At 33.5% G+C, this 68459-nt stretch overlaps 10 protein-coding genes and 1 non-coding gene across 12 annotated transcripts in view; 6 read left to right on the top strand and 5 right to left on the bottom strand.

The window, feature by feature from the left end:
- Positions 1-287, top strand: part of LOC124535831 — a 5401-nt gene extending 5114 nt beyond the window's left edge. Inside the window, exon 4 of the mRNA XM_047112208.1 lies at positions 1-287. This exon is cut by the window's left edge and continues 413 nt beyond it. The gene's annotated coding sequence lies outside the window, so the exon portion shown is untranslated.
- Positions 288-3156: 2869 nt separating this feature from the next.
- On the bottom strand, positions 3157-8310 carry LOC124535873. The gene is made up of 4 exons (XM_047112269.1): positions 8028-8310; positions 6746-6916; positions 4918-5098; positions 3157-4293 (listed from the first exon to the last, which is right to left on the bottom strand). The coding sequence occupies exons 1-4, from the start codon at positions 8112-8114 to the stop codon at positions 4160-4162; spliced, it is 573 nt and encodes a 190-aa protein (XP_046968225.1). The 5' UTR covers positions 8115-8310; the 3' UTR covers positions 3157-4159.
- Positions 8311-10140: 1830 nt separating this feature from the next.
- On the bottom strand, positions 10141-13903 carry LOC124535674. The gene is made up of 4 exons (XM_047111975.1): positions 13715-13903; positions 12582-12746; positions 12072-12246; positions 10141-10838 (listed from the first exon to the last, which is right to left on the bottom strand). Exons 1-4 carry the CDS (start codon positions 13790-13792, stop codon positions 10693-10695), a joined length of 564 nt encoding a protein of 187 aa, XP_046967931.1. The 5' UTR covers positions 13793-13903; the 3' UTR covers positions 10141-10692.
- A 4325-nt stretch (positions 13904-18228) lies between these two features.
- LOC124535710 lies at positions 18229-20326 on the top strand. Its single transcript, XM_047112021.1, has one exon. It carries the CDS (start codon positions 18651-18653, stop codon positions 19416-19418), a length of 768 nt encoding a protein of 255 aa, XP_046967977.1. The 5' UTR covers positions 18229-18650; the 3' UTR covers positions 19419-20326.
- Positions 20327-21143: 817 nt separating this feature from the next.
- On the bottom strand, positions 21144-25309 carry LOC124535711. Its single transcript, XM_047112022.1, has 4 exons — positions 25028-25309; positions 23385-23561; positions 21890-22040; positions 21144-21392 (listed from the first exon to the last, which is right to left on the bottom strand). Exons 1-4 carry the CDS (start codon positions 25112-25114, stop codon positions 21256-21258), a joined length of 552 nt encoding a protein of 183 aa, XP_046967978.1. The 5' UTR covers positions 25115-25309; the 3' UTR covers positions 21144-21255.
- Positions 25310-25668: 359 nt separating this feature from the next.
- LOC124535875 lies at positions 25669-30021 on the bottom strand. Its single transcript, XM_047112270.1, has 4 exons — positions 29810-30021; positions 28191-28358; positions 27218-27359; positions 25669-26674 (listed from the first exon to the last, which is right to left on the bottom strand). The coding sequence occupies exons 1-4, from the start codon at positions 29894-29896 to the stop codon at positions 26511-26513; spliced, it is 561 nt and encodes a 186-aa protein (XP_046968226.1). The 5' UTR covers positions 29897-30021; the 3' UTR covers positions 25669-26510.
- A 5600-nt stretch (positions 30022-35621) lies between these two features.
- LOC124535678 lies at positions 35622-42431 on the bottom strand. Of its 2 annotated transcripts, none has more exons than XR_006966827.1 (5): positions 42272-42430; positions 39649-39751; positions 38591-38842; positions 38101-38230; positions 35622-36468 (listed from the first exon to the last, which is right to left on the bottom strand). XR_006966827.1 is itself a non-coding variant. In XM_047111980.1 (5 exons), the coding sequence occupies exons 1-5, from the start codon at positions 42327-42329 to the stop codon at positions 35897-35899; spliced, it is 1119 nt and encodes a 372-aa protein (XP_046967936.1). In that variant the 5' UTR covers positions 42330-42431; the 3' UTR covers positions 35622-35896. The 2 variants fall into 2 exon arrangements, 1 of the variants encoding a protein (XP_046967936.1); XM_047111980.1 differs by having other exon boundaries at positions 42268-42431.
- A 4384-nt stretch (positions 42432-46815) lies between these two features.
- Positions 46816-49452, top strand: LOC124535915. The gene is made up of 3 exons (XM_047112316.1): positions 46816-47025; positions 48080-48286; positions 49279-49452. The coding sequence occupies exons 1-3, from the start codon at positions 46927-46929 to the stop codon at positions 49450-49452; spliced, it is 480 nt and encodes a 159-aa protein (XP_046968272.1). The 5' UTR covers positions 46816-46926.
- A 709-nt stretch (positions 49453-50161) lies between these two features.
- On the top strand, positions 50162-54125 carry LOC124535694. Its single transcript, XM_047112003.1, has 4 exons — positions 50162-50408; positions 52297-52509; positions 52763-52892; positions 53968-54125. Exons 1-4 carry the CDS (start codon positions 50322-50324, stop codon positions 54090-54092), a joined length of 555 nt encoding a protein of 184 aa, XP_046967959.1. The 5' UTR covers positions 50162-50321; the 3' UTR covers positions 54093-54125.
- A 772-nt stretch (positions 54126-54897) lies between these two features.
- LOC124535597 (symplekin) overlaps positions 54898-68459 on the top strand; it is a 16159-nt gene continuing 2597 nt past the window's right edge. The window contains exons 1-11 of the mRNA XM_047111859.1: positions 54898-55146; positions 55248-55441; positions 55966-56161; positions 56789-56973; positions 57369-58915; positions 59271-59510; positions 60409-60609; positions 61961-62067; positions 64156-64261; positions 66859-66977; positions 68005-68148. Of these exons, the coding sequence (XP_046967815.1) occupies positions 55099-55146; positions 55248-55441; positions 55966-56161; positions 56789-56973; positions 57369-58915; positions 59271-59510; positions 60409-60609; positions 61961-62067; positions 64156-64261; positions 66859-66977; positions 68005-68148 (3087 nt within the window). The 5' untranslated portion in view covers positions 54898-55098. The remainder of the gene's footprint in view (positions 55147-55247; positions 55442-55965; positions 56162-56788; positions 56974-57368; positions 58916-59270; positions 59511-60408; positions 60610-61960; positions 62068-64155; positions 64262-66858; positions 66978-68004; positions 68149-68459) is intronic.
- Positions 63031-63223, top strand: LOC124535956. Its single transcript, XR_006966841.1, has one exon. It is a non-coding gene; the product is annotated as a U2 spliceosomal RNA (small nuclear RNA).

The following is a 68459-nucleotide window of genomic DNA, read 5'->3' on the forward strand; positions in this document are numbered from 1 at the left end:
CGAAATCATTTTTCTGAAATAATTGATGTATTTTTTGATGGTCATATTTATAATATAATGTTATATTAGATAATTATAAAATATAATTGTTTTTTCACAAAAAGATTTGTCATTCATTTTATCAAACGTCATACACGTCATTAAAATCTCTTTATACGATGTAAAGATTAAGACTTAACTACCAGACTTACCAAACTAGTCTCGTAAAGTAGTATTTATAATGTTAAGTATAATTAGTAAGTTAGTAATATAAATATATTATATATGGAGACAAATAAAATTATAAACAGTGGTCTAACTGATTAATTTAAGTATATTATTTCATGAATGAATATTTTTTGAAGAATTTGATGTAAAATTAAATTAATATATTTTTTTATCTATGTTCTTTTTATTATAAATTATCCAGCCATTTACAGAGATCCAAATGTACAATAAATACTATAAAAATATCCATATAACCTTTTCCTCAAACCAGTTCATCAATATAACATGACGATAAAAAATGCTTTTATGAGTATACTCGAATAAAGTGTAATATTCATATTTTGATATTGATTTGAGAAACGAAACACATTTATATGTGCTACCGAAAATTCCATCCGAGTATTAAATTTCCTTTGCGATAAGCGCTTTAGCTATACCTATAGATATATAATATACAAGCAGATAAGAAATTTTCTGTATTAGGGTTGAATATAATATGCTATAATGCTTATCATCCTTTGCAAAGAGATCTTATATGATTAAAAGGTGGTATGTATATCTAACGAGATTGTACATTAATATCATACTCAATTTATGAAGAACAGGCATTCTTATGCCTACCTAATAAGACATTAAGCATAAGAATACGTGATTAGCAGATCACTAGTTCCCTAATCAGCCCGAAAACAAGACCGCTAATGAAGCCTTTAAATTTCCCACTGCTGGGCTAAGATCCTCCCGTCCCTTTGAGAATAAAGCTAGGAGAATATTCCACCACATTAATATTTGGCAGAATTACGTTGAAATAAGAAATGAGGTTTCTTTACGGCGTTTTCCTTCACCGCACGAGCTTGAGATGAATTATAAACACAAATTAAGCACTTGAAAATTCAGAGGTGAATTTAAACATTAAATATTGTTTAATCACTATATATAAATAATCAGCTGTCTAACTGTTGGTACTTGTCTATAGTTGGATGAGAAAACGGTAGGAAAAGTCTAACTTTTCGTATAGCTTTTTGCCCTTTTCAATTTTAATTCATTGTGTTTTACACTACAAGTGATGATGCATTATAGGGGGCGAAATGAAGCGATTTAATTATCTTATTGTGCAACATGTCGCATGACCTTGGAAATTATCATTTGCGTATTCCCGCAGCTAAAGGTCAATATCATCATATAGTATGGAAATAGAGATTTCTGTCGATCATTGTGCCTGGGTATTTGAATTTTCCCAATTTTGGAACATAAACATATTTTATCTACTAAAATAAAACATGAATGTGAAACAATGGGAAACGTCCTTACAGATTTATTGATAATTTTAAAGAAAATGTAGTATATTTTGTCTTCGAGAGTCTGAGTGATTGATTATATTTAAAAAAATATAAGAATTTACCAATACTATAATGCTTCATACCTGGAGTTTTTGAGACAAACGGACTGAAACTAGAGGAAGGGACTGGTCCTTAAATCGTGGAACAGTTCTTTTTTCTTTCCAAGAAGCTTAGCTACCCATAGGGCTTGCCGCATAAGGCAATCTAGAGGGTATCCCTAATTTTACCGTTTTTACCGTATGTATTCCAGCATGGAGCGCACTCGGCCTCCTGGGTTGCAATAAGTTTCATATACACCTCGACCCCCTCCCATTTCAGGTAGAGGAAACATGTAATGCAATTTTCAAGCGAGCACGTCGATTCTCGCTCTATACTTTATTAGTAGGCAGAGACAAACATGAAGAAACTTGACTGTACTCGTATATGGGACCCTATGCACGGTTCTGACAACGTTCTACCCTCACGCTTCCTTATCTTTCTCGGCTGAGTTCACAACCAACAAGTGCCGCTGGCTAGACCAATAGGGCCACAGCGTCGTATATAATACGATTTATATATATATATATTTATATAAATATCGGATTGTTTTGATTCAGAACTAAATCCTTTGTCATTTAATATCGCTATCTACTCCGGTCTTTGGATCCGGAATAATAACATGTGTATCACAAAGCGTGGGTTAAGACTTTAAATAGCGTCAGATAACACGTTAATGTACTAAGTTCTAGAAATATTATTAATAATAAATATTGTTAATATATTATCTATAATTCTATACTAATATTAGAAATGATAAAGTAACACTCTCTGTCGCTCTTTGACGACAAAACCCCTGAAACGCGATGGAAGCGTCGAATGATAACTAGTTCTCATATGAATGTATTATTATATTTGTTTTATTCGTTTGCTTATGAATTTTTAAAGTATAAGGACAGTGCAAGATGAGTCTAATGAAATGTTTTCATTTTTATGATTGGAATCCTACCTATGGAACCTATCCTTTTAGTAAAATTTAATTCAGATTTTCCCGATATGATGGCGTGAATAATATTTACATTTTTCCTTTATGTATAGTAGTCCCTTATCAATCCACTTTTACAACCCCTTAAAATAAAGTTTTTTTTATGGTATAGGTTGGTGGACGATCATATGGACCACCTGATGATAAGTGATCACCATCATTCATATACAATGACGCTGTAAGAAATATTAACTATACTTTACATCGTCAATGTGCCACCAACCTTATGAACTAAGATGGTATGTCCCTTGTGCCTGTAGTTACACTGACTCACTCATCCTTCAAACCGGAACACAACAATACTGAATACTATTATTTAGCGGAAGAACAACTGATGAGTGAGTGGTACCTACTCAGACGGGCTAGCACAAAGCCCTACCACTAAGAAAATGTACCAAGCACATGGCATTCAATAGCATAATAATTTCGTCTAAAGAAAGTCTTAATATAAATAATATACTATAATAAGTACTCATTCTAATTAGAGGTTCTTATATAAAAGACATTCAAAGCAATTATTTCAATATTACAAACACCTCAATTTTATTTGGGTTTTCAATAAGAAAGATAGTAAAAAAATAATAATCCATCTTTGTTGTTATTTTTTATTTACTGTCTATAATAACTTTAGATTTTTTCACTTAAGTCTACTGAGTTTCTTTTTTTTATAATACTTATAATAATTATTACATAACAATAAACTTAGGTTAATTTAATTAAAATATAAACGCTAATCTTTTGGTAGATATGTCACCATACTTGTAATGAGTTTGCTGAATGAAAAAGCCACCATGTCATATCGTCAAACATTTGTTTCTGCATTATGCACTTTCAACAGTGTAAAGCATTTATCATATTATTAATATGATGCAAGATATAGGGTTTCCATTCATCATGCCATCAATATAATGCAAGGTTTCCATGTACAACGAGTAAAGTCAGTACAATCACCGTTCTAGTCAAAGCAAATGTATTTCCGATTGTTGTGATTTATTTAAAGGTCTTTAACAGCTTGTTAATCTTCCAATGCTGGATTTTTTATGGTAGAGGTGGCAAATCAGCCTGTTACCCATTAGGCTCATCCGATGAAAAGTGACTACCAACATCCATGGACATCCGCAACGCCTGAGGGAAAGCAGATTCGTTCGTACGTTTTCGAAGGTTCCCAAGTCGTATCGGTTTAGAAAAACGACCGGCGAAAGCTGCTACTGTGTTGTTGTCTTTTTTTTTCTTTTAAAGGTTTCAAGGTTTTTTTATGAAATCCAGAGCTTACCCTCGATGTGTTCCTTCTCTGCCAAGCACGATAGAATTTATAACACAAACTAATTGAATAGAGCTTAATCAGGTTTGAGCCATCATCCTCAGACAAGATCTTGATCTAACCTTAACTCTGGTTAAAGGGAGTGATAGCTATCCATTCTTCTCTAAAACCCCTCTTAATATTAGCTTATGATACTAAAGGTTGCACGCAACTCCATTCACATCAAATTTATTATTCTCCCTATGAATCACATAATTTGAACTTATCTCTGGATACTGTAGATCTTTGCGATCTATGGTTTAGTCGTGATGAGGTAACAAAGAAACAGACAATTCAAGCTACAATATTGTTGTTATAAATTGCTGCTTCCTCAGCGTCAATTGCACGATTCGTAAACTCGAAGTTTGTTCTCCTTTCCAGCTTCAGAGCCTCGCTTCGAACCAGCATTATGAGATACGCCTGGCTAACTGAAATGTATAAATTTAGTTTATTAGACTGAGTATTATATGTCTATATCTCTATAAAGAAAGGCTTTGGCCTATTCCCATTGAAGTAGGTATAAAGATAAATCATAGATTTACTTCTTTCATGATATTTGTTTGAAACTTAACTGTACTGTGCACAACTAAGGGTTAAATCTATATTTTTAATATAACACTTGACTGTACTATATTATAGTTTTTGTCTTTTTAATATTCTTTGTATTCGATTGCATCTAACGATTTATTGAAAAAATATATAGGTATAAATCGGAAAAAAACACATTAACATAATCGATTTACAACCTCTCCAGGTTTTTCGAAATAATTCGAAAACGACTTTCAAAAATACAATCATTTTAATAAAAAATATGTACGATGATATATATGAATAAAAATGAGATGAAACAGAACTTGATAATGTGATCAACCTTTCATCAAATCGTGGTTTATATAAAGTAGTAGAACGAAAAATAACATAATGTTTTCTTAAATTTTCGCGATTATTACACATACAATTATTTTTGGCAATTAATATACGCGATTCAAATCCGTTATAACTAGTTTTATTTCAATGAAAAATAACATGCCAATTAAAGAAGATTTACTCACTTATAATCCAGAAGAATATCGACCAAATGAACATCAAGATATACACGAAGATGCCTATGTACTTAGGGGAAAAATTTAAGTCATATAACACGTAGCCGGTGAAATATAAGAAACCAATTATGTATAAACCCAAACCAACAATGGCTTCTTTATAGAACCACTTCATTTTTCTATATTCTTTCTGTAAACAAACAAAAAAATTGTTTAAACAAGACACAGATACAGATAAAGAACAGCTTATGAGTATCACTGTTCTGTGCAAGTTTACTTTATAACAATAAAGTTAGCAATAATAAAAAATACTACTAGGTAATTGGATCGCAATCATTCGTGAGAATCGCATTCGCATCTTCTTCGTGAGAATAATAGTAAGTATAGAATCCTGCATTATTCATTGTAGAACATGCTGTGTGTGCTGTGCTCTGTTATAGAGAGTTTCTCGGATTCGCTTATTAATGCTTTATTTAGGCTACACTACAACAACAACAACAACAACAACAGCAGCCTGCAAATTCCCACTGCTGGACTAAAGGCCTCCTCTCCCTTTTGAGGAAAAGGTTTTGGAACATATTCCACCACGCGGTTCCAATGCGGGTTGGTGGAATACACATGTGGCAGAATTTCTATGAAATTAGTCACATGCAGGTTTTCTCACGATGTTTTCCTTCGCCGCTGAGCACGAGATGAATTATAAAGACAAATTAAGCAATGAATCAGCGGTGCTTGCCTGGGTTTGAAGCCGCAATCATCGGTTAAGATGCGCGCGTTCTAACCACTGGGCCATCTCGACTACAAAATATCTTTTTTATAACTTAGCTATTGACCTGTTTCTGTTCCAAATTTTGTTTTAAATTTGTATTAAGTATGTCAGTTTAGTAAGTAAGTAAGTTTTTTTCATTGGTTTTTATTTTTAGTTATTTTTGTGAGAATTTTAAAGAGCGACCTTTAGTACGAATTCGTTCATATTCGAATACGAATGTCCACCAGCGTCCTTTCTGGTGATTTTATTTCGATTGATTTGAAATAATTTCCTTCTTTTTATACATTTTTGGAAAGATAAGAAAACGGTTATGTTTTTAAAATAATCTGCAGGCCAAGTTTCATAATGATTTTTTTTTAGTTTTTAACGCATTTTTGAGGAAAAAAAATTGAAATAAATTCGTTTTCCGTCTTGCATTTTTAAATTTAGACCGATAATTATTGTTTGAATATTGACAAATATCCAGTGTTTAATCGTTTTTATAAAACAAAAGAAAAAAATAGATATTATTTGATACTTTTTTAAAAAAAAAATTTTGAATGTGTTGCATTTTTGACAAATTTTGAAAAAATCTAAAAAACGTGGTAACTCAAAAATGGTTTACTTTTGCACTATACATATGGGGTTTAAAATTATTGCAAATAGTCACCCCTATCACCTCCGAACGGATATACGGCGAGTTACCAGTAACCCTGTATAATAAGAATATTTGTAAGCTCTTTATTAATATGGAGCACTGCTACCAACTATTCATTACTAATTGTCGCCGGCGGCTTCGCTTTTTTAGGGTGTTGGTTGTCTGTGTCAGGGAAAAAAGTAGCATTTGTCTTTTCTTGAAGTTAAAGTTTGCTTCATACCAAATTTCATCAAACTTGGTTCAGAGGTTTGGTCGTAAAAGGGCGACAGACAGACAGAGCTACTTTCAAATTTATAATATTAATATAGATTTATTCTACATTTATAGTTCATGCCGTTAATATTTTAAATGAAATAGGTTAATGTTAATTGGTAGCCACTGAAATAATTTTACACTATGGTGCCAGAATATATTATGAATGCACAACTTACCGTATGAGCACTGACGATAAATATTACGTGAAAAACAATATCTACAGATAAAAAAATTGCAAATATAATTGTGCTTATGATCATATAATTGTACCTAGCGTGGTAATAATAATGCATGAATTGTGATACTAAAAGTCCTATGAAGTGGACCAACAGTAGTAAGCTGAATACCTGTAACAATAAAAAATATATCATTAGTCTTACTGTGTGTGTCTTTTTATCAAGTTAAAAAAATATATTAAGGATCGCTTGTGTGCTAAAGGTTATTATACAATTAATGAGTTTACGATCGATAGCACACTTTGGGAATGAAATGATTGCTCCTAGCTGTTTCATTTCATATTAAATTGTTTATATAATATATGAGACAAAAAAACCCACTGAGTTTCTTTCGCCTGTTCTACTAAGGTCAGGGTATTTTCTTTTCCGAACCGGTGGTAGTGTTTCAATTGACCATCAATAAGAAAATGTAATACTTTTATATTGAATAAAGTAATTTCAGTTAGAGTTTTTTATGTATATGTAATACTGCCAAATTTGTCATCTGATAGTAATTGTTAAAACCACATACATATATACTGTACTGTACTGCATGTATATATTGATACTGTAATAGATATATAACCAGCCCTCGCATCGCCAATCCATGCCGCCCTTGAGAAAATAGATGCCTAGTTCTAGTTACTGACCCGCTCTTTAAACCGGAACAACAATACCTAGTATTTATGTGACGCGGTAGAATATATAAACAATTAGTTACCTAAATGAGCTTTCATAAAACCCTACCATGAAGAATGCTTAGAATCATCTTAGATACGTTTTCAACCGACTTCAAAAAGGAGCAGGTTATCAATTCTACGCATTATAATTTAAAAGTTCTAACAAACATTAATTATAAATTATAAAAATTTGAATCACCGGAAGACAATGATTAACTTCTAGATTGTATATTCTCGTATCTAATCCTAAATTGGAAATATGTAATCGACAAAAATCTTAATAAATTTATCATAGGATTTTTTTTTTTTTTTTTTTTCGATTCATCCGTTATAAATAGTTTTATTTAAATGTGTAATCATCGCGAAAATTTAAGACAACTTTATCATAGGAGTTATTCAAAAGTATGAATTAGTGTTTAGTGTTTCACACAATGTTCTGTAATTTCCCGATAAGATATATACGTTATTTAGTATTCGTATTGTTCATAACCCTTTTATAATGCTTTCAATCATTAGTTTAACAGTTTCATAGATATTAAAAATGAACAAGGAAAAACACTTACTAATTTCACATAAGCCCACACAAGCAATCCCAGTCGGAGAGGAAAACAAAAACAACATCTTGCAAACTCTGGAATTTCACACTTCATTCTTATATATTTAGAATTTAGAAAATATTTAAATATCGAACATCAATTGTTTTTTTTTGGAACGAATTCTTCCTGTAACGTTTTATTGTTAACAGTTGTACTCTGTGATCGCGTTATTTCTGACCCAAAGCTGACATTAGCATCGTATATAAAGATAAATTTATCAGTATATTATTATTTTATTTATGTGTATGTCGCTTTGTAAAAATATGTAATAGTCTGTGGAAACAATAACAATAACAGGACTATATTACATTCTAAGTTATAATTAGGCATCGTTCTGTTTGTTTGGGTTTTTTCTACAACTCATATCTGCCAGCCGTATTGCGCGGTGTTGCCTGTGTTAAATTTTATTGCACATGAAATAGCCTACCGATATTAAGTTAAACAAAACATCTCTTGCACCATAACATAAAAAAAAATCTCTCGTAAATCGTTTCCTAGGAAAATTTCTAGTAAAAATTTTTTAACAAAGGCAGGTTTTGGTGATTTAAAAACAAAATATGCTTTTGTCAAGTTAGCTTTTACAAGAACATTTAAATAGTCATTTTATAAACTATATTAAGTGAAGGTACCACCATTTCGGAATGCAGATTCCACCGAAACGAACCGCCAATAAATTCAGTACTTACTCGTTTTTAACATACAAAATGCAAAGTAAAGTTATTATGTGTGGCATGGCATATAATATTATATACATATGTTTAACTTTACTTTGTATCATGCTGTCTGGAAGTCAACAAATATTAACTCTACGCTTTTATATCGATTAATTATTTGTGAACTTTATTTTCTTTTAAATAAATAGGTACTATTTTTTTAATTTAAAGTCGTTATGAAATATTCATAATATTTTAGTAGTTTTTATTTTATAGGACCTATAGTATTTATTACAAAATAAAAAGTAGTCAGAGCATATGGGCCAGAAATTGATTTAACTTATTTTAAAAAGAAAACTTAACATTGTCTCGTTTCTGAAAAGAAGGAAAAATTATTTATAATCTGTTGTAATTTCCCTTCAAACGCAAACATGAATAGACCTGAAAGTGCGGAGTTTTATGCTCATTTGTTGACAAACACGACGACATTACTGACCGGATGCTTGCAGCTGTACAACACGATAGTGAATTATTATTATTTAACTTTAGAATAAACTAACTATTTATGTTTAATTTATTTTTTTATGGAATATGTTGGCGGACGAGCATATGGGCCACCTGATGGTAAGTGGTCACCATCATCCATAGACAATGACGCTGCAAGAAATATTAACTATTCCTTACATCGTCAATGCGCCACTAACCTTGGGAACTAAGATGCTGTGTCTCTTGTGCCTGTAGTTACACTGGCTTACTCATCCTTCAAACCGGAACACAACAATACTGCTGTTTAGCGGTAGAATATCTGATGAGTGGGTGGTACCTACCAAGGCGGGCTTGCACAAAGCCCTACCACCAAGTATATATTTGCAAAGGTGAAATAAAAAAACGACAAATTTTTGATCATTGATAAGTGTTTTATTTTTTTTAAATATCTGTATTTTTGAAAAACAAATATGTTGATTTCAATAAATAATGTTAAGTTAAATAAATAAATCTCGTTTAAGACATTTGCACTTTCAAGACCGATTTAAAAAAAATCCGCTTTGGAAATGTCGTACTTTACAATAGTTTAACATTTTAATTACATTACAATTATTATTACTAACAATTTATTTTAACATTATTTAATTTTTTTTTTTTTTAGTTTATTTATTTACTAAGAAAAAAAATAACAAATATTTCATATAATCAGTGCAGCATAAACCACAGTCGGTTTTACTGTGCTCTGACGATTCTTAAACAGTAGTTAGTAATAATAATAATAAAAGTTTACAAAAGACAAAACACACACAATACAGCTGTTATAATTTTTTGCACAAAGAAGATTTGTACTACGAATAATAAAATATAATTATTATAAATATGTGGGTAAATTGATTTTATTTTTATACAGGTTGATCTATAAAGTATTTTTTAATTTTAATTATACAGCTGTATGGTTATTCTATAAATTATTGCTGAGAACAACCATGAAATATCAAAAACTGAAATTAAACATTAGCTATAATAATTACAACATTTTCAGAACACACGTGTAAATAGCGTTACGTCATAAGTTATTTTTCAAAATTTCACGACTAAGACGAATTGAATTCATTAGGAATAGCCCTTTTGGGATCCACTACTACACACATCTACTAAGAAATTATCACTCTATGAAAAAGTAAACGTTACCGTTCAGCTGGTTTTCCATAACACGACCATCCATTTGCGTTTCGGTTGAAGCTGTATCGGAACGAAATTGGAATCGCATTATACCCGATAAATTAGAAGTATAGTCGAAGTTCAGTATCGTCGCCGAATGGTCGTTGTAGTCGAATTAGATTGGATACAATTCCAACTAAAACATGTCATAACTGTTATGTGTTAATAGAATTATCTTGGAGGTTGACACGGGATCGGAATCAATAGCTTTGACAATAGAAATAATAGTCTTCCCGTACGTACGTATACGTTTAACTTATAGCTAATTTAAGCTAACATTCACAGTTATTTCGTTCTTTGTATCCGTGTACAATGCATCCAGGATCCTCTGTGATATAAGCCGATGATGTACAATCTCTTTCGTCTTCTAGTTTCGAAATGAGACTCCGCACAGCTATCGTGATATAGAGTTGAAGAACTGAAATCAAACACAAATAGATTAGTAAGTTTGGGAAAACCGTTTTGCTTTAAAAAAGTCATTGTACAAATACCTAGTCATTGTTGACAACAACAATCCTGGACAGAAACACATGGTGTGTTTCTGTACACGGTGGTACATTTTTTTCACGTATTTTTTTAGTATTTACTTAGTTATAATTATGTATATATATAATGCTACAGTACATTAATTTATCTACCGTTCAATAGATTGCTAGAGTATATACATATATTCTTACAGCCTTATGTATATGCCAATACCTTGCACCGTAACACGTTTAAAAAAAAGAAGCGTACAAACGCCTGTCAAAGATATCACCTGTCACTAGGTTTTAAATTTTGGCGCGAAGCTTAAGCGCTTTAGACACACAAGTTCTGAATCATAAATTATTCAGTTGGTACCTATATGCTATTATTTATTATACAGTTCATCTCATCAAGTAATTATAATTTGTTTTCGGTAGGGATATATAACACATCTGCCGGGTTTTACAAGTGTATCTATACTTTATAAATTTTATAAATATAAATTTTCATTTAATAAATGTCATAATTCTGAGGTTGAAGGTTAAAATCAAAATTGACTGTTATTGAATTGAATTTTATTTCCAATATGACGCGAGAAAACTCTTTAATTTTTTATTTTATGAAATACTCCATCTTATAAAACACAATAACATATAATATTAATATAATTATAACTGTATAAATAGTTATTTCTAAAACTATTAAATTAGCGAATATTATTAAACAAATTTGCATAAATCTTATACATAAGATGCAACACGTTTCGAAAAAGGTTTTAGTATATGTTATATTTGAGCCGAGATGGCCCAGTGGTTAGAACGCCTGCATCTTAACCGATGATTTCGGGTTCAAACCCAGGCTAGCACCACTATATATATGTGCTTAATCTGTGTTTCATCTCGTGAAGGAAAACATCGTGAGGAAACCTGCATATGTCTAATTTCATCGAAATTCTGCCATATGTGAATTCCACCAACCCGCATTGGAACAGCTTGGTGGAATATGTTCCAAGTCCTCTCCTTAATCGGAGAGGAGGCCATTAGCCCAGTAGCGGGAAATTTACAGGCTGTTACTTTACTTTACTTTACTTTACTATATGTTATTAAATACGCTAATAGCTACTATTCCCAGCTACATCCTTATAGATTATGGAAGTGACAAACAAGCATTTATTTAATTTACTTACGTAAAGTAATACCCGTTGAGAATACACCGACCACGACGAAGATCCAGACATTACTCGAGTACAAACGGTGTATTCTATACGCCTGTACCGGCAAGTACAGAGAAATTATGATAATTAATCCTATTATTGTAATAACGTTGTACCCGTAGAATATCTCTAAGCAGCCTCGACTTTTCTGAAAGAAATAAATATATGTATTTTAAAATAATTGACAAGGAAATAATTTTCGTTTTATTAATTTATTTATTTGAACATGTATCAAGGATTTTTATAGTATATTGGTAAAGGCCTAACTACAGGCTATTTGTTTTACTTTTAAATTAAGGGTAGGAAGGGTTACTAACAAATTATTGTATTATTCCTTTCTAGTTTGGCCCCAGGTGGGGATTTTCCTCATGTAGGAACCGCTTATACTTAGGTTGGTATCGTTTATTAAAGAAATATATAAAATAAAAATATATTCAAAATATTACAACTTATAACTATAAACTATATATTCTATGAACTTACTTTATGTAGACCCGTTACGAATACGATGTAAAATATAAAATGTATAATAGATACTCCCAGTGATATAGAGAGTTCTATAAACGACAGCGGGTCGAAATGGTTATATTCTTCCAGAATATCCTGAATCCTGAAGAGCATACGGAGGATCGTGATGTAACTTAAAATCTGAAAATATTAAATATTACTTCGCATAGAACCATCAACATAATAGATTTCAATATATTTTTTATACCAAGAATTTTTTTTTATACCATACCATGTTGAAACAAGAGGATGAAGGAATGCGTAGAAAAGACCCAAAATCATATATATATTATTATATAAAAAAATACTGGAAATAAATATCCATTGTAATGTTTAAGAAAAAATAAAAGAATCATATTTTATCTACAGGGTAATTATATCAATTTTTGGAAAATAAATATCTTCAAACCAACATTTGACAATTTCAAAAGTTTGGGAGTTATATTGTTAAAAACCTTAAATTTATTAAGGTAAGGTAAGGTATGTAAAACCTCATCTCACTGACTCAACTGTTGACTCTCAACTGTTGACCTCGCGTCAACTGGCTGGTTCATTCTAACATTAGTATTTAGTACTACCAAATCTCAGGTTGGCAATGCACTTATCAGAAATGTTTTATACTGCTGGTCAATCATTTGTAAATCATTTGTAGTAATCCTTTTGTTTTCAGTACTTTCGTTGAATACTGATATTTTATAAACAAATATATGAATATACTATTAATTCTTTGCCTATTATATAGTAAAGTAAAGTACTTCCCACTGCTGGGCTAAGGCCTCCTCTCCCATTAAGGAGAGGGTTTGGAACATATTCCACCACGCTGATCCAATGCGGGTGGATGGAATGCACATGTGGCAGAATTTCGGTGACACATGCAGGTTTCCTTCTTCCCTTTCCTTCAATCTTATACATCCAACAACTGATATTCTTGACCATCAATGGGAAACTTACAGATTACTTTATAATATATCATCACTACATAGTATAAAACATAGTCGCTTTCTCTGCCCCTATATCCCTATGTATGATTAGATCTTTAAAATTACACGTGCGAAGCCGGGTCGGGTCGCTAATATAAGAAATGAATAGTATTTTTGTAATATACTTACGATAGCAAAATATCCCCAAACGAATAAGCCTGGTCGCAGAGGAAAACAAACACAGCACGAATTAATTTTCCAACTCATTCTAAAATACACTATTCAGATATATCACAAAAACTACATACGGTATAATAAATTTTCTTAAATTAATTATTCAATACATCTAACATAATCAAGAATACGTTGATAACTGAAGTTTATTCAATATAAATATTTGAAATAAATCGCTTGTTACAAAAATCAGACTCTCGTAGCCATTTTAATAATTATATAATTTTTTTTTTTAAATAATAAAATTGGTTATTACAATTATAACATAAAATAAATAATCTGTTGAACGATAGTGTCATTTTTTCTATACTTCATAATAAATTAAAAAACGAAGGCTTCCAATAAACAGAATAGAAGAGAAATCTTATTGCATATTAAACAATTCATTATTAAACCTTAAAATAATTACACGGCGAAAAAATCCTCTGAAAACCATAATACTGTGAAATATATCGTATCACTTTTTATCGTGATTATAAGAGGTTTGTTTATTTAGAAATTAAAACAGACAAACAGTCTCACAGTTAAAATCAATTGCTGTAAATCTTGTTATTATCGAACCGTGACCCCGGGGTTTCCAAACGCGTCACCATTCATACAGATATATTACTGGCTGTGTGATAAAAGTACATTTCAGCATTATTCATTTTTCCGCCACTTTGATTAATATTGTTTGAAAGTTATAAATAGTGTGTGTTTTTTAAATAGGTTTTAAAGTAAATTGGCCTCTTTTTTAGTAAATTCAAATCGTTTGTAAAAAATACATTGGCAGAAAATACATATTATTCAATACAAGATTATATAGATGATAAAAAAGTGTGGAGCTAATATCTGTTGACTTCCACGCAGGATATATTAATTTAAATAATTGTATTTAACTAACATGACTTTGTATTTTTAAATATTAAAAAAGAGTAACTACTGAGTTTCTTGCCGGTTCTTCTCGGTAGAATCTACTTTCCGAAACGGTGGTAGCTTCACTTGGCTGTAAAATGACGATTCAAAAGTACTTGTAAAACCTACTTGAATAAAGTTTATTTCGATTTCATTTGATTTGATTATAAGTATTCCTTATAACGCCAATGTTGAAACAACCTTTGCGAACTGTTACGTTTTATTCCTTTTGATTGTTACACTGGCTCACCCATCCTTCAAGCCTGAACACAACATTACTGATTATTGTAGAATATATCTTGAGTGGATGGTACAAACCCAGTTGGTATAGTTTTTCCGACACCTTCAAAAATCATCGTCATAATTTTTAAGCTAATTACTATTAATAATTTTAAATTTACACGTATAGCGAATATCATCAAACACCTTTTGATCTCATAATCATAGTTGCTATTTTTAACTTTTATTATTGTAAGACATTTCCAATATTAGTGTCATGAATTTTCAAATATACTTATATAAATTTAATTGAAATAATAATATTTAGTACGGTTTTCATTTTTAAATACGTTTTTTTTAAATTGAAATATCATTTATTACTTAGTAGTATGATTATTGATTCGGTTATCGATACCGTATAGTGGAACTCCCGTCACTTCCTTTCTTGGGGTGGTGCGACGAGTTGGTACTGGCTTTTCCTGGCACGAGAAAAACAAAAGGCGGTTGATTTTGAACGTAGAGAGGGGAAGAAAACTAGATTGGAGGTTGGGCGTTTCATTACAGGGTTATTTTAAAAATTAAGGGTGATTGATTGTACTTGGAATAATGCCGATTGAAGCTATTATGTTAAATAAATGTATTTATATCTAATCGAGCTGAGTTTGAATTTATAAAATTAAATTATATTAATCAAAAGTCATGCTTATTAATCCGACATTTTATAACTAAGACAAAAAAATACTAAGATAATCAAAATACCTGTATAATTATATTTATTAATTTGGGTGTACATTATATCTTAATATATAAAAATCCAGTGTCACAATGTATGTTCCCAGTGAACTCTTCACCAACTCAACCGATATTGATGAAATTTGGCATTTATGTGTAATTTGGTCCAACTTAAGAGATAGGATAGTTTCGATTAATGGCCTCAATGATTTATAAATTACAATAAACTGATTATCAAAGTTGATTGTTGTTATTAATTGTAAGTTACGAAAATTTTTAATTTGTGTTAAATTTTGTCTTTTAAATCCTTCCTTAATCACTCAGCCACAGCAACGCGTGGCCGGGTCTGCTAGTATTATTATAATTGTAAGGTTAAAGTACGACACAAAGAATTAATAAAATTGAGTATCAAAAACTAAATCTCCATTAAACTATCAAAACAATTTTAATAATTGTATTAACTAACATGACTGTATTTTTTTTAAATGTTGAAAAAGAGTAACTACTGAGTTTCTTGCCGGTTCTTCTCGGTAGAATCTACTTTCCGAACCGGTGGTAGCTTCACTTGATTGTTAAATGACGATTCAAAAGTGCTTGTAAAAGTCCACTTGAATAAAGTATATTATGTGTTCCGTTTGACGTCCGAAGTCCATTATGAGAGAGTACATCGTCTGATTTCCGCTGCAGGTCGCTAAATTTCATGACTTCCGTTCCTACTCACGCCTACGGCGCCCCCTATACCCCTTTCTGGAACTAAACTGACAAGCAAATACACGCCGCCAAATTTGTCATTGTTGCGTCGTTTTTCCAAACGAGCAGTCGTTAAAAGTTAAATAATTATAATCAACTTTCGAGATTTAAAGTAGAAAGTTATTTTAAAACAAGTGTTGTTTGTCTTCCGTTTCTTGAAAAATCAAAATAAAAAGTTAAGTGTAAGTGTAGAGGGTAGTTCGAATTCTTCGGATATTTCATCGGATTCGTCGGAAAATGAATACGACGGACCACCAAGGGAGCGTCACAAGCGTGACTGATCGCGGGATCTGAATTAGAGGTTTGACTTATTGTCACAACAATTGGTGAGTCTTGTAAATAATATTTTAACTTAGAATTATAATAATTGTAAACCGGCGATACCACCCTCATTCTTCTATGCGCCAAATTATAAGACTAACATGTCTAATCTAGCTTCAACTTATATTCAAAGTTCGGCATATACTGACGAAAAATTTTTACGTGCGCCAGAAATAGAGGCGGGTAGTTTTGAATATTTGAGCGTTACTGTAAAAGAATCTTCTGTACCGAAAGCAATTCACTCACATGATGACAAAATTTCCTGTTTTTATTGACTTAAGAGTGAATGAAGAACTTCGACGTCTGGAGGACTACTTTAGTCCATTACGTTGGTTCCAGATGGAACGGAGGTGTTGCTCCGTTAACTAATGCCTTTTTGGCACAAAACGAATACGTTAATACTGCCTTACAAAGCCTCGTTGACTGGTCAAATTCATCGGACGTTCAGCTTTACTCTTCGATTATTATTGAAAAATTGAAACAAACTTTTTAATAATTATTCTGGTTATAAGACAATTTCTCCCTATATTCTTCAATTCATTTGCGGTAAACGTGTCGAGGTTTTTGAATTACTCCGTAGGGACCGCTTAAAGTAATTAAAGGATAAATTTAGAGAAAATACCCCCTTCTTGTGATTATATGTTTAACGCGAGTCTATTAACAGCATTTATACAAAAATATAGGTGATATATATAAACTACAAAATCGGGTACCATCTGCTACTCGCACACGGACCATAACCTGAACCCTCGCCTTCTACTACCAAAATACAAAGCCATTTCGAGCTAGGGCAAATTCCAATAAAATTAAGCAAACCGAAAACAGAGATTCTGAGCAATTCCATCCAAATAACTCCTCAGCATATTTGTTGAGGGGGAGGGGATATAAAAATGCACCTAACGTAATATTAAAATCAATAAGAGGTGGTAAAATTAATAACAGGAATCACATTCAACTAAACATCTCCATTGGTTCTTCCGACATTGGATGTATAAAAATTCGAAGTTTAACATCACATTTAACGTGAATCGAAATGCAGAATTTAATTCAATTAAGTTTAGAACCCGCTCCCCTGACGCAGTCTTTCATATCTCCATTTTCTATAATTCCCAAGACCAATCAAGGCTGTTGAATCACTACATGAAACCGAGACATTTTCATCTTTTCCACCATTAACAAGTCCCCGATTGCTTACAACATGGGGATTGGATGGTCAAACTGGATTTAAGCCAGGCTTATTCATCTTCCGATAAAAGAACAGCACAGGAGGTTTCTCCGGATCAGTTCTCAGGGTCGTCTCCTTAGATGATTTGTCTGTCATTCGGATTAGCTGCACCGCGTATCGCGGATTTTTTCTTCAGTAACACACTGGACGCCCGAAATACTTCGCAGGAACGGCCTTCGACTAATGGTCTATTCAGATGATTATGTACTTGTACACCAGGACCTCTGTCCTGGTGTACTGGTGAACTCTCAAAACATAGAGATGTTTTGAGAGTTCAAGTAAAGATGGCCATACGTTTTTGAGCAGCCTAGATTGGTGGATCAATTGAAAATTCAATTATGACACCAGCGAGATTAATAAACTTTCTAGGAATTGTATGGGATACAAAATCCAACACCAAGTCCCTGCCCTTAGAAAAATACAGAAAATTCGTCAGAATTTGCGCGTGCAGCTTGCGACCGGCAGTTGGAACCTAATGCAGGCGCAACGCCTCGTAGGATATCTCAACTTTGCAACCTTCATCACCCACCGGGGAAGGTTGCATTGCCGAGTCCTGCAGTACCACACCAACAAGCTATCCTCGGGTATCCTAGCTTATCAAAGCAGTATCCGGACGAGGTACGTACAGAGCTGGACTGGTGGTTAGAGCACATCAGTCAGAGGACACCCATTCATCCTCAGAGAATGGCCACGAACCACGTCATCACTGACGCGTTGGACATTCAATGAGGAGCCCTTATAAGCAACGAAATGATAAAAGGGTCATGGGAACACCACCAGACCGAATGGCACTGCAATTTGAAGGAGATGTACGCAGTTAGAGCAGCCATATCCTCCAGAACAACTTCGCTCCAAGACTCGAGAATAATTCTTCAGTGCGATAACAGAACGGTTGTTTTCTATAAAAAGAACGAGGGAGGAAGCTGGTCACGACAATTGCTAGATCTGACTCAAAATCGGCTGGCTCTAGTGGACCACTTCAATGTTGTACTTCTCCCTCACCACCTACCGGTACTGTACAACACTGAAGCCGACCACCTCAATGTTGTACTTCTCCCTCACCACCTACCGGGACTGTACAACACCGAAGCTGACCACCTCTCGCGAAATCACGCCGGCTCCGAGTGGCATCTCACAGAAGAAGCAACCACGAGGCTGTTCAATCTGTGGGAAACACCAGACAGTTATATTCGCGTTACGGACAGCACACGTAGTAACAAACTATGTTACTCTAGACTTGCTAGGCGCAAACGCCTGTTTTTAAGACGTCTTCAGCAGATCCTGGCACGATCGACTGGCATGGTTGCTTCCACCGTCCAATCTGATACCCAGGGTGCTAGGCCACCTCAACTCAGCATCAGGTCAGTACAAAATAGTGGCACCCAAGTGGAAGAAGCCTTTTTGGCCTCGACCTTTAAAATTCAGAGATCTGAGCAACAGTCTGGCGGACACGTTGACAATGATACTGCCTGCTTAAGTCAGCAGTCTACGCCTGGAAGCTTGTCTTATCTCTGGTGAGACGCGCTGACGGAGACATCGCAGGAGAAAAAGCTTGACGACCTCCGTGGTCGAGTGGTGTGTGCACCGGTTTTCATGGGTGCGCCGCTCCGGGTTCGATTCCCGGTCGAGTCGATGTAGATTACCATTGGTTTTCTGTGTTGTCTTGGGTCTGGGTGTTTGTGGTGCCGTCGTTACTCTTGATTTTCCATAACACAAGTGCTTAGCGGCTTACATTGGGATCAGAGTAATGTATTTGATGTTGTCTCATATTTATTATTTATTAAAATAGAGAGTCTTCGATAAGGACATGCGCCCCTAACTGAAAAAGTAGGTTAGATTTTGTCAGGGAAATAGCATTATCTCTCGTATACATGAACCAGCAAATGGAGCTAGATACTTCGATTACCTGTATTTATCTGTCATCGAACCATTCTAATTTATAAATCAGTTATAGGATCCGTTTGTGAAACTATATCTGATATAAAAATAGTGTCAAGCCCTATAGTGAAATTCAAATCTATTTTCCTGGCAAATACCTTCACCTCCTAAATTACCTATATGGGATGCAAGAATTTTAATTTCGCTATTTAAAGCATTATAATACAGATTGTATAGTGTGTTATATCAAATATCCAGACACATGTCACTATTTTGCTGTTAGCTTCGGGCCGCAGAGTACATGACCTTACTCTTTTACGTGTTGAAAGTGTCCATTATATAGATAATGTACTTTACATTACCTTGCGTCCCATATTTGGATCGAAAACCGATTCATCTTCATATCAACAATTAAGTTGGACTTTCGTGGCTGCTCCTGACCGAAACATCGATGCAGTATACTGGCTATGTTCTCTAGTGCACGTGACACGGCAAATCAGAGGGAATATAAAAAATCTATTTTTAACAACCTGAGGCTTTACTAGACCAGATGATTGTGGTTGGATAAAAGGTCTTTAAGCTGATTCTGGTAACATCAGCTGGAAGTTTTAGAGCAGCAATGTCATCTTTAAATTGGGTAGAAAATTACCACATTAATGACATATTAGGTAAAGGTAACTAACTGGCAACATGAGCTTTCATTTAAGAAGTTCTATCAAAAACATATTATTAATACATCAAATGCAGAGATAACTACTAAAAAATCTCTTGCTCATTTTTTGATTTATGTTTATTTGAATTCATTAGTTAAAGTTATATGATTTTCTTTAATGAATTTAAATTATTTACTTAATGCCATATTTCAATTAAATAATAATTAATCACATTGTTGCGTTTTAAATAATATTTTATTACAAATACAAGCCACCAGGAGATAACAAACAAGTCTCTCATAATGGATTTCGGACGTCAAACGGAACACATAATATAAAAATTTTACCTTCCAATAAAATTTGTATTATGTTTCCTAAGACGTCCGAAGTCCAGGAAAGGTCTTCCTGGGGCTACATCCATCCATTATGAGCCAAACAATGACAAATTTGGCGGCGTGTATTTGCTTGTCAGTTTAGTTCCAGAAAGGGGTATAGGGGGCGCCGTAGGCGTGAGTAGGAAACGGAAGTCATGAAATTTAGCGACCTGCAGCGGAAATCAGACGATGTACTCTCTCATAATGGACTTCGGACGTCTTAGGAAACATAATACAAATTTTATTGGAAGGTAAAATTTTTATATTTTGATTTTGATTTTTTTTTTATCTTGAAACAAATGATATAGGTTTTAAAGTAACTAAATTATGTTAAAACCTTACACTGAATATAAGTATATTAAAACTTAGTTTACATTATAAACAAATTCTGCAATGGACAATGTCAGTATTGGATCAAGTTATTCAGTTTAAGAACAGAAAATGTATGTGTCAGAATGGATTACGTCCAGTTTGTATAGGAGTGTCGATAATTATTTCAGATGCGTGGTTCACATAGCAAAGACGACTGGTCTGGCGTATCTTCAGCAGCTCACTCCGCACCAACAGGAGTAGATAGACTTGTATCCCTGAAAGTGTGCCAAAAATAAGACCAAATAATTATTTTCCATTGCACTTGTTTAAGAATCTATCTTAACATTATCCATTTATCAAAAGATATCCTACTGTATCAAAATTGTAATGTAATTGTCAATGTAAACACGAATACAAAAATACATAGTATATTGATGTTACATATTTTAGAGATATGGTGATGCATAATGACATTGGTAATACTACATAAAGATAAACTTTCTTAGAAAAGCTCGTAAGCCATTCGTCCCACACCTGAACTATTCCGGCCGTCGAGTTTTTGCCGTACCATCGAATTATAAAGATGAGGTACAGTACCCTTGGGTTTGCAAACACTTGTACACTGTATGTCCAACACCACTTGTGTTGGTAGTTTTTTGAAAATGACATCAAATGAAAGAAACACCAAATAACCCTGTAGATTGAAATAGGTATGTACGTAATCATGATAAACCTAGTTTTACATTTCTGTTCACAAAACTCCCCCACTCACCTAAGCTGGTGAGAACGGAACAGGCTTCCAAAATGTAAAAACCGAAGTGACTGTAAAGGTCGCTGTGTCTGATCACAATGAACGTGACGAGGGAAGCCAGTGTCGTTGTGATCCCGTAGTAGTAGTAAGCTCGGAGCAGCTGCGTCTTTTTCTAGAAGGGATACATTTAAACAATGTTTTAGATCAACGGTCGGCAAAACGCGGCCCGCGGGCCGCATGCGGCCCACGAACTCCTTCCTTGCGGCCCGTGAATGTTTTTTTTAAAAAGTTAACAAATATAACAGGTAACATACAAAAAATAACCTCTCAAATGAAACCTCAGACATTACACTAAAATTTGTGTAAAATTAATTTCCTATTTAAGTAGTTTGTAGTTTTCATTTTTTTTTCTCGTATTTTTCTAGCTATAAAGCTCAAACATATAAACATAATGTAATGTGTACGAATTAAATTATGTATCTTTTTACAAATATTAATAGCATATTTTCTTTTTTCTAAGAAATATGACTAATTATAACTAATTATGTATAGGTATATTGAGCTTCAATTGTAATATCATGGCTGCGGCCCGCCAATGGTTTATTTTGCCACCTTGTGGTCCTTGCCTACCAAGAGGTTGCCGACCGCTGTTTTAGACCTTGGGTAATCAACGCTGGTTCAATTGTTATTTACAAATTAATTTAGGTCCAATATTGTTATATATTTTTTTTCTAATTTCTGCCTGTATTCAAGCTAACGGTGGCCACCGTGGCCATAAGATGCCATATCTTCACGCTGGGTGCTTTTGTCATAATATGTACTTTTCTGGTACCCATGATATCACATAATTTTTAACTAATAGTTAAATACATAATAATTAATGTTACATTAATAACGATTACTATCCGTTATTCTAATTATATTTATCCTATTAATAAATCAAATGTAATATTTTCATATGAAACTTTCTCACACATACAAACTTTCTGCCCTGCACTTCTATGATGAGTAGAATACTTTTAGCCTTAAAACTCAGACAGACAGACAGACAAAAATTGTAAAAAATGTTGTTTTGGTATATGTACCGTGTATAAATACATACACATGCATTGAGTAAAAAGGGCTATTTTAGTATTACAAACAGACACTTCAAATTTCTTTTAGAGCTGAGATGTCCCAGTGATTAGAACGCGTGCATCTTAACCGATGATTGCGGGTTCAAAACAAGGCAAGCACCATTAAATATATGTACTTAATTTGTGTTTATAATTCATCTCGTGCTCGGCGGTGAAGGAAAACATCGTGAGGAAACCTGCATGTGTCTAATTTCATCGAAATTCTGCCACACGTGCATTCCACCAACCCGCATTGGAACAGCTTAGTGGAATATGTTCCAAACCCTCTCCTTAATGGAAGAGGAGGCCTTTTCCCAGCAGTGAGAAATTTACAGGCTTGTTACTTTAATTTACTTTACTCCAATTTTATTATATGTATAGATAATACAAATTCCATGTACCGTATGCGCTCCGACAAGTAGCACAATGTTGAAAAGGATTTCAGTTATGAAGAGTATGAACGCAAACCAGACTTGCGAGTAGAAAGCCACTCCCCTGTACAGCGCCATTGTGTGCTCAGAGGAGACGTGGTTTACGGTGACGTAAATCTCCACTGACAGCACGAAGATGGAAAATAACTGTAACAATTGGATAAGTCAAAATTGCTAAATTCGTCATCTATGCTTAAGAATATTTTGTCTGATTGCCTGCCTATAAATCCATAATTTGCGTTCATACATAATATGTAACAATGTAGAATTCCTAGAAAAAAATTAAACAAAAAGAAAAACCGACTTCAAACAAGACACTATTTAAAACAAATAAATATGCACTAAAAAGTAATAAAAATAATTTCGTATTCAACATATTTTTTAGAGTTCTCCTAAGTAAAATGAAATGAAAAATATTAGACTACTTAAAAGTCGATTTGCGATTATATAATGTAGTTATTGTTATATTTGGAGCCAATTTTGATTTAGCACCTATTTATCGCACACATACATAACGCAAATTCATCATCAGAACAGGATAATATTTAAAAAAATATCAAAATCGGTCCACCCAGTGAAAAGTTATGAGGTAACAAACAAAAAAAACGTACAGACGAATTGATAACCTCCTCCTTTTTGAAATCGGTTGAAAACTAAAATTCATTACGTATTTCATGAATCAGCATCGCATTAGCAAACATTTCCTTCTTTCAATTTAAATAAGAACTCGCGTAGCCGTCTTGACGTTACATTACGTTACGTGATAAACGCTTTTATTCGAACTTTAGCCATACGAGATAAAATTTGGTGGCTAATCTTATAACATAAAAGAAAGGGATAGAGAATGTCAGCGGTAGAAATGTCGAGAAGACGTAACACGCTTTTTATGTTTATTACCATTTGTTATACCGGACTTAAAAACTATCAAGTCTATTTATTTTAAGATCTCTCTTTGACAATAATTCTTAAATTAATTGAAATGCTCTCTGAACAGAAAATTAGCATGATTGAGTATACGTAGAAAAGGGATAAAAGATTAAAGTGACAGCTCGTCAATGTCTTATTAGTAATCCAGGCATCCTTAAAGGCTCCATTACAGATTGGTAACGCATGTGTTAAAATTCATACGACACACAAGGGTTTTCTTAGGATATTTCACTTCATCACGAGATGAATTATAAACACAAATTGAGTACATGGAATACAACAAAATAGATTCTATGATTTATGTTCCAGTGATTATTGGATGACGACTGCAAGTCGAAGATCGTATTTGCATTCATACAAAGCATGTTGAATCTAAGTACGTAGACTGTACAGTTTAAAAAAAATTGTTACATTATGTAACGAATGGACGGTTGAATTAACTATTCTGTTCCTTATTTACAATTTCTATTAACAATTTCACATACATTAATTATATTACTTCATTATTAATGTGAAGATGACGAGAATATTGCAACACTTTTATTCTATAAATCAAAAACATATTTTTTAAATCTTAATATTTTTTGTTAGTACAATAAATAAGTAAAGACTCCTTGGCAGTTAAATCAAATCAAAATAAACTTTATTCAAGTGGGCTTTTACAAGCACTTTTAAAAAAGACTTACCAAATGAATATATCCGAAAACGATAATTCCATGTCGTAAAGGAAAGCAGCAACAACACCGCCTACATTCAGGTATTTCTAAACGCATTTTGTACAATTTAAATTAAAAAAATAAACATCATCTCGTTCCCATATCAAATATAAAATTATATTTTGATCTTTTGACGTATTGTTGAGGAGAATACTAAAACGCATTTGTCAGTTGTAAATCCTAAAACTACTTGTGACTTCACAGTTCAGGAGTGCTCGTATGTTCAATGTTGATAGTCCAATTATCTTATTTACCATTTGAGGCGCGGAAGCTGTGCATTGTCCACGCTTTGTGTTGAAACACACACAAACACATCGACGTGTTACCTTAATAGTGATGTGGAGCATAAGGAAGATCTTATCGTTATTAACTCTCCCGATTTCACTTACCTATCTTTGGTTATATCATTGAGGAACTCTTGATATGTAGGAAAATTATGGTTCTTATTATTTTAGAAGGCAATTATTGTTTTTTTTTTAATTCACATTGTACACAAAGAAGAATATGTTAAAAAAAGTTTCTTTTCCATAAATTACAAAGATTCACCCTAAAAAGAAAACGCTCTTTGTTAGGTTATATATAATATGTTAATTATAAATAAAAAGGCGTTCTGTTAATCATTTTTATTTATTTTTTCCATACTTATTATATTATGCTCTTGTAAAATTAGAACATAAATATTTAATAAAAAAAACACAGCCTGCTGCTTATGACTAAATCGTTACACTTGCTTAAAATTATAATTAAATAAGTTAGCTTATATTTATCAAAGTTAATGCATGTATTTGATTGGATATAACATACGACGGCCATATAAGTGCTTACAAAACAAACTAAAGGCTTGTCATTGCTTTCCGAGCATTTAACAATGATTATAAAAATATTTAATTATTTTGGCACAGCTTACAAAAAAAAGTATAGAAATTTTCGAATCTTATTATAAAATCATACTTTTTTTTCTTTAAATCTAACTAATAAATAATGCGTTATCACTAATCTATTAAGTTAAAAAAAGAATTTAAGATTGTTTTCACCAATCTTAACTAATTTAGTTGGTAAATAATTTTAATCCAAACTTATTCACATTCTACTCAATATTGAATTGATTTCATATATATCTATATATAATATTATAAATATGAAATCAACTCTGTCTGCCTGTCACTCTTTCAGGACCAAACCGCTGAAACGAATTTGAAGTCCAAGAAAGTTCATAGCTTACTTATTTGCCCAACACATAACAACAAACACTTTAAAACGCAAGCGAAGCCTCGGGCGAAAACTAATCATTAATAAACACCACAGTTATTAGTGGTTGCATTCATATTTTCTTTTTTAAAGTACTGTTTTGAAAGAAAGTTGAGCTTACAAGAAATTATTGAGATAATCCCACAAATTAATCTATTTAAGGTACGGTTAAACTTAAAGTAAGACCCTAAATACCAAACACATCTTATACACTCTCGATAGGCACAACAGTACTTGGGTATATGCCGTTTACATCGACCTTCAGTTCCCCATTAATGAATTGATGCAGCTGGTTCTCATATGTGTGGCCGGACATATCCATCTTCTTTAGTAAACTTCTCACCAGAAACAGGAGGTAGAGATGTATACCTGCAGAAAACACGAAGAGGTTTATAACAATCATAGCAATTTTTCTAATCTAAATCGGATACTTTGATGTGATTTAATTTACTAGAATTCTAGCAAAAAGTTTTGATCCATTAAAAAATTCCAACGTCAATTTAATACCTTTTATTTTATTTATAAACAAAGTTGCAGACATTGAATAAAACTATTATATATACGTATAACATTCTGAATAGGATTCAGAAGTATTTTTACGTTTCAAAAATGAGTAAATCTGTCGGATACATAGTATATAAATATAATGGCAAATTATTATTGAGCCAAAAAAACGGAGAATTGAACCAATGTTTAAAAATTACCCTAATCAGTTTAGGAATTGCAAATCCTGTTAAGGCACCAATAACTAGAGAAATATTGCAAAATGTTATGACCTTAGTACAATAAAATAAAAAAGCAACACACATTAATGCCAATACAAAAAACCTATTTTTTTTTAATTTTAAGGTCAAATAAAATAGGTGATTTTTCTAAAGTTTCTCCTTACATAAAGCTATTCAGAATACTTACATAAACCAGTGAAAAATAGCGTCATCAGCTCCAAAGCTTCTATACGCCCTGAATCGATTATTGATATGATTTCCAGTAGAACCACCGCTACGACAGTGGCGATTGTGTAGTAGTAGAATATTCTCAAATATGACATTATTTTCTGAAACATTCGATTAAAATAAATATTAGCTTTGTCATAAGAAGAAGTTTGTCGTATGCAAGATGTGGTAATTGAAATTTGAAATGATATATAATTAATTACTAAGCTTTACAACTATTTTCTTTTATAAAATAGGAATAAAAAACGAAAGCTTTTCGATATAAGTATTAGTAATTTAGTATTAGTTAGAAACTATACATGATATATTTCCAGATATCAAGAAAATACCAATTATTTGACATTAGTCTGTTTCGTTGGTTTTTCTCTAACTTATGAGATCCGCAGATCCTGGTTTAAACTAATAAAAATCTTTGTAAGAATTTATAGTTAAATTCCGGAGTCCATTAAAATTATGAGCCTCAGAGAGCATGTAAGGCTATTTGCCTCGTACCTTAACTGGTACTACTCATGATAGCCTTTTTTTTTCCAATTGCTAAATTTGCCGAAATCGGTCAGGAAAACATTATGACTTGTCTACAACAACAACAACAGCCTATAAATTCCCATTGTTGGGCTAAAGCCCTCCTCTCCCTTTGAGGAGAAGGTTTGGAACATATTCCACCACGCTGTTCCAATGCGGGTTGGTGGAATACACATGTGGCACATTTTCTATGAAATTAGTCACATGCAGGTTTCCTCACGATGTTTTCCTTCACATGAATCAGCGGTACTTGAATAGGTTTGAACCCGCAATCATTGGTTAAGATGCACGCGTTCTAGCCACTGGGCCATCTCGACTCATTGACTTGTCTAAATGAAATTAATTATCATCATTAATTGCTTGCTCTCCAATTATTTAAGGTTTGCGTAATACAAAAATATGTCAATTACCTTATGGGCACCATACACCAGCGCGATGTTGAACAAGATATCCACACAGAATATCGCAATGCAAAGTTTATCGTCCATCTCGGCTGGCACGCCGTGGTACACCAGCAAAATACCAGCGTCATTGTGGACTGAATAACTGTATACAGCAACCATAAACGCAGAAAAAAGCTGAAAATATAACATCAAAATTTGTTAGGAATTTAAAATGCTTTTATTTTAGACTAGTGTCTAAAAGAACTTCGAAAAAATGACGGGGAAAGGGTCACCCTGCTTTGACAATGGAAAAACTATATTTTTTCTCAAATACCACTTTATTTCGCGATCACGTTTTGGGAGCAAAGATATTGCTCTTAATAAAGGTGCTACAGAATACAGTCAGACAAAACCATACAGTTAAAAACAATTTGTGCCACAAATTATTATTCACGACTGTTTTAAGTTCAGTTATTCAAAGAATTATTGAACATATTTCATTTTGTTTTGTTACATGATATATTCGAAAATTACAATTTTAGATTTTTGCTTGAAACTTCCGTGTCAATTTTAAATACTGCCTTACATAGAAAGCTGATCACAAGTAACTGTAAAGAAAATGAAATTTAGTCAATAATTTTTTCAATAACAGCGCAGAGTTATTGATACAACAGAAAGCACCTAAGGCTTATCATCTGGTTGCTCTTTCTTAAATGTTTCCTTTTGCAATCAAATAAAATTACAAGAATAAGGGAATGAAGAGTAATTTATTATTATTATATTACACAGATAATCTATAAATCACTTGTTTCTTACTTTGTTCAAGCTTGTCTAAGTAGGTACCAATTAAGTAGTGTATACGTAGCAATACTAGATATATTGTTAAGTTAATTAATATAATTTTGTTACACTCCCGTCCCATTTTTATTTGAACTTTATAAACTAATTATAGAACCAGTTTTAGTTATTATTTAATGTAGGACCAATGTTAGATGCGACCATCAAACGCCTAGTACTGTTTGCCTTACGTTTAGCATTAGCTGACAAATAAATAGTGATTCTAAAAAGGGACTAGATTATTGCACAGGACTTATTATACATATGCATAAGTGAGAGTTAACAGAACTCTATTCTCACACTCTGATAATAATTCAACGGGATGACATTCTGAAACGTCCGGCAAGAGTTCAGCAGTTCATTCAACTAACAATATCAATTGATAATAATAGAAGTAATTAAAGCAATTAAGCAAATAATATTAATTTGGCTTATTATTTTTTCTCTCGATGATATCTTGCGAGGTCATAGTGATATTTCGAAGCATTTACCATAAAGATAATTAAAATAAAAAAAGTAAATTTTCCGTTAATTGGAAATATTTAGAAACATTAACTACTAATGTTTATAAGTTCCGTCAACATTTAACCTCAAAGATTGCAATGTCAGTTAGGTCGTTTAAAAATAAAACTGTTACGACTATTACATAAAAACCTATAAGCTTTACATATTTTTCCTTTAATAAATTTTTTTGACATATGCCAAATTAAAAAAAAAAACAACATTTTTTTTTAAGCACATTTATCAATAATATAAATCATTAACGCTATTCTAAGAACAATCTTAACATTAATACATAATATACTTACAAGATTTAAGTAGCCGAAAACTAATATCCCTTTCCTTAAAGGCATGCAGAAACAGCATCTCCCAAATTCTGGTATTTCGCAGAACATTTTCAAAAACACTATATTCAATCACTGTTAATATATAGAACGCTATACGTGCGTTGGTCCACACTGTGCCGCAATGTAAATGTCACTGCAATTATCTATTATATGTATGGTCAGTTTTATACGAGAATGTAAAGTCACTGCGACCACTGGGAAAAAACTTTTGATTATATATTGTGTTGCTGCTGATATCGAAATGGAAAGTACTAACTAGTTTCCTGTAATCCTTATAAAATTAAGAGATGTATTTTACGATTTTTTAAATTATTTATTATTAATTTCATGTCATAAATAAAAATACATTTTAATTAATTAATTATCTTGCAAATGGGCACCTAAACTACTGTAATGAACATTAATAATTTAAATTAACTAAAACTAAATTGATTATAAGTTATTTTAATATGTCTGTATTTAACGTACGCTTATAAAGGTCTAAATATGGCATATCTAATATTACGATAACCTGTACCATACGTTTGGCATCAATATCTTTTAAAAATCTTTAATTATAGTGGCAAATAAATGACTAGCAATATTTTTTCATTGTCTGGAGCCGAGATGACCCTGTTAGAACACATGTATCTTAACCGATGATTTCGGGTTCAAACCCAGGCAAGTTCCACTATATATATGTGTGTTTAATTTGTGTTTATAATTCATCTCGTGCTCGGCGGTGAAGAAAAAATCATAACAAAACCGGCACGTGTCCAATTTCACTGAAATTCTGCCACATGTGCATTCCACCAATCCGCATTGGAACAGCGTGGTGGAATATGTTCCAAGCTCTCTATCTAATGCGAGAGGAGGTCATTAGCCCAGCCGCGGGAAATTTACAGTCACAATTTACTTTTTTTATGGTCTATGTAGTCGGATGAGCAATGCTACTTGAGTGAATATGCACATATAGTAGGGCGCTGTAAGAAACATTAACTATTCTTTACATCGTCAATGCGCCACCAACCTTGGGAACTAAGATGCTATGTCCCATGTGCCTGTAGTTACACTGCCTCACTGACCCTTCAAACCGGAACACAAAAATACTCCGTATTGTTGTTTAGCGGTGGACTATCTGATGAGTGGGTGGTTACCTACCGAGGCGGGCTTGCACAAAGCCCTACTACCAAGTAAAATTAATCAATGTAAAATAATTTACAGTGATATGCAAAATTGGTACGTGCGTCCTTTAAATATTATGAGTATTAAAGACAATGTCGCATATCAATGTCTGACTTTCCACGATTGTGTTTTGTTGTTGTTGTATTTGTTCTTACAGAATTGATCAACGCGAATCGTTTAAATAAGACGCTGTAAGAAATATTAACGCGGATAGTTAATATTTCTTACAGCGTCATTGCCTATGGGTGATGGTGACCACTTACCCTCATGTGCCCATATGCTCGTCCGCCAACGTAGTCCAAAAAAAAAAACAACATTTCAGTTGTGTTTTCACAGAATAGCAATGCTGGCGGTAAACACGGCTCAAATTGACCTTGTAAATTTACTTTTTTTCCGACAGAGGAAGTAGCTTATTCACTGCATAACTCGAATGATTTTTTAATTCCACGCGTCAATGACCTATTTCTAATAATTAAAAATATAACAAATACTCGTACCCTTTATACCTTACGAAATGAACGATGTTATTTTTATTTTTATATGTTATATGTTAAAAATTAAACATTGACGTTATAAAATATTTGTAAAACTCGGCACACTATCCTGATTTTTTATAAAATTATACCAATTGTCATGGCTTTTGACAGAACGTCCAGGGCAATTTACTGCAACGCCATTTAAGCCCCTTACACAATGAAAAAATAAGGTATTAGAGATAAGGAATAAGGAACAAGGAACAAGGAATCCAGCGATGGTAGCACCTTTATTCAATTCATAATTAAAAAATAAGGAATAACAAATAAGAAATAAGAATAAAATTTGCGTCGCGGTGGGATTTTGTTTCTTATTTCTTATAACCAGCCAATCGCAGGGCATTTTTTCAACGAAGTGTCGTAACAATTAAGTTACGTTTTTGACACTCGTGTAAAAATTCAATCACTGTGATTGGTTGAATATTGTAGCCTATCGCCTATTGTGTTTTGGTTGCTGTACTATTCCTTATTCTTTCATGTAATGGGCTTTAGTGATAGTTATGAAATGAGCTATTTAAACCTATTTAACCTCCTTAGTGCAACAGTCATGGTAATCAGTCATACGGTAGTTGAATTTTCTACAGTAATGTAACACACGAATTCTCATCACTACAGGCAGTGATCAACAGTTATGAGTACAGAGTATATTTTTGGCAAGTCATTTACAAACCGTCTAACCTGACCTCTTAAATGATTGACTGGAATTATTATTATCAATTGTTCATAATACCTTCGACAAAAATGCTAATAATGTTGGTAAGAAATTTACTACGTTTCTATTAAGAAACGTTAATAGGCAAACGCAGCGCATTCCGCCCTCCAGCCAGGTGGAGAGGAAGAAGATGGCAGAACTAAATGCAGACAGCCGAAAATTGGAAACTTTGGCGCGAATCAGGATTAGTAGGATTACGATCGGCGAATGATGAAAACGTAAATAAAAAGTGAGTGCGAGAAGTAATAGAGATTGAACTTTAATAATTGGTTTATCACCACAGATAATAAAATAATCTTCAAAATAAGATTTAAAAATATATACCTAGAATAATTGGTTTGACTATTTTATCATTAATATGATCATAGCTTTTATTTGTTTTTATTAATACGACAATTTTTTCTAATGTAAAAATGAAAATTTATTTCATTACAAAATAGAATGTCTGTCGTCTTTTGCCAACAAACCATATCAATAAAAAAAAAACAAACATACAACAAATAGGTAATTAATATATACAAAGATATACCTGTGAATAAATAAACTCTACAAAACATCAGGAAAACCGTAGCAATTCTTAGGAAGTTAAATAAACAAAGATAAATAATGTTTATTTTATCGTATAGTAAACAATTTCGCAATATCTGTTGAACTCTGGCATTGAATCTTCGTCGTTTACGCTATCTTTTGTTTTCATATACATAATGTATTAGTAGATTAAGCAACTATATAATATTAATATAAGGATTCCTTAACACCCTGCTCGAATTTGAAACTATTCTGTAAGAAACAAATGCCACATCCGACGACCATTGATACGTTGAAAATGTATAAATATTTGATATTTGTAAAATTAAAAAAAGGAAAGATAAGAACACGAATTATTTTTCGCCTGTTCTATTGAGGTCTGGCTTATATTATAGATACAATAACAGTCTACCCGTAAATAAGTGTAATAGTGTATACAATAACAGATTTCTAACAATTACTAAGTGTTGTATACCTGTGTTTTATACCTATTAAATAAAGATTCCAAATTATTAAATTTACACTTGAGATTATTTTAGTTAGTAATTTTCTATTAGCCCCTAAATCATCACTTAGATATTTATTTACATATTGTTCAGTTTTGTGATACCTTTTTGCATGGATGTATGTACTACCTTTTTTACAGTTAAACTGGTGTTTAATGTCTAAGAAAATTGCGACTATATCCACCCAATCTATTCTATATCTATTTGAATTAAAGTAGTTCAAATAGTTTTATATATAGGTATATAGGAAATTTTATGACATTGAAACCTAAGAAAACATTTCAGAACCATTTAAGAGTAATTCACTGAAACATACATTATTTTGCGACCTATTTATTCAACCAAGTATTTTAGAAAACAGTTTGACGTAATAAATTTCTAAGAAAACAAAAATAAAATCTTATAGTATAAGCTCAAATTGAACTATTCCTGAGGTCTCGTATGCGGGTCAGTTGGGCGCGACGCGTTATCAGCAACGGTCATCGCCTTAAGGCTTCTTAAAGTATGCCAAAGACTTTAACAAATGATTGTTAACAAAATAGCCAAATTTTAACCAACAGAAGTTCCTTCTCCAAAAGTATCCAAAGTTATTATGAAATGCATTAGTTTAATAATGAAATTAAAATCGAGCATATAATATCAGGTGACATAATTTGCATATTCTCGTAATCATTTATCTCATTAATATTTTATAGAACCAGTACTGAGTAAAAAATATTTTTAAAATTGCATTTATCATATAGCCAACTATTAACTTAAAAAAATAACACAGTATTATTAATCTGTGCTGTCCCGGCACAAATAAAAGCCAAAATTAAAAAAAGACTAAAAACACAGCATTATAACTTATCAAAGAAAGGCGCTAATTTAAATAAAGAAAGTATTAATAAGTATTTTATTTAATACATTTTAGCATAACAAAACAATCATTATAATTTTCCAGTGTGCCGGCAACAGATTAATTTATCATTTACAGTATTTTAAAGCGTTATATTTAATTTTGCTCGTTTGGTTCCAAAACATACATAAATTAATCTTATCATTGTTTATTTACATTATTATCATATGTTTTTCAGGGAAAAAACGTATAATTCCATGAAAAGTAATAGGTATGTTGTTTGCAGCTAAAGCGGTTTTTCTCCGCCCACAGACAACGATAAGCTAATGAGGAACATCGCCTCTGACTTCCGACGTGACGTAACGCATAATACACACACGCCATACCAATGGATATTAAATTAAAATACATGCACATATTACACAAATATAATTCATACATCAACTGTTTACCTATTATTTTTACAATTAGCTTTTCACAATGTTGACTTATATTTCAATTTCCAAGTGATATTAGAACAATTGTAAAAATGTAGGCAATTACCCAAATATTTATGGTATTGTGTTTATTTTGTAGTACAATATTGTTAGTCTCAAATAAATAAATATAGAAAAAAAAACTAAAGTAATAATAATTTTCTGATTTTTAATAAATATTTAACTAAACCTAAAATGACATTAAAATTTATATGGCCGAGAAAGATCTTCGTTATCTCGTAATATCTCCATAATACTATTTTTATAGAATTCGTTACATTACTACGTCATAAGTTAATTTACTAATAGTAACACCAAAACAAATTAAAAAAAAATAATTATAAACATCTATCTTTGTTTGTTATAGAAAAAAAACTGGATTAACGCAGATATGTCGTTATCACATATGTAGTAGTAGTATATTTCGTGGGAAAAAAAACAACAACAGAAATATAATTGCTCGTTAATAATGTTATTAAGCTGCTCTTATTATATCAAAGATTGTCAGCTAATTAAAAGTCTGCAACTCCCGATGCCTTTGTTCAAATTAATTAGTCAGGCAATATTTCTGTTGATAAGTACTATGTAATGGCCTATTCATAGACCAAAGTTTGGCAGTCGACAATGTTTACTCAAAAACTTTCCAGTCGCCTTGTAACGCCGTCTCTTCAAACTGTGAGAGCTAGGAAATAAACAGTGCACTTATAACACTGCGCCCACACGTGTTCCTAATAACTCCCACTCTACTGCACATAGTGAGTTTCGTAGTATTGGCTATAGTCTGTGAAAAATGCTTCCAAAATCGGGAATCGGTTAGAAATTCTCTGACAAAACGTAAACAAGATAGCTATAAATAATAACGATATATAAATAATAACGAATTATTTATTGCATAATTTTGAGAGTTTCGAAGAAAATAAATTACTTTTAATCTTTTTTACAAGTAAGAGAATATATATAGTATAGTGGCAATGTTAATTTAATTTTAATGAACCAAATAAGCCAAATATTATTAAATAAGCCAATTTAATGATTTTATTTACAAATAAATTAATATAAATTATTGTTACACATATGATTTGCTTCGTTAAGACTGAGTTATTAAATCATTTTCAAGCTTTTTCTCCGAAGACACAGTTTAGATCCAAGACTGAAATTTCAAAATATTCACGAGTTTAACAATCTTCGTAATCGTCTACGATTTGCTTTTATTCGAGTGAGAAACTCAAATATTTCCACAATGTCTTATATTTTTAAAACATAATAATGTCATTTAATGATACATACAAATTCAAACATTTTTATTATTTAATGAGTTTATATTTCTGTCTTCGATTACAGGACTAGACCCAACATTCAACTGTTGCTCATCGTATATAAATGGTATATCTGGTAAATCAACTTTTCCTTTAGCGTTAAATGGTCCTAAAGTATTGGGTCTGCAAACTCGACCGTCTTCAGAAACAATGACAGCCTCATTTCCTTCTTCAGTGATAGCCGTGTTATTTTGATTATTCACAGTTGTTGAACTTGGATGGTTAGTATTTAAACCGTTTGTGCGTGTAGGATTCGCTATGATATTATTTGAATTTTCAACAATAGTCACAGTTGAAGGTATAGTTGCTACTGATCTGATGTCAGTTGTGACGATTCCATTTATATTTTCAAAATAACAGGAACAACTTCTGCAATGACTCTGGTAGTGGTTGTTATAGTATCGTTCTCTCCGTTCAGTAATAAAACTGTTCACGTAAATTTGGTCTGTTCTTGGCGGTGCTTGTATATCTTCCACGGCTAATCTTGATTTACCTCTCATTCTCTTGTATTCACTGTTTATCGCTAATATATTGTAGCCTTCGGATACTGAAATAATATGGTTAGTTTTAAACATTCAAGCTTTGATTATTCATAAAATAAAATGCTAAGAAAAAAATCTACGAACGCCAAAAATTTTAGTTTCAATAAGAAAATTGATAACACTCAACTAGTTTTATAAGGAAATATTAAAAAACAGCGAATACATATTGTAGATGTGGATATTTTTTTAGTAAAGTATCTAAGATTGTTTTTATTTCATTTACTATTTATACTAATATTATTAAGACGAAAATAATTATGTATGTCTGTGTGAACGAGTAACTTTCACGGCCAAGACACAAATCAAATCAAATCAAATCAATTTTGCTTTTTATATCTAATACCGGCTAACAGTAAAACTGACGACGACGAAACGCTAGGTTAATATAAATAATACAGACGTTGCACAAATGTGTTATAGTTAATCACTTATTGAAAAAGTATTTAATTCAAAGTGAGTAATAAAATAAACTACTAATTAATCATTGATAAAATCAGGGGTTTTTTTACAATAACAAAAAGTAGATATTTATATTGGATTTAATTTAGATAAGTGGACAAAGATGCGCTGTATGCTTTATCGTTGCTACAGGCGTTGTAAGTTCATCATTAAACATTAACAAATTAACAGGAGAAATTTCCTTCAAATTTACTGTAACCTGAGTTGTTCAGTATTTTTAAGAATTATTCCTCAATTAACTGTACGTATTAGGAGAACAGATATGAACAGATGATCGATATCACTCAATAAATGTTAAAGGATGAGCATGTATATATCCCACTGCTGGGCTAGGGTTTTGACGAGAAGATTAATCTTTTGGAAGTTATCGATGATCTTATGGTTGCTACTTTAGATATATAGAGATAATTTCTTAAGTTTGAATTTTCAAACTTAAGATTGATTCTTTTTAGATTTTTAACCACAGCGTATTTTCGACTCAAATTAACGGCTGAAACTGATAGTATCCTTAATATTAACTATACTGGTATAACTTTTTGTAAAATAGAACGGGCACCCTTTCCAAAACAACTCACTTCTTCGATAAATAAAAACTTGAAACGTAATATTCAACAATATTAAAAATGATATTCCGATTTTATATCGTTAAAATTCCAAATCTATACCGATATTATAAACGTGAAAGTAAATCTGTCTCTCTGTGTATCGATCTTTCACGACCAAACCAATGAAGGGAATTTGATGAAATTTGCAATGAAGAAAAGTTAAAGTCCAAGGAAGGACGTAGGCTACTTTTTGCCTAACACATGACAACTGACTCTCTAGCAACAACAGACTGTAAATTCCCACTGCTGGGCTAAAGGCCTCCTCTCCCTTTGAGGAGAAGGTTTGGAACATATTCCACCACGCTGTTCCAATGCGGGTTGGTGGAATACATATGTGGCACAATTTATATGAATTTGTCACATACAGGTTTCCTCACGATGTTTTCCTTCACCGCTGAGCACGAGATGAATTATAAAGACAAATTAAGCACATGAATCAGCGGTGCTTGCCTGGGTTTTAACCCGCAATCATCGGTTAAGATGCACGCGTTCTAACCACTGGGCTATCTCGACTCTTGACCCTCTAAAACGCGGGCAAAGCCGCGAATGACAATTAGTTATTTATATACTTACAGTTACAAGCAACCAGTACGAATTTCAAAGCATCGCTGAGTACCACTGTGCCGATGAAGGATATAAAGAAGTCCAGAATCATGTTGGGCACGCTTATATAAAGAAGCACTTTCAACATCCACGTGTTTTTCTGAAACAATTCACACAACACTAAAATATATACAATTTTAGCCAAATATGATGAGTACATGAATTTTATAACAAGTTTAAGAAATTGGCTTTTATAAGCTTCAAGCTGTTTTTCGTAATGGTTGATGGCTATAATTTGACTAGGCAAGTTATAGTGGTATTTTTATATTGTGGCTTTAATTTGTGTCGAGAGATATTGACGAAATAATCTGTGCCTTCTTGGCACAAATAAAAGCCAAAAAACAAGTTACGAGTGTAACACCTGTTCGGTACGTAGATTCTACCTAGAAGACCTGACGACAAATCAATAATACACTAAGGTATATAACTATACATTAACATAAGAATCCTTAATACATACCTTAAATATCGCATATGCGGTAAATAGAACAGTTAGTAGATATATAACCTTAAAACATATCCAGATAATATAATATGCGAGAAGGCATTTGTATATGAATATCAGTGACGCATGATCATTACTGGCACTCTCCCTGTCCGTGGCGACATAGTCAATACTATCCGTCAAATTAGTATTGTATATTACTGGAGCTAGACTGATCAAATAGTTTAATATTGTACCGTTGATAGCTAAGAAAAGTGATGATATAATCTGAAAAATAAAATACGTATCTTTAATATGTTTCATTATTACTACCCACCAAAAACATTAAATGTAAAAAAATGCCAAGTCTCTCGATGCATTATTTGTCTTTCCATCTTAAAAAGTTTTGAGATCTCATAGAAGACAAGTCCTATTTAAATTAATTTGTAGTTATAAGTCAACATTTAGTGATGTATCAATAGTTTTCTTTATATAATTGCGGTGCCCCCAGATTATTACTATTAGTAGATTTTTTTTGAGTCGAGATGGCCCATTGTTTAGAACGCGTGCATCTTAACCGATGATTTCGTGTTCAAACCCAAGCAAGCACCACTATATATATGCGCTTAATTTGGGCTTTTAATTCATGTCGTGCTCGGCGGTGAAGGAAAAATATCGTGAGTAAACCTGCTTCCAATTTCATTGAAATTCTGCCACATGTGAATTTCACCAAACCGCATTCGAATAAAGGGGGGAAAAGAGACCTTAGATTAGACCCAGCAGTGGGAAATTTACGGGCCATTACTATATTTTTTTTACTTTTATTCCGGTTTTATCAAGAATATATTCTGTAGCAGCGTATTATTATATATTCAAATTTATGAGAGAATTAGATGAAAATCTGGAACACATAATCCCCATTGGAGCAGCGTTAAGTAGAGTCAGATTCTCCTCAAAGAGGAAAGGAGTTATGAACCCAGCGTTGAAACATTTACGAGTTGTTACATTAAGTACAGTTATATTTGTGTAATACTGATTCAAACATTGTAATATTCAAGTAATATACTATTAATAAATAATAATATTATATTTACCAGTGTGATGATCGATCTTATGTAGATTCCAGTCGATAGAGTGCAGCATCCGCAGTATGAAATGAATTCGGGCCAGTAGCAATTATTCGACTTCTTATCCGGCCTAGAACATAAAAAAAGTAAAGTAAAGTAACATGTACATTTCCCACTGCTGAGATAAGGCCTCCTCTTCCATTAAGGAGAGGGTTTGGAACATATTCCACCACATAATATAATAAGAAGTAAATAATGAAAAAAGGTATTGAATCTTCGAACTTCAACTGTCTAGCAAGTTTTCACTGACAAATGTTGATGAAACTTAGCTTTACGTAAAATTTAACGTTTAATTTTATCTATACTTCTATACTAATAATCTAAATGTGACAGTAACTATGTCTGCCTGCCTTTCATTGCCAAAACGAATTTGAATAAATTTGGTATACAGCAAACTTGAACTCCATGAAAGGATATAGGTTTCTTTTTTGCCTAACACATGACAATTAACAATTAAAACGCGAGTGACGCCGCAGACAACAACTAGTTTAATATACATTGGTAAAGGTAACCGGCCACCTGAAGGTACTTTTTTTTTATGAGACAACAACACATAGTACATTACTTTGATCCCAATGTACCACAAACACCCAGACCCAAGACAACATAGAAAACTAATGATAATCTACATTTTACTCGGCCGGGAATCGAACCTGAGACCTCGGAGTGGCGTACCCATGAAAACCGGTGTCCACACCACTCGACCACGGAGGTCGTCGTTACCCGCATGATTATTATTTCTCTAAGAAATAGTATCCATTCGCCATTGCACGCTACCTTAGAAAGTAGCTCAATGTTTCAACTTTCCTTCAAAGTATAGCAGAAAATACAAATAAAGTATAATACATATTAATGTTATCTAAATCTTCCAAATATTTTAATGTATTGAAGCTTTAGATTACACTGGTTAAGCCCACATAGTCCAGGAAGATAACTGACGTAGATTTCCCTCGAAATAAACAAACATTTACCGGGAATGCTTAATTGCTATTGCTATTTATAAATATGATTGTTTATTATAAATTTCTCAACATAATTATACTGTATAAGCTTATATGGAGTAGGTTGTACATTAAGTTTCGTTGTTTAATTAATTAAGTTACTTTTTGTTTTTTTTTTTTGAAAGAGCCGAGATGGCCCTATGGTTAGAATGCCCGCATTTATAACCGATGATTGCGAGTTAAAACCCAGGCAAGTACCTCAAAATTATCATGTGCTTTATATGTGTTTACATTCATTTCGTACACGGCGGTGTAGAAAAACAATGTGAGTAAACCTACACGTGTCTTTCAATGAAATTCTGCCACATATGTATTTACCAACACACATTAGAGTGTCGAGGTATAACATGCTCCAATACCTTCTCAAAGGGAGAGGAGGCCATAGCAGAGAAGTGAAAATTTCTTAAGCTGTAAATTTAATGTTGTTTTTCGGCCTTCTGACTGTTGCTAACTTAGTTTAAAAACATTATATTAAAATTGTTCAATAAACCACAAAAACTTTGCCAAATTCTTAATTATTATTATTAATGATGAAAACAAGCCCACAATATATGGCCAAAGTAATTGGCTTCTCTATATCTCATATGTTTTTAATAATCATTCATACTATATATAGTTTGTCATATATATAACCGTATTTTGAGATTATCTTACAGTTTGAATCCTAAAGTATTACCTTACGATTGTACTATATACAGATAAATTTCTTATCGTCTTTATTAATCGATAACAAACGACGTAATTATATTAAGAGCGAATTGGGAATTCATATTTTCAATAATAAAATATAATTTAGAGATTTTAAACGAAATAATTTTCACGTGGATGTGGTTCTGAAAATAGTGGAAATATTAATGAGGTAGCCCAAACAATAATACTTTTGTTGTGTTCCGATCTGAACTCTGAAGGGAGTGACAATGTTACTACAGGCACAAGAGACATAACATCTTAGTTACCAAGTTTGCTAGCCCCTACCTATTAAAAGAAAACAGCAGAAATTTGGGCAAGCACTGTGGATACAATTCTGAAGGGATGACCTCGCATACAGAGCAGCATCTGGTAATAAACTCCAAATCTTCTGTCTCAGAGAGAAACTTCACCCCAAAAATGGGATATCATTATGGACTTGTTTTTATAGTATATGTTCACTGTATTGAAGTTGGCTCAATTATCTTTAAAAACAGTAATCAGAATGTCAATATTAATGAATTTATTCAAGCGTAAAAATTATACGCGTCACATTGATTGAAAAATATCCAATCATAAAATAACAACAGATAATAAATAGAAAGTATAAGTAATATTAATACGATATGATATTAAAATTAGACTACACAATGGGATGGGGTCCTATTAATTGCTCATTAATTTTATTAATGAGTAATAATGAGCCATAATTATAAATTATTACTTTAATTGCAAAAATTCTCATCTTTCACGAACTCTTTGCACTATTTAATTATAAGTAGGTTATTTTCAGGACAGATGTAAATTTTGCGCAATATATAAGCAAGAAAACACTCATTCGTTTGAAGAAAATATTACAAAAGATCTATATTTACGTATTTAATCAAAATTCACTTACCTACCTTTGAAACGATCCTTGATTTTCTGACAAAATTCCTTGATACCCCGTCTAGGATCCATTGTTTATGTAAATGATGTTAAAAAAAAAAACACATACAATTCAATTGTTTTTCGAACGTTGACGATTTTGTCATCATTAAATGTAATGTGTGAAATATTGTCGTGATATTATCACCAGTCGGCAATAATCTTATCGCTAATCATAAATTAATAAATATTTTTAATGTTGTATAATAGATCGCTGGATACATGTTTAATATACTATAATCTTCAACGGACCAAGGTTGGCGGTACATTACTGGTGTTTAAAATAGTTTCTGGCACTTCCTGTGTCAGTATATATTGAAGTAAATGCTTAATAATTACCACAAAACTATATTCTTTTTCAAAACTTTTAATTAACTTGAAATATATTTACGGATCAAATTATGAAAATCAATTTTAAAGCAGATACTTATCTTTATATAAGGGGTGTAAGGGGCTCAACCAACACCTTCTGGGCCTAAGTAAACCTCACCTGGTCTGGTCTGGCGACCCGCCAACACCCATTGGATCAGCGCGGCGGGTGATTTACATAAAAGACCAAGGCCCCAGTTCCCGGCGTATCCAGTTGCAAATCTGGCGTTGCTGACGGGCGCCGGTCGAGCACTGGAGACGGGGGTGCTAAGAATCCGGGAATGCCGGGAGGCGTTCCTCCGTCAGAAAAACCTGGCAAATGCTACCACGGACAACTGACGTAGGCTATCACTGGTGACATACAACGCACGCACACTAAGGACCGAAGTGAAGCTCGCTGAGCTGGAAGAAAAAATGAACAAGTTCCACTGGGACATCATGGGGTTATCTGAGGTTTGAAGAGAGGGGGAGGACACGATAACCCTCAAGTCCGGCAACTTGTTCTACTACCAGAAGGGCTACCAACAGTCCCACGGTGGTGTCGGATTCATCGTCCACAAGTCCCTTACTAACAATATTGTTTCCATCGAGTGTGTCAAACAGGGTTGCGTTCCTGATACTCAAAATATCTAAAAGATATTTGCTGAAGGTCATACAGATATACGCACCGACATCGACACACGCAGATGATGAAGTAGAAGTTATGTCACACAAATCGCACTTCACCATCGTCATGGGGCACTTTAATGCCAAACTAGGCGAGAGAAACGGGAATGAGCTGGGTAGGGCCATTTGGATATGGGGATCGGAACACGAGGGGCCAGAAGCTGGCCGACTTCCTGGAGAAGGAGCAACTCTATATGATGAACTCTTTTTTCCGGAAACCGCCTCATAGGACCTGGATGATAATGATGATGATGATGATGGCCCCGAAATCCGAACCACAAATGAGATAGACTTCATTATGGCCACAAAGACAAATTTTCAATGATGTCTTCGTGAGCCACAGGGTCAAAGCCGAAAGGTCATCGCGTGATCACCGAATGGTTAGAGGCACATTGAACCTAAACATCAAACCTGAAAGGTCTCGCCTAATGAAGTCTACGCTCCGACCAACAGCGGCCCATATCCAAAACCCCGAAAGCTTCCAACTCGAGCTTACAAATCATTTTGCTGGTCTGGAATGCGATACAGTGGACGATATCAAAAACAGGTTGGTGGAAACTGTCCACTCGGTAGAGTCTAAGTTCTTTAGGCCATGCCGTAAAGATAGACCTTAAAAAGTAAGCAATCAAACTCTGAACCTCATGACTGAACAGCGCTTAATGACGCTGCAGTTCTCGGATGACGCGAAGTCATATAGGCAGCTCAATAGACAGATTTGCCAACTCGGCTGGACAGCATTCAGGAAGTTACGCAGCGTCTTCACGTCTAGAATACCTAAGTGTCTTAAGACAAAAGTGTATAAACAGTGTGTGTTGTCGGTGATAACCTTCGGTGCCGAAACCTGGTCTCTGTGGGCCTTTTAAGAAGGCTCAGAGTCACTCAGCGAGCTATGAAGCGGGCTATGCTCGGCGTTTCTCTACGTGATCGAATCAGAAACGAGGAGATCCGTAGACAAACAGAGTTAAATGACGTAGCGAAGCGAGTCAGCGCGCTGAAGTGGCAATGGGCAGGGCACATTGCTCGCAGGACTGATGGCCGATGGGGCAAAAAAGTTCTCGAGTGGAGACCACTTACCGGTAAGCGCAGCGGAGGGAGTTTCCCCGCGAGATCGACCGACGATTTGGTCAAGTCCGCGGGGTATCGATGGATGCAGACCGCTACTCACCGGTCGAGGTGGTAATCATAGGCAGAGGCCTTGTTCAGCAGTGGACGTCTCACGGCTGACCTGATGATGATGACTTATCTTTATTCGATTGAGATGAAATTATGTATACACGTTCAGTTTTGATGTCAAAGTCACATCAAAGTCAAAAACCTTTGTTCAAAATAGAAGTGCTTACATTTTCTTATTGATAGTCAAAAATCTACCACCGGTTCGGAATTTAACACCTCAGATCACAAGAACCGTCGAAAGAAACTCAGCGGGATCTATTTTTTTTTTCAGTATACAAGGACAAACAAATTTTTGTTATTTTAAACAGCCTGGAGGCGATCATCTCATTCCCAAGGTGTGCAGTCAACTAGAAAGTCATTAGTGTTGTAATATCCTTCAGCACACAAAAGCTCTTTAACGATTCTTTTGATTTTTACAATTGAATATTGTTAAACGTTTTCTGGGATCCTATTGTAGAAACGTATACATTGCCCCAAAACTACTACTAGGGTACAAGGTGTAACAAATTTATTCTTGTCCCTAGTATTAATGGATTGTACGTCACAATTTTTGGGAAAATCATTAATTTTTTTTTTCAACGACAAATTGAAAAGCGACAGTCATTATTTTAATTTCTTTTAATTTACATCTTAACGAATCTTTTGGGCCCAGGTTGTAAATTGCTCGAATAGCCCTCTTTTGTAGTACAAAAATGGTATTAATGTCAGCTGCATTACCCCAGAGTAGGATGCCATACAACATAATACTGTGGAAATTACTAAAGCACACAAGGCGAGCCGTATCCACATCAGTCAAAAGTGTAATATTTTATACCGCATAGGCTGCAAAGCTGAGTTTATTTGCCAATTTACTTATATGGGGGCCCTATTGAAGCTTAGAGTCTATGGTTATACCAAGGAACTCAGTTGATTCTAATACATCTAATGCTTCCCTATTTAAAAGTACTTTCGTTTTGACACATCTTACATTGGGTGTAATGAATACATTTTGTTAAATTATTGACACTAAACCAATGTACTATTTTTGAGAGAACATTGTTCACATCGTCAAAAATTAAAAGACGTATTTTTAAAATAAATATTTTAAAAATTAAAGAAGTATCGTCAGCAAACAATACTGTCTCGAGTTTATCACCTAAGAGATGTGGCAGGTCATTTATATAAACAAAAAAGAGAAATGGACCTAGAATTTATCCTTGACGGACCCCTGACAGTAACCTGAGCCCCGGGAGATCTCTTTCTATTTACATCAACCCCTCTGAATCCGATTGAAAGTATTGATTTCATGACAATGTATGGTTAACTGTGTGACGTCATTCTAAATCCAACATGGATTGCAACATCATGCATACACATGATGGCGCACCAATCATTTTTAATACTACTAAAATCATGGTACTGTAAACCAATATGGTGGAGTAAGTTTTTAGTGCCTGGTAATATGACTGCGAGTTTAATTATTAGAAAGTAAAAAATTAATAAAAAGTATTTTTTTATAAATAAACTAGCTTGCTCTAGAAGTAAAAATAATACTAATGCGAATGGAAGAATTTTCTTTTATGAGAAATTTTCAATAGATTAACAAGAAGACGAAAAGATGGAAATCATGTGTTACGTACATATGTATATGTGAATTAAGGAAGTAACTGACGACATGACTAGATAAAAATATGATCAATTAGTGGTAAAAACACAGCAGCTAACCCAATTAAATACGATAACAACGGACCAATTGTTTTGATACATATAATTACACGAGAGATACATTTTAGTTGAAAGATATTTTGATGCGTATAATTATATCCAATAAAGCGCACTGTAGCCGTGTGGTAATTCTGCTCCTTGAAAGGCCTTTGACCAGACAGGACATTCACATGCTTTAAATGTACGCGATGGATAATAAAAAGTGATACCTCTTTGAGATAAAATAAAAAAAAAATTGGAAGTATGTTTTGGTCCTGACCCATAAAATTTAATTAAAAAAAAAGAAAATATTACATATTACAAATAATTTTTATGTAATTTAAACTCAAGAAGTATCAATTCATATATGATTTTAATATTTTAATACACTATGGAATTTGCTTTGTCAAAAGTGACGTAGGTAAATTGCATCACTCATTATAATCTTGTTTACATAATTTTACAACCAATATAAAGACTATAAAGCCACCAATTCTTCTGTTGTGTCTGTCATATATACTTGGCAAATCATTTTATAAAATCACGAAAAATATTAAAACTTAATGGACCTTTTAAATATATAACAGATCAAGAAATGCATAGTTAAATATTAAATTAATCTTTGAAAAACGCGACGGAAATACTTCATATTTGGAAAACTTTTATCTATCATAATTTTTTTATCAATTAAGCCTCGCGTTCAAATATAGGTATATGGTATTGAAATTCTGAATATAAAATGTGTATAAATATCGAAGTGATTCTACCGACTATAGAAAAGTTCTTAATGCTGTATCCTTTGCGATGTGGATGCATATTAATACACTTATGGACCACGGTGAGGCAGCTTTTTTTTATCCTTGTCATAGACATTTTTTTTTATAACTGAAGATTAGATATATACATATATGAATACATTTTAGATATCAGGTACTGTACATTGTTTTATTTTATTTTTTTAAATATATTAATATTACACTGTATTTATTTATTATGCTTATATCTGCTTTGTACACCCCTAACTCGTTCTATATCTGTTTTCCTCTACCTTAAGGTTACCTGGAAGAAATCGCTGTGTTAGCGATAAGGCCGCCTCTTGTACATCTTTCCCAACCGTGTCTATATGTTTTATTTACTGATGTACAATAAAGAGTATTTTGATGTTGATTTGATTTGATTTTTTCATATTGAGGCTAACTTTTTAAAAAGTGTTCTTCACGCTATGACAGTCCCGTGGGTTAGTGACTTGCGGGGCACTAGGTCACCACATCGAGGTGGTGAGGAATGGGCTACCAAGCGACATCGGCCATGGAAGATTATAAAGAATACAAAATTGTTCTAGTTTCAAATAGTCTACCACGGTAGGGCCATAAACTATTGGATTTCTGTCGAGAAATTATCGATAGTAACAGAATTTGATTATATGTGGCATAACTCATATATTTCCTAAGCTTCCTGTATTTGAACTCTTCCGGTCGTGCCAGATTTCCTCTCTCATCGTATTGAGAATACTTTCGACTAAGCTATTAGAGAGTATTCTTAAGTTTGCACAGCCTCGTCACATTTATCCATTACAGTATACCACGTGAGATAAATAAATAAATACTGGACAACTTCACATACATTATTCTCATCCTTGTGTTATGGAAAATCAGAAGTAACGACGGCAACACTAACACCCAGACCCAAGACAACATAGAAAACTAATGAACTTTATGTACATCGACTCAGCCAGGAATCGAAACCGGGATCTCGGAGCGGCGTACCCATGAAAACCGGTGTACACACTACTCGACCACGTAGATCGACGCCTAGATGCCTAATCTCCCTTCATATTTAAACCTACCTATTGGTCAGGACACTAACATCAATATATATTCTCCATGTTACAGTTACGAGCGGGTTTCTGTATGGTATTCTATTCAACGGCAATTTTAGAGGTTTTAATTGGCGCTGAGACTCCGTTCGGCGCATGGCTCGTCACCGAAAAACCCGTCACAGATAAACTATATCTAATTTATTATACGCTTTTAGTGTTGTTGTTAAGTGAGACTGTCTTGCTTATATTTTTGTGGCATTTAGCAATCGGATTACACTGCGTGAGTAAACCCGCTATAAGTATATATTGTGTAGTAGAAAAGAGTAGTATAAGTAGTTAGTAGTAGAGTAGTTGCAATATTTGAACCATATATAAACATAGTTGAAGTCAATAAAGAGCTTTGAAAAATAGTACTAGTATGTGTGTGTGTCCGTAGTGCTCCACTAGTACTCTTTTTTCGACACGTTCTCAGCTGAAGATAACATTGCATTTAGCGGAGATGAGAATGCTGAGAGGAATGTGTGGTGTTACGAGAATAGATACAATAAGGAATGAGTACATAAGAGGAAGTTTGAAAGTGACACCGATAGCCGAGAAGTTATGTGGAAGGCGGCTATCATGGTATGGGCATGTAATGCGGAGGAATGAGGAACATATAGTGAGGAAGGTATATGGCATGGATGTGGATGGATATAGAGGTAGAGGACGACCAAGGAAATGATGGATGGATTGTGTGAAAGACGATATGGTCAGAAATAATGTTACTTGTGAGATGACGTCTGACAGAGAAGTATGAAAGGACATGGATATGCCTCAGGACATGCTGCACCGACCCCAAATAAAATTGGGATAAAGGCAGGAGGATGATGTTCTCAGCTGATGATATGTATATATTTATATAGATGATATCACTAATCATTAGTTTCAATCATTAAAGTAACCTGTAACCTAAATTTAAAATAGTAAATGAAATACACAGTAGCAATCTGTAAATTTTTCACTGTTGGACTAAAGCCCTCTCGCCCTTTGAGGAGATTTGGAGCATTTTCCATCATGCTACTCAAACACGGTGTAGTGGATACATATGTGGCAGAATTTCGTTGAAATTAGACACGTGTAGGTTTTCTCACGATGTTTTCACTCTTTCTCAGCACCGAGCACGAGATTAATTATAACATAAATTAAGCACATGGCTTGAACCCGCAATCATCGGTTAAGATGCACGCGTTCTAACCACTGGGCTATCTCGGCTCTAATCTATAACTTTTTCAGCTCAACTTATACTTGATACAACATTACTTAGTATGTCGTTTCTTGACATGGCTTATTGAAATGGGAGGGCTGTTTATTTTGTGTCTGGCTCATAAACTACTAATAGGATGGTATTTGGGCATTTTGTTCTTTGTTAGTAAGTATTTGGTTTCATTATTTTTAATTACTAAATAAACCAAGACAATGGTAATGTTATTTGAATTACTAAGCGTTTCTTAGTTTGAATGATTCTAGCATTTAGATAATATAAAAAAAACAATGAATATTTAAAAGAAGAAGAAACAAAATTGAAAATTATTGACAACTAGCTTTCGCTCGCGTTTTTGGAGTTTGGTTGTCATGCTCTAGGCAAAATGGCCTATGTCCTTTATTACAGTTCAAATTTGCTTCAATCCAAATTTCATCAAATTCGGTTCAGTCATTTGGTAGTGAAAGAGCGACAGGGTTACTTTCACATGTATAATATTATTATAGAAGTATAGACAATGATATAAATAAATAAATATTCACCGTATAAAAAGTTTTTTACTTAAATTACCTAATTTAAAAAAAGAACCTTCCCAACAATACTCTTATTATGACCTATCAGAGAGAATGACTTGAAATATTTTTCGTTGGATCGAATTATATCTTAATACTATAGATTATCGAATAATTCTTTAGTTCTAGAATTTTATTCTTTCATCGTGGTATACAGTTATTATATCAATCAACTCGAAAATCAATTGGAAGGAACAAAACACATTTGTTAACAATTAATTAACCACATTGTCCTTATGTAAGTACTCAATTGTATATAAATATTCAAGCTAAATAAAACAACAGTAAATATATCAAAAGCGGCGTTGGTCACTCGTTATCTATCCCTTCCTAATCTGATAACAGATAACACTAGAAACCAATGCACGGCTGCATAGCTCATACAAAGTCCTATTTTATTATAACCTTAAAATTAAAAAAAAATACTGTCATTTGTATAGAAAGTAAACAGATTAAAAAAACAGTGTTTTTAGGTTTTTAAAGTGTTGTGATTATTAATAAAGATGGCCTTTGAACTGCCTCGATTGAAGAAATGTTGTTGTTGTTTACCGTTGAGAGTAGGATCACTTGTAATCGGATATCTTTCTACTGTGAGTATTGTTACACTATTGTTTTGTTAAAAAAACTCAATATTGTTATAATAATAGGTGAATCAATTAGGTCATTTTTTATGGGTGTGGTACTATTATGAACCAAAAAAATAGTAATAATGACTACAGGCACAAGGGACATAACATCTCAGTTCCGAAAGTTGATGGCACATTGACGATGTAAGGAATAGTTAATATTTCTTACAGCTTCATTGTCTATGGGTGATTGTGACGACTTACCATCAGGTGGCCCATATGCTCGTCCGCCAACCTATACCATAAAAAAAATGAATCAAGGTAGTAAAACTAGCCTAATGTTAAGATTGTATTCAAATTTAGTAGGAAGTGTATGGAATGTTACAATGCCGTAAAATATAATTAAATATATACATTACAATATACCCAAATATGTTATTAATAAAAAGTAGTTTTCTTCTGTCTTTACATTTATCATGTTTTTGATAAGATAATATATATTTGATAGTACGTCTGAGGTGTTTGTAAGTAGAGTATTGCCCTAACAATAATAAATACCTAATATAATATTAATAAATATACGAGACTAACCAATGATATTCTAATAAACAGATATGTTATATCCATACTAAACAACAGAAAAAAGTGTGCCGCCCCGGGGACCGTTTATTTTAGCTTATTTTTACATTTCGTTAAAAATAAAAAGGATAGCTTGATAAAAACAATAAGTAAAAGGGATAACTAGATGTTTTAATTACGCAAAACGTATTACTACGTAATTATGATGTATTATAACGTATTACTACGTAAGACAACTAAAGGCAAACGTCCCAATTAGGACGTTTTCTAGTCTTCACTTTTTGCGCGTTGATAACATATCTGTTTACTACAACATCATTGCATAAAGTACAATATTATTCGCGGTCTATGTTAAAAAAACTAATTATTATTTTGAACGGACTTGAAACGATAATACCTTATAACACAAAGCTTAATTATGTGTAATAAGAACACGACTTATATCTTAACTCTTGTAAATACGCTAACATTTTCAACAAGCCTGTCCATTTTCTGTTTTATTACTTTAAATGTACGAGTAACATACATACGTTTTATACAAGGCTACAGAAATCCACTGAATTCAGAAAAAAAAATTACATTGAAATTCCTACAGGAACGTACGTTACTAAGAAAGCATTTTTCAAAAATAATCTTATTAAGAGCTGATATTGTTGACGCGTTAAACTACTACAAATACTAAAACGACTACAAGGACTAAAAATCTTTTAAAATGATATTTATATCAAAAAATACTTTAATAAAATCTATAATCCCAATGATATTAAGTAAACGGCTAGTTGAAAATAAGTTAGTACTAGTAACAATATTATAACTTAAGTTCAGAACTATTTCCTCGTACAAAAATAATATGCATAACTCGATTGTTAAATAGGCTATTTGACAATGCGAAAATTAAAGTTAATTATTGTAATCAGTATATATTATGAGTTTAGAAATGGTTATTTACTAAGGAAAGTTGAAAATAATAATTTATTTATTCAAAAATCCATAAATAAAAATTTATTATTTTAAACCTTTGTCTCGTGACACAAAGCGCTCCTGATTGGCCTATTATGAAGTCACTTGACACTTGCTTATTAACTTTACTTGCCTACTATATGTACCACAGATTAAAAAACAGGCAAGTGACGTCCCCATTGCAGCGCCATATTGTCAAAGAACCATTTTCGCGCGCTATTTAAATGTAGAATTTTTAATATTATATTTTTCGGCAAATATGTGTTCCTTAACCTCTACTATGTAATATAAAATAAAATGGATTTTAAAAACCAGTCAAATAGCCGATTACAATGAATACCGTTAATAATTTATGTCTCAATATATATTTCAGGTATTTTCGCTGTTCTCAATAGGTGTTGTGTCCTTTTCACTCTACACGGTAGTAACATTCGTTAAGACACATCAGAACGACCCAGACCCGGAACACACACCTGAAGAATACGAACAAATTTCTAAGAGTCTCTACATAACACATGCGTATATGATAATAGTATATATATACTATTTAATAATAAGCTTGTTTCTTATTACTGGTATTCACATGGTGAGTAAAAATGATAATAAAAATAATTTACAATATTTATAATATAACAACATTGTATGCTAATGTAAAGCTGCATCTAGAGAAAATAAATTAAATACCTTAATAATTTAATACGCATTGGAATCATTACGATGAAACTCAAATAGTTCATTTATATTGTTATTTTTTTGATCGCATTGTATAATTTTGAGATGTTATATTATTTTACATTCACATTTTTTTTTTTATATATATAATCTGTTATTTTTTTCAGAATAAAACGCTCTTTATGAGATATTACTATAATTGCGGTTTGTTCCTGCTAATGCTTGCTCTAGCGAGTGTTGTTGTGTCGACAGTATTTCTACACTTCGTCGCCACTGTATTCCTACTTAAATGGTGTTGTAAGTGTTTTCGTTATCTGTAATCAAAGACAAAGATACTTAGACATAGATAATTTTACTACTTACTAATAATTTGACATATTTCCAACAGTAAGCACGAAAACATTTCATTTTCCCAACTTACAATAATAAATGTTTTTATTATCTGTTAATACTTAATATACTCTGTGTTCAAATTATATGGTTTATAACAAACGGATACTAATTTAAACAATGCCTTAAGCGGTTACGTTTTTCTGATTAAATGAAGACATGGCTTAGTGACAATTGATCGTCGTTCGCAGTTCTCGTTTCACATTGCAAATTTATTGAGACCTTGTATATTATACATATTTTAAACAATATGGCAATCCTACCAGTACTCCGAGTAAAACTTAACAAACTACTCACATAATAAACGTATAAACTGCTCGATAACATTCATAAAGACAAACAATATCTAATAGCCGAAGATCCCGTGATGGTCAACCAATGAAGATTGTAGGAAAGTCAAAACATTGTTACAGATATTTTAATATTGTCATACCTAATTAAAAACTTTCCACTGATACTAGGCACTCTGTATTAAACATTTGTTTTTATTAATTATAATAATATTAATAGGTATACAAAATTATTCTTCTGAAAATGAGATGACATAGAAAGTAGCATCAACAGTATCCACAAAAATCTTCAGGATCTAGTGAATATTTTGGTGCAAATGCAAAATATAATATTATTATGCTGACAAAGTGGTTTACCGTAATTCCATTTTATTGCATTTCATCCGAGCTCTCTCTCTGCGTTTCGAGTGTTAGCACTTTTTCAAATAGACAAAAAAATATGTTTTACGGCATGCTTATAATACTTTCTCACACATTATGACATTTATTTTGAAGACTTCTTGTCCTTTTTTATGTACCGTTTATTCATAAGTTTATATGAGATGATTGTGTGGTGTTGTTCGGTTATCTAAAAAGGAAAAAATATCATTCCGATCGTACGCAATTCTGAAATACACTTACACTACAATTTTGTACCCAAAATTGTAAATGTAAAGTTATACTAGAATCTGACCTACAATATTCTTTTTCAGTGATCATTTTCTACTGTCTTCTAGTGGTACGAAGCACATATTTAGAGATCGAGGAAAAGAATAATCCGAGAAATTTCGAAATGCAGAATCTATACATTCCATACAGAGCCCCGCTTCTATTATAATACTTTTTATACTTTTATTTAATAAAAATCAGTATTTAGTTTGATAATTAGATTATATTTTTACAAAATAATAAAGTTTATGTTTTTTCACGTGTTTTTATAATTTAGTACCCTTGTTTTGCCATAATTTACCTGCCGCAAAGATTTTAATAAAATGTTTAGGTAACACTTCTACAAGGTGGTACATTTTGTAATTTACTTATACTAATTATAAATTATTTTAAAAAATGAGAGAAATTAATATGGGACTTTTCACATGAAAAAATATAACTAAGACTGGTAATGTCACGCTGCATTGAGAAGGACATGGGCTTACATGGTCTTTCCTGTCTTAAAAGTTCCGGAAGGTTCCGGTAAACTTACAGGTTTTATAACAATAATATAAATGAGTTATAAATTTAATATTAAAACTTACCAATGTGATTAACTAATGATTTTAATACAATAGACAGTTATACAAAAATAATTAAAATGATAAATATATAACGCATTCATTTACGATTTTTGTAATGCATGTAACTTAAAGAGCACATAACATAACATTAACATTATGAGAATAAATATAAAAAAGAACACTACAAATTTAAATAAAATGTATTGTTATAATTTAACATATTTTTGAGCAAATATAATTATCAGATAAATATAATGTAATTATAATATTTTTGAGCGTGACTTTGTGTGCAATGGTAACTTTTTACGTTTTCTTTTCTTTATCTGTGTAGATTATAAGCAGGACAATTCTAACACGTACACGAGTGACAAGTGACATATTCGTATAATTCGAATCTCTCTTTCAAACCTATATCAAATTGCGTTACAGGTTTCACCTCTCTCTCTTATACTCGTTTAAGCATAACTCTAATTCGATTTAGTTAGGTTATACTTTGAACTATAACTGTGATGTACGTGCTTACATATTCGCAAATTGTTTTTAGTTAATATTTTAATACGTATTATTATGGTAATTAAATGATATAAACACTATATAAGACAATTCTAAAAAATGTCGAGTAAATATCAACCAGGGTCGAATGTTACTCCCCAATCGCAGGTTTGTTTAACAACACGCCGAACATTGCAATAAGTCCATTATTTAAAGAAATATAGAATTTTACTAAACGTTTGTTGTTTCATTTCCCACTTTTATTTCAGCTGGTACAATGGATAAACGAAGCTGGGATGGCCGAGGGCACAAAAAAAGCCAATCTCTTGAGAAAGATTGTAGAGGTTTTGTTGCACCAAGCTCCCCAAATGGTGCCTATTTATATGGAAAATATTTTAAGCTTAGTTAATGATAAATCAACTGACGTAAAGAGACAGGTTGTTGCTTTTATTGAGGAGTTGAGGTAAGGTTAAGAATAACTTATTGGACAACGAATATTGTAATAATTTATAGGACAAATCTTTTAGATATTAAACCCGTCTGGGTACATACATCTTAATATATACTACCATTAAACAGGAATACTTTGTATTGTTGAGTTCTGGCTTGATTGAAAATGAGCCAGTGTAACTACAGGCACAGCAGACATAATAACTTAGTACCCAAGATCGGTGGAATGTAATGAATGATAAACATTTCATCATTGGTGGACAATGTCTATAGGTGGTTATCACCACTTATGATCAGGTTAACAGATAATTAATAAGAAATATATATTTTTGTGTATATAAACTAAATGGTACCCTCAATATGTACTGGATAATATATATTTATGTATATAATGTATATACACTTGTGGAACCCTTAACAGTTACAAGTTGTCACTTAAATTTATTAAAGGTAATTGTAGATATACTCTTAAAATTACAACCCATTGTAAAAATTAAATTCAATTTATGTATATCTGTTATGCAAATTTATTTCCAGTAATGCATTCCCGCACCTCCTGCCCAAGATAATCAGTCAACTCCAATTACTAGTAATTGACTCTGTGATAGCTGTGCAGAAGAGAGCAATCCAGGCAGCGAGCATTGTATACAGGAATGTTTTATTATGGATTTGCAAAGAAAGCGCAGAGGTTTCGGAAATGCAGTATGTGTGGGAGCATCTCACAGAATTAAAGGTATACTATTGGAAGTTTCATAGCCTATATATAACATTAATTTACAAAAAAACCACCAGGGAACAAATCAAATCAAAATAAACTTTATTCATGTAGGCTTTTGCAAGCACTTTTGAATTGTCATTTTACAATGAAGTGAAGCTACCACTGGTTCGGAAAGTAGATTCTACCGAGAAGAACCGGCAAGAAACTCAATAGTTACTCTTTTTTAACATTTAAAAAATACAAAGTCATGTTAGTCAAATACAATTATTTAAATTAATATATCCTGCTTGGAAGTCAACAGGATTAACCTAGATGAAAGATCGATCAGTGATTCTTTTTTAATTACTTAATATAGATAGACTGGCAAAGGTAATAATCTAATCTGCCTATACATATTGGTGCTATAAAAATATTATTGTCCCTCGTCATAATTAATGCAAATATAAAAATTGGTATGAGTCATACACTATATAGAACAACTTGGATCTTCACTATTCCTGTATTTACTCAGTTTTTAAATACAACACTAGTATTTATTTTTATTTAGTGATTCAATATGAGTTGTGTGAATGGTATGAACAAAACCTACAATCGTTCAAATTATCAGACACTATTATTATTTAATTTCACCTACTTTTTCAGCTCCTTATTCTAAACATGATAGATAGTGATAATGAAGGTATCAGAACTCACTCAATTAAGTTCCTAGAAGAAGTGGTTCTCCTCCAGAGTTCAAATCCAGATGACTCTACTGAAGATTTTAGACTGGAGAATTTACCTACTCACTTGCCGTTCTTGAAAAGGAATGCGATGGAGGAAGAATCAGAGTAAGTAACTTTGTAATTAAAATTAAACATTAACAGCAAAGAATTATTTATTTAATTAAAAAATTTCCTTTGATAATAAATTTTTAATTTACTCAATTATACAATTATATGATATAATATACATAAAAAGAAAATAAATCTGTTTGTCTGTAACTGTTTCACAACCTAATCACAGAACTGAATTTGTTGAATATATTATAACTTTTTTTATACTTAACACTTAATGACTACTCCTCAAACAAGCAAAAGCGAGATCATTATAAAATAATAAATCTATTTCCTTAATGATAATATTTTAATATATTTAAATGTTCAGTGTCATTCGTAAACTAAAGCATAATAATAATTATATTATACCTAAAATATCTCTAATGTAAACTATTCTTCAATTACAGTCATATTTTTCAACTACTCCTCAAGTTTCATAACTCTCAGCACATTTCAAGTGTGAATCTGATGGCTTGTATGACAACGCTATGCTTAGTCGCAAAATTAAGACCTAAATACCTATCAAGTGTAGTCCAAGCTTTAGGCGACCTACACACTACACTACCACCGACGTTGTCACAATCACAAGTCAATTCAGTACGGAAACATTTGAAAATGCAAATATTAGTATTGGTCAAACATCCATCTTCGGTCGAAATGATGCCCCAACTGATGCAGTTGCTGTCAGACATCGGGATGACACCGCAGGAAATAAACAAGGCTGTGCCTAAAGAGAGAAGGAATAAACGATTGGGTGAAATAAAGAATGGTGATACACCAGCCAAGCGGTTCAGAATCGATTCCCCCCAAAGTACTGCTGGTAGTGATAGTAACAGCAACAGTCGGAGCGATTTCAACATCTACGACGAAGATAATACTCAGCCGATTATAACTAAAGCAACAGCAACTGAGGACTCCATATTTGAAGGTCTGAACAACGTAGATAATGTCGTCAATCTCGTTATGTCGACGTTAAGTAACAATTTACCAAGCGAAATGACTAGTCATTTCGCGTCCACGTACAAACCCATCCCAAATTCGGGTACTAAAGTCCAAAAACGCGCATTAGCGAAAATGTTGCTAGCTGTAATAAAGGACGAAGCTCCTGCCCCAGTGATGCCGCCTCTATTGTCAGATTTCGGAACTAAAATTCCACTATTGAGAGAGGACGACGAAAAAATAACTCTTAAGAACGCAGTGGCAAAACTACAGGAATCTACGAAAGATAAACAAATAGAGAACGCTGTTTCGAAATTGATGGAGGAAACGAGACAGGAACATTTGAAAGAAGAGGAGAGAAAAGCTAAGGATAAAGAGAAGTTGGTACCTCCACCGACGCCGACCGTTCCTAAGCTTAAACAAAGAGTGAAATTATTAAAACTGCAAGAAATAACACGACCGATACCTAAGGAAGTCAAAAGTAAATTAATGATACAAGCTGTCGAAAGAATTCTGAGAGCGGAAAAGGAGAGCGCCATTGGTGGTGCTGCTCAGATTCGCGCGAAATTTATAACGATATTCGCATCAAGCTATACATCAGATATCAGGGAATTAGTGCTGAATTATATCCTAGAAGATCCTTTGAACAGAATGGACTTGGCGTTATCGTGGCTATACGAGGAGTATGCGTTCATGCAAGGCTTCAACCGACACCCTGTGACGTTACAGCCTAAAGTTCACGAGAAACATGATGACAATTACAATCAGCTGCTCTGTGCCCTAGTTACTCAGATATCGGAGAGGGGGGATCCGATAATGGAGGCCAGCAAGGATGTCCTCCTACGGAAAGTGTACATGGAAGCTCCGGTGATAACGGACGAAGCTATTGACTATCTAAAACATTTGATCACGGAAAATAAATCGTCGACTTTAGCACTGGAATTGTTGGAAGAATTGTGTATAATGCGGCCTCCGAGGTCCCACAAATACGTCGCGGCTTTGGTAGGCAACGTATGTAAGTATACAGAGAGGCTATCTTCTATCTATATATATACAATAAAATTGGAGTGTCTGTAATATTAAAATAGCCCTTTTTACGCAAGGCATATGTATACACGGTACCCGGTATACCAAACTAACATTTTTTTTACAACTTTTGTCTGTCTGTTTGTTCCGGCTAATCTCAAGAACGGTTGGACCGATTTTGACGGGACTTTAGGAGTAGACTAAGTTGAGTTTTGAGTTACTCCAACTTAGGCTACAGTGTTTTTTTTAAATTCAAATGCATACAAGGTCGCGGGCACAGCTAGAGTAAAAGTATATAATAATATGGTAGTTGTTAAATGTAATTGTTTTTTATAATTTTTCAGTGAGTGAAAACGAAGAAATACGTGACATAACGTTAAAATCGTGTGTGAAAATCTATAAGCAATGCACAGAGTCAGCGAAGAAAGTGATCGAGAAAAATGCCCTTCTGTATCTCGGATTCATATCTCTTTCGACGCCCCCGCAAGAATTGTTCGGGAACAGATACATTAACAGACCCTGGACGGACGATCTGTACAGAATGTGTCTCAATCTTGTAATGGCACTGTTTCCAGAAAAAGAAGGTAATATTGACTTTACTATGGGCCTAACAATACATCTTGTAGATATACAGTACAAAATGTTAAAGAAGTCTTCACACACTGACGACCTTTTGTTTTTGTAAAAAAAATTATTCAAGATGCCATTTCTATTTCGAATATCAAATCAAATCAAAATGAACTTTATTCATCAAATAGCCTTTTACAAACGATTTGAATTTACGAAACGGCAAAGTTAAAAATGTCTGCGGATTTTTATTATTTTTTAATAGACATCTACAAGTTGATTTGTTACTAGTTTATTTCGGTTAGCTCCAGGGCCGTATTTAGGGGAGGGCAACCGGGGCAACTGTTAACAAAAAAAAAGTTAACAAATACCGAGATATAGTCAAATTATAATAATGTTATTATTTAATATTTTAAAAGTTACTGATACAAGTAAATAAATCATAGCTATACTGATTGAAATAAAAAAAGTAATTAATTCATGATAATATAATTATATATTATAATTATGAGCTGAGATGGCCCAGTGGTTAGAACGCGTGCATCTTAACTGATGATTGCGGGTTCAAACCCAGGCAAGCACCACTATATATATGTGCTTAATTGTGTTTATAATTCATCTCGTGCTCGGCGGTGAAGGAAAACATCGTGAGGGAACCTGCATGTGTCTAATTTCATCGAAATTCTGTCACATGTGCATTCCACCAACCCGCACTGGAACAGCGTGGTGGAATATGTTCCAATCACTCTCCTTAATGGAAGAGGAGGCCTTATCTCAGCAGTGGGAAATTTACAGGCTGTTACTTTACTTTTTTTACTTTAATATAATGATTAGGTTGTTCACGCTTCTGTTTGTCTAGGGCCCGGGGGCCTTTAAATCTGGCTCTGGTTAGCTCATTAGCTGGTCTCCTTTCAGAGCTTATAATGGAGATCGCGCGCGTGTACGGGTGCGCGGGGGCGGAGGCCAAGCGCTGCGTGCTGCGCCAGTTGGAGGGCCCGCTGCGCGCCGCGCTGGCGCCCGCCGGGCTTCGCCCCGCCTTCAGCGCGCTGCTGCACGACTGCCCGCGCGGCGCCGAGACGCTGCTGACGCGCCTCGTGCACATCCTCACCGACAAGGGTGCGTCGCGCCTCTGGACCACCTCTCGTCACCACGAAAAGTCCCATACTGCTTCAAAGTCCCATACTGCTTCAAAGTCCCATACTGCTTCAAAGTCCCATACTGCTTCAAAAAGCTCGAACACAGCTTAACGATAAACGAATGATGACAGTATAAACGAATATATCGAACTTTTGGGGTACCCTAAGTATTTGGAGTGGTGGTCTAGGCCCCTGCATATTTTTTTGGAAGAGTTGATTCCCTAATTTTTTTTATTAAAAAAATACAATGTTATGTTATCGTATTGTAAGAGAGACCATCTCCCGGCCCTGTTACGCATCGTAACGTTTTACGGGACATCCCTCCCCTAAATTGCGTTAACGCCGTATAGTACGACACAAATTAGATGTAGCATCGGAAAATGCAACGGAATGAAAATAAAACCAATTTCTGCCGATTTACACAACCAATAGAAATAGCTCCCTATCGCGCCATTCGACGCTATTCGTCGCTATAGATTCACGCGTCAGAGAGAGCAAGTGCATTGTAAATCGATGCGTCAAATTGACGAATATATTAGGTCATATGATATTATAAGTTATTACGTTCGTGCAAAGATCATATTCGCGTGAGAAATAAATATTGATAATTTGGGATAGCGTACTCAATTCGGATGTGATCGGTTTTACGAATTTAGCCGATGCGACATCTAATTTGTGTCGTATAGACCGCGTCGTGTAAAAAGAACGCTGGAAGAAAGCGGAGGGGGTGTGCTTGCGCATGTGTACTATCGAGTAAGAAAGTACTAGGCATATTGTTTATTTTTAAAGTAGCCTCGCTCGCGGGTTTACAAATTAAATTTTGATAGGCACACCATAGGCAGGCTTTGTTCAGTTCTTTTATTTTTGCTGCTAGTTAGAAAGACAGTAAGAAATTCCGAATCTTTTGAACCTTTTAATATTTAGATTCGAACCATTTTGTGCCAATCTATAAAACGGACCACCATTTTGTAGATTGTTATAAATTATTATCAACTGCATTAATATCATCCTCTCTCTTCATAAAACAATTTACGTCATAAATATTATTTCTATCTTTCCTATGTAAAACCATTTCGTAATAAAAACTTTTTTGCGTGATGGTATTTTGTGAACAAACGTAACGTGGACACAGCGTGGATAGCAAAGGGCGACTGACGAGCCAATAGCGCACCGGCAAGCATGCGGCGCTTGACCCGCCGCACCTCATACCACCAAATAGACCGATAAATAGTCTAGTGCGCAGGTTGACTGCTAGCGTTCTTTTTACATGACGCGAGCTATACTATACTTGACCAAAGGCGATACTGACATTCGATTTGTGCGCTCCGCAGCGGCGCCGAGTGCGGAGTTGGTGCGGCGCGTGCGCGAGCTGTACGCCACGCGCGTGTCCGACGTGCGCTTCCTCATACCCGTGCTCAACGGACTCTCCAAGAAGGAGGTGAGTCGACCTCTTTTCGTTGGGATATAATCTTGCTACTTTTTTAACTGCCTCGTCCATCAAGTGTATAACTCAAAGCACAAAGATTCCGGGTTAAGACTAATACAAATTAATAGTAATAGATTTATAAAAGTAACAAGCGTCCCGCCCTGGCTTCGCAGGAGGAAACAATAGCAATACTGATGCTAAATGTACTACAGAATTTGTTTATTTATGACATCACATTAGAAACTTCTAAAATTGCAGATTTTTTCTTATTTCTTCACTGTACTGTCCATGCATTATATACAAACCCTTCCTCTCGATTCACGAAAAAACATATTAATATCCGTTGCGTAGTTTTAAAAATTTAAGACTACATAGGGATGTAGGAACGGAGAAAGCGATTTTCTTTTATTGGTTTAACATCCCAGTGCCACCAGACGTCACGTATTTTCTGATGAATGAAATGTGGACGATTAAGTAGTGTTATTATTTACTAATGACGCATGCTTACCTATGCTAGGTTGCTTAGACGGCCAATTTTCAGGTATCAGGTAATCAAGGTACGTAAAAACATTACTTACCTCACGTAAATTCTCCAAGCTGATTTTTACGTATATTTTAGGCAATATCCTTAAAAATGAGCCGTTTTGCTTTGCAGACGCTTTAAAGCTCCCAAAATAATTACTTAACTTCACGTAAATTCTGATGCTCCATTTTTATATATGTCCGTACCTGCTGGTAAGCATGCGTTGTTAGTAAATACTAAGACTACTTAATCGTCCACATTTCCGTCGTCAGAAATTACGTGACGTCTGGCTGGGATCTTACGCTAAATACTATGTATTAATGACGATATCAATTCGAAATAGTTCTATAGTCATGTCATAGATGGCGCTGTATCATTTCGTCAATATCCTACATCGCGCTGTCTAGATTCTCTCGCGTCGAATGACCTCCCTCAGTTGAGTTGGGTACGGCATCGCTTCTCGGCCTTTTGGCTAAGATCAAAGTGTAGTATCTGTTCTTTTCAGCTTAATATCTGAAAGTTCCCGCACTGCGGGACCAGTATATTAAACTGATTTTTGTAAATCGACGGGATGTTCGGGGCTCGCTCCACTCCCGTCACCGGTCGGCCCGGCATTGCAGTGCCGCCGGGAACGGCCCACATAATAAACCATTATTGTAGATACATTCATTTTTATATTAAAATAATAACTCTCTGAATTAATTCATTGAATAGATGAGAATAATTTACAACAATTTAAATAAAAAGTCATGAACGAAGGTGATATGCAATTATGCACTGATACTTATTTTCTTTACATAAATATTTTATTCATTTTTAATTTATTTTTTAATGATTATACTTGAACCGATGTAAAAGTTTTTGCTTGCTGCTCATTTGTTTAAGGAATGTTCTCACAAAAGCACTTTTAAATACATGCTACAGCGTTGAATTATTTCTAAAGCTACCACGCTTAGCTGCGGAATAAAGTTTCTACCGAGAAGGCACTTACTTAATATTATAATTACAAAATATGTCAATAAAGTACAATTAAACTTATACATATATATCCTGCCTAAAAATGAACAAATTCTATGGCCACGCTTTTTTTATTCATATTTTTAAGTTTATCACAAAACACTATATAGAGATTTGTGTGTAAATCAAAAAACATACAGGAATTTAAATATTAGCAAAAAAAGAATATAAATATTTGTGACCGACGCTATTTATTTCTATGATCTATTTTTTAATTATATTTATATCAAGTGTCGTTCGAGATGATGAGTGCCAGGATTCTAAAATCTCTACATCCAAACCGCTAAAGAATTAAAAGTTATGGTAGTGTTATGGTAACGCGCATACATACATAAAACTCGAAGACAATACACCACTTTTTGGACTTTCTTGAGTGTAAAAGTGCTATCATTAAATTATTTTTTTATAATTAATAAATAGTTTAAAAAGCTTAACATCCCAACATCTTGAGGTTAAATAACCCAAACCAATAAATTGACTTGACTAATAGGATTTTGAAACATGAAATTACCATTGAAATTAACATTTTTTTTTAGATATATATTTTTTATAATTTGCAGATCTTAGCTGCTCTACCGAAATTGATAAAGTTAAATCCAGCCGTTGTAAAAGAGGTTTTCAACAAGCTACTCGGATTGCAGAACCCTAACAATGAACAATTGCCAGGTAACCAGAGTTATGGATTTTTTATTAACTCAAGTCTTTTATTAAGGCTTCCATGTACAGTAGTTTCTCCATCTGCAGTATATTAAGTATAAAAAGCTAAAAAATCTTTATGACCTTGAAATATTTCAAACTCGAAAAAAGTATAATATCCTTTAAATTGACCTAAATGTCATAAAATAATGAACGAAATCGATTCAATTTTGATTACTGGATTTCATTCTTGTGGTTAGGAAAGGTTGAATATATCCACGGCCGCTTAATTTTTAAAATAAATGTATCATTATATAGTATAAAACAAAGTTACCGCTGTCTGTCTCTATGTATGGTTAGGTCTTTAAAATTACTCAGCGGTTTTTTAACAAGTTTATTTAATAGATAGATTGATTCAAGTGGAATTTTATATGTATAATACATGTACAATATAGCTGCTAATGGTTGTGGCTTTATTTTTAAAGCCGGCCACCTACCTGACGCTAACCCTCCTTGGGAATATTCGTGGTGGTTTACCCGCCACCGTGCGGGTAGCCCAAAGTGCAGGTGATATGCACTGGGCCCTAATATGTACCCTTAGTCGCCTCTTACGACACCCACGGGTTGAGTTGAGGAGGTCCTATTCTAGTCCGGGACCACACGGACAGGATTAACACAGGATGGATGAAATGGTGGCAGGTTACGGGTATAATCTGTGACCCCCGTATTCCTTTTAAACTTAAGGGAAAGATCTATAAGACCATGATCAGACCTGCTGTCCTATATGGATCAGAGTGTTGGGCTACAAAAGGGATGACTGAAAGACAATTGCATGTTGCGGAGATGAGAATGCTGAGAGGAATGTGTGGTGTTACGCGAATGGATAGTAAGGAATGAGTACATAAGAGGAAGTTTGAAAGTGACACCGATAGCCGAGAAGTTATGTGGAAAGCGGCCATCATGGTATGGGCATGTAATGCGGAGGAATGAGGAACATATTGTGAGAAAAGCCTTGAGCATGGATGTGGACGGATATAGAGGTAGAGGACGACCAAGGAAACGATGGATGGATTGTGTGAAAGACGATATGGTTAGATAGAATGTTATTTGTGGGTGTCGTCTGACAGAGAAGTATGGAAGGAGAAGACATGCTGCGCCGACCCCAAATAAAATTGGGATAAGGGCAGGAGGATGATGATGATGACATGTACAATATAGCAGAGGACGACTGAAAAACTATGAACATTGCAAGACATTCAAACGTGCGAAGCCCTAGTATCCGTAAATAAATATGTATGTAAAATATGATATGTTAATAATAGGTTGGGGAAAAAGTTTCTTCGTATTTTATATGAAAATTGAAAAAGTTTTTTTTATAGTTTATTTACATTTGACTAAAGTATGTAGGTGCCATTTTGTTCCATAACTTTTTGCCATCTTGTTGGTAGTGACATGATCCCATTGCTGTAAAAATTTTGGGGCTTCTGATCGAAAAACTGCGACAAGTGGTTTTGGCAGTCCTCTCGTGATGTTAACCTGACACTGCCTAAGGAATTCTTCAGAGACCGAAACAGATGAAAATCTGAAGGTGCAAGGTCAGGACTATATGGATGCATTAATACCTCCCAGCCAAACTCTCGTAATTTTTGTTGAGTGGCTAAAGATGTGTGAGGTCTAGCGTTGTCATGGTGAAAAAATCACACCCCTTCTGTTGATCAATTCTGGCCGCTTTCTCTCAATTTCTTGCTTCAATCTCATCAATTGTTCGCAATACAGTTCTGAATCGATGGTCCTACCGGACGGTAACAGCTCATAATGAATGATGCCCTTCCAATCACACCATACACACAGCATTACCTTGTTGCGAGTTAATCCGGGTTTTGCCACAATCTGTGAAGCTTGACCGGCCTTTGACCACGATCTTTTTCTAACGTTCTTGTCGTATGTGATCCACTTTTCATCACCAGTTATCAGCTTCTTCAAAAATGGTTCGGTTTCATTACGTCGTAATAAAGAATCACAAATGAGTACACGGTTCATTAGGTTTCTTTCAGTGAGTTCATGAGGCACCCATATATCGAGCTTTTTTGTGTACCCAGCTTTATTCAAATGAGTCAAAACCATTTTGTGGTCAATTGCCAGTTCTTCAGCTACATCGTAACTACTAATATGCCGATCTTGCTCCACTTTTTCAAAAATGGCATCAATTTTGTCCGTAACAGGGCGACCAGAGCGAGATGCATCTTTGATATCAAAATTTCCGGCTTGAAAACGCTTAAACCAAACTTGCGCTACTCTCACAGATAATGCATTAGGTCCATAAACATCACAAATTTTTTTCGCGGCTTGAGTTGCATTTTTACCTTTTTTATAGTAAAATTTTAAAATGTATCGAATTTCTTCTTTAGATTCACTCATTTTAACAACAACAAAAACAAATGAAAATCACACAAATTCCTAATTTGAATTTGGAAGTGCCTTCTTTAAAATTAAAACTTTTTAATGATACCAAAACCAGCCAGATACAAATGGTATAGCCAAAGAGATTTTATTACAAGTTCATACATACTATATGCGAAAAGACTTTTTCCCCAACCTAATAATATGTTATCTTTATTAAATTTCAGTGTCACCGGAGGACCTCCTGGTAGCTCTACACTTGATCGACCCCAACAAGGCTGATCTCAAGTACATCATCAAGGCGACCGCACTCTGCTTCGCGGAAAAGAACATTTTCACACACGACGTAAGTTGTTATAGTTAAGTCATAGCTACAATTCAGTCGATCTTTGTTTATTTATTTTTAGACATATTTCTGTAATGATAAATCTAATAAATATGTACATGTATATGTAGTATAAGAAATAATTTAGATATAGACAAATTGACTTGGATTCAAGAATTAGGGCTTTTATTAGGACTTTGTATACTTTTGGGTTAAGGGCCAGTGAGTGTGCAACTACAAATACAGAGAACATAACATCTTAGTTTCCTAGGGAGGTAAGGAATGGTTAATCAAATCAAAATGTACTTCATTTAAGAAGCAATTTTGAATCGTAATTGTACAGAACTGATATTAAAAATAAACCCATCGCCGGAATGTATATTCTACCGAGAAGAACCAGCAAGCAATTCTATCGTTATTCTTTTCTAACATTAGAAATAAAAAGTTATATTGAAATTCTGAAAACTGAAATTCAACAAGTATTATCTCCCCGCTTATTTATCATCTAGTATTGAATAATATACGTTATTTATTATAATATTTCCTACAGTGCCAGTGACTTCAGTTCTTTTTACTTGGTGTTAGGGCTTTGTGCAAGCCCGCCTGGGTAGGTACCACCCACTCATCAGTTATTCTACCGCCAAACAACAGTACTCTGTATTGTTGTGTTCCGATTTGAAGGGTGAGTGAGCCAGTGTAACGACAGGCACAAGGGAGATAACATCTTAGTTCCCAAGGTTAGTGGGGCATTGACGATGTAAGGAATAGTTAATATTTCTTACAGCGTCATTGTCTATGGGTGATGGTGACCACTTACCATCAGGTGGTCCATAAGCTCGTCCGTCAACCTATACCATAAAAAAAAAGAAAAAGTTTTAATCACTTACCATAAAGTACCAAATATATAAACTATAATTAAACTTCGTGAAAAACACTCCTTATATCCATTAAGGCAAACTTGTTTTTATTATGGATACATTTATTAATTTCTGGATTGCTTCGAACATTATTTTATTCTTTCTTTAACTTATATTATAAATAATTACAGGTGTTATCAGCAGTCCTGCAGAGGCTGGCCGAGGAGTCGGAGATACCTGTGCTGATGATGCGGACGGTGCTCCAGGCCCTCACACTGTATCCAAACCTAAGTGGTCTCGCAATTAACATTCTGCAATTACTAATAGAAAGAGAGGTGAGATTCTATCAATATATTAAAGTGGGATGGTAGATGTTGGCCTTTTGAATATTTTTTGCTCCTATTTTAATCCATAGTCTAAGTATAGTAATATATATGAGATTGTATAGTTGGATTGTGTCAGTTTCGTTCTGTATGGTGGCGCAATCGATAGTGAACTAAACGTTGCTGATATTGGGACGCGTTATCAAGATTTTTGATTGAAAGTTTCTTAAAATAAGCTTTATAATTCTTTATAATCACATTAGAAACTTCTAAAATTGCCGGTGTTTCATTGCTAAATTTTCCATGTACTATGTACAAAAATG

Source organism: Vanessa cardui, chromosome 15 (assembly GCF_905220365.1).
Source record: "Vanessa cardui chromosome 15, ilVanCard2.1, whole genome shotgun sequence".
Taxonomy (NCBI): Eukaryota; Metazoa; Arthropoda; class Insecta; order Lepidoptera; family Nymphalidae; genus Vanessa; species Vanessa cardui.

Excerpts from the sequence above, each read along its gene's own strand:
- LOC124535873 (XM_047112269.1), bottom strand. The coding sequence starts at position 8,114 with ATGAAGTGTGAAATTCCAGAGTTTGCAAGATGTTGTTTTTGTTTTCCT. Across the intron at positions 5,099-6,745 it reads TTATCGTCAGTGCTCATACG|AAAGAATATAGAAAAATGAA; the intron begins GTAAGTTGTGCA and ends GTTTGTTTACAG. Across the intron at positions 4,294-4,917 it reads GATATTCTTCTGGATTATAA|TTAGCCAGGCGTATCTCATA; the intron begins GTGAGTAAATCT and ends TATACATTTCAG.
- LOC124535674 (XM_047111975.1), bottom strand. The coding sequence starts at position 13,792 with ATGAGTTGGAAAATTAATTCGTGCTGTGTTTGTTTTCCTCTGCGACCA. Across the intron at positions 12,747-13,714 it reads TTTGGGGATATTTTGCTATC|ATTTTAAGTTACATCACGAT; the intron begins GTAAGTATATTA and ends TAATATTTTCAG. Across the intron at positions 12,247-12,581 it reads TCGTAACGGGTCTACATAAA|AAAAGTCGAGGCTGCTTAGA; the intron begins GTAAGTTCATAG and ends TATTTCTTTCAG.
- LOC124535710 (XM_047112021.1), top strand. The coding sequence starts at position 18,651 with ATGATAAAAGGGTCATGGGAACACCACCAGACCGAATGGCACTGCAAT.
- LOC124535711 (XM_047112022.1), bottom strand. The coding sequence starts at position 25,114 with ATGCGTTTAGAAATACCTGAATGTAGGCGGTGTTGTTGCTGCTTTCCT. Across the intron at positions 22,041-23,384 it reads TACTTGTCGGAGCGCATACG|AAAAAGACGCAGCTGCTCCG; the intron begins GTACATGGAATT and ends TATCCCTTCTAG. Across the intron at positions 21,393-21,889 it reads TTCCGTTCTCACCAGCTTAG|GGATACAAGTCTATCTACTC; the intron begins GTGAGTGGGGGA and ends GCACACTTTCAG.
- LOC124535875 (XM_047112270.1), bottom strand. The coding sequence starts at position 29,896 with ATGTTCTGCGAAATACCAGAATTTGGGAGATGCTGTTTCTGCATGCCT. Across the intron at positions 28,359-29,809 it reads TTTTCGGCTACTTAAATCTT|CTTTTTTCTGCGTTTATGGT; the intron begins GTAAGTATATTA and ends TTATATTTTCAG. Across the intron at positions 27,360-28,190 it reads TGGTGTATGGTGCCCATAAG|AAAATAATGTCATATTTGAG; the intron begins GTAATTGACATA and ends CGAATGTTTCAG.
- LOC124535678 (XM_047111980.1), bottom strand. The coding sequence starts at position 42,329 with ATGGATCCTAGACGGGGTATCAAGGAATTTTGTCAGAAAATCAAGGAT. Across the intron at positions 39,752-42,267 it reads AAGGATCGTTTCAAAGGTAG|GCCGGATAAGAAGTCGAATA; the intron begins GTAAGTGAATTT and ends TTTATGTTCTAG. Across the intron at positions 36,469-38,100 it reads CGTACTGGTTGCTTGTAACT|TATCCGAAGGCTACAATATA; the intron begins GTAAGTATATAA and ends ATATTATTTCAG.
- LOC124535915 (XM_047112316.1), top strand. The coding sequence starts at position 46,927 with ATGTGTATAAATATCGAAGTGATTCTACCGACTATAGAAAAGTTCTTA. Across the intron at positions 47,026-48,079 it reads TAATACACTTATGGACCACG|TTACGAGCGGGTTTCTGTAT; the intron begins GTGAGGCAGCTT and ends TCCATGTTACAG. Across the intron at positions 48,287-49,278 it reads TAGCAATCGGATTACACTGC|CTCAACTTATACTTGATACA; the intron begins GTGAGTAAACCC and ends TAACTTTTTCAG.
- LOC124535694 (XM_047112003.1), top strand. The coding sequence starts at position 50,322 with ATGGCCTTTGAACTGCCTCGATTGAAGAAATGTTGTTGTTGTTTACCG. Across the intron at positions 50,409-52,296 it reads TAATCGGATATCTTTCTACT|GTATTTTCGCTGTTCTCAAT; the intron begins GTGAGTATTGTT and ends TATATATTTCAG. Across the intron at positions 52,893-53,967 it reads ATTCCTACTTAAATGGTGTT|TGATCATTTTCTACTGTCTT; the intron begins GTAAGTGTTTTC and ends ATTCTTTTTCAG.